The sequence below is a fragment of the Alexandromys fortis genome, unplaced genomic scaffold, assembly GCF_014885135.2.
Source record: "Alexandromys fortis isolate MF-2015 unplaced genomic scaffold, M_Fortis_MF-2015_v1.1 scaffold_12, whole genome shotgun sequence".
Classification (NCBI taxonomy): domain Eukaryota; kingdom Metazoa; phylum Chordata; class Mammalia; order Rodentia; family Cricetidae; genus Alexandromys; species Alexandromys fortis.
The window spans coordinates 15136108-15202130 of NW_026067937.1; the positions used below are offsets into that span (position 1 = coordinate 15136108).

The 66023-nt window shown below is 47.0% G+C and overlaps 1 protein-coding gene across 6 annotated transcripts; it reads left to right on the forward strand.

Annotated features, from left to right (window-relative positions):
- Positions 1-17426: 17426 nt before the first annotated feature.
- Positions 17427-50279, forward strand: Alkbh3 (alkB homolog 3, alpha-ketoglutarate dependent dioxygenase). 6 transcript variants are annotated; one of them, XM_050147140.1, is made up of 10 exons: positions 17427-17745; positions 19570-19695; positions 19990-20087; positions 21573-21607; positions 23988-24032; positions 25725-25828; positions 27380-27468; positions 33266-33475; positions 49274-49372; positions 49916-50279. In XM_050147140.1, the coding sequence occupies exons 2-10, from the start codon at positions 19641-19643 to the stop codon at positions 50033-50035; spliced, it is 855 nt and encodes a 284-aa protein (XP_050003097.1). In that variant the 5' UTR covers positions 17427-17745; positions 19570-19640; the 3' UTR covers positions 50036-50279. The 6 variants fall into 6 exon arrangements, with proteins under 6 accessions (XP_050003097.1, XP_050003092.1, XP_050003093.1 ...); XM_050147135.1 differs by having other exon boundaries at positions 17428-17745; positions 23985-24032; XM_050147136.1 differs by having other exon boundaries at positions 17428-17717; positions 23985-24032.
- The last annotated feature ends 15744 nt before the right edge of the window (positions 50280-66023 follow it).

The window sequence follows — 66023 nt, forward strand, 5'->3', positions numbered from 1 at the left end:
TGGGAATTGAACCTAGGTCCTCTGGAAGAGCAGCCATTGCTCTTAACTGCTGAGCCATCTCTCTAGCCCCCATTAAGACAATTTTTTATTTGTGCATCCTGTTGTGGTGCACAAAGACCTACATTATACCTACATAAAACCTTGACCATAATGCGTAACCTGAAGCTAGTCAAGAAGTAGCAGGAAAAGTAAGTCAAGGAATATTTTTCCAAAATTCTGGCCCGAGCTGGGCATGGTGTTGTACATCTGTAATCCCTGCACATGGGGTACTGAGGTACAAGGCTCTCAAGTTGAGGACCAGCCTGGACTGTATTCAGAGATGATGTCTCTCAGACAGTTCTCATGAGTTTATACTTGCCAAAGGTTGCGAATTTCAAATGAGACTTAGAGAGACTTGGCAACTGAGTGCCCGGGGTTGGATCCTATTTTACATCCCTTCTTTTTTAGTGGAACACTAGTCCACAGGTCAAATTTAAGTGAAGGTCCATAAATTAGCTTCCTGAGCTTGGATGATTCTACTTTGGTAACTTGGTAACTTTTTAAGTGTGCTGTTCTTTTTCAAAGAGAACGGAACATGGTATATGTAGCTGGGTCTCCCCAAACCCTCCGAAACCCGCAGAGGGATTGGCAGCACAGAGCTCGTCGTTAGCGTGGAGAATCTAGACCAAAGTATTTGTGAACTGTTCTGCTTGTGACTTTCCTGTAAATCGGGAATTTCAAATAGAAAGCTAAGTAGTAGTTTCGGTTAACAGCTCGGAGCTGCAAACTGCTAAGCTCAGGAGGGCTACTGGTGCCTCTAACTCAGCCCTGCCCCCTTCGACGTGGAAAAAGTACCTCTCCTGTCTTGACGAGCAGCAAGCAATACCTTTGAGTACAAAGAACCCTAGCATGGTGTAGAGTGTGTCGCTGCTGTAGTGTGCTGGATGACACCTCAGCCACTCTGAACAGTGGTCACCTTACACGAAGGGTAAAAATCTTGGAACCAAGCCGTGGTGGTGCACACCTTTAATTTCAGCACTTGGGAGGCAGAAATTAAAGTGAGTTTGAGGCCAGCCTGGTCTACAGAGCTAGTTCCAGGACAGCCAGGACTACACAAAGAAACTCGTCATGAAAAAACCAAAACCAAAACAAACAAAAAAGGAATATTGAGCTAGAGCGATGGGGGTGGGGTGCTGAGGGAGTGTCTAAGAACAGTCACAGTAAGACACGGGTGACAGCAGATGGTGGATGTGGGGTAGCGAGGCTGTGCAGGCAGTGGCCGGAGTGCCTGCTGGAGCCGCAGAGCAGAGATTCCCCAGGAATTCTGGGGAATTTATCACCGACTTTATTTTTCCTTTTTTAGTTTGTTTTGAATTTCTTGTTTTTTTTTTTTTTTTTCCAAGAGAACACAAAATTACTTGGGTAGAGAATATATCACTGAAACATATTCTGTGAAAAAATATTTCTTTAAATCTTTCAGTTTTTAAAAATTCAGTGTTCAGGGGTTGAAGGGAGGCTGTTCAGTGGTAGAACATTTGCTTAGCATTGGTGGGGCACTGGGTTCCATCCCCAGCACCATACAAAGTAATTAATAAACAAATGCAGTTCAGTGTACATTGTGTATGTAACAATATGTTGGCACTCTTATCACCTATGTCTAGCAATTCTAATGGCTTTCATTTCTGTTGTTGGCTTTTAGCTTTTTGAGGCAGGACCTTTCCATGTAGCTCAGGCTGACCTGGAACGTGTTACGTAGCTCAAGCTAGTTTCAAACTCACAGCAATTCTGTCCTTACCTCTGAAGTCGCAGACATGCACCGCCCGCTAGGTCCAGTAGCTTTAATGCTTCCCAATCTAAATACAGCATTTGTATTTTTCATGGTTTGTTTTCTTTGGGGGTGTGTGTCTGCCGTGTATGCATGTGTGTGCGCTGGTTTTAAAACGTTTTGAAACACATCAGGTGGGGTGCACTGAAGCACACGTCAGGATGTGGGCGCTAGGGTGTGTGCATCGGTTAGGGCTTTGCTGTGTTGGTTGTCTGCTTCCACATTTATGTGCTTCCCAGAGGGTGAGCCCTAATCACTAAATTTGCTTGGCAAGTGTCTTTACCTGCTGAGCCATCTTGATGGTCCTGTTGTTTTGTCTTTCTTGTGGTCGGGGGGTGGGGGACACACACAAGCATGCCCGCATGCATGCACATGTACACACACCACATGTGTGGGGGTGCTCTCAGGGACCAGAGGAGGAGTTACATGACTGTGAGCTTCTTGATGTGAGTGCTGGGGATGGAACTTGGGTCCTGTGCAAGAGCAGAAGACACTCTTACTGGCTAAGCCATGATCTTCCCAGCCCTATCATTTTTGTTTCTGTCCCAAGTCCTGTTTGGCTTACTGTGTTACTCCGAGGGCTCTGCCGGGATGTTCCTTTGCAGCTCGAAGCTTCGTTCCTTTGCAGCTCGAAGCTTCCTTTCTCCTTTTCTGAGCCTGGGGCTTCTGACAAGCTGGCACGACTCCATCCCCACGTGAGGCAACTGTCTCTGCTCAGCTCTTATGCTTTCTAGAGATTTCTGTAATTAGTCTCCTGTCCCCACATTGGGTTTCAACAGTACTCTCAGGGGAAGCTACTGGGTTCCTATTCTCACTACCCACTGATTTCGGCTTCTTAATATGTTCTTCCCCTTTTGGCTTAGTGAGTCTTCTGGCCCTTAGAGAGCTGACTGGTTTCTTGGGAATCTAGCTTTGCATTAAAATGCTCAGAGTGTTAACTAATTCGTTTTGCAGGGATTTGGGTCTGGACCAATTATTTGTTTTGTGTTTAAATTGGTGGGTATTGATAGAGATATAATAAAAACAGCATGTGGAAACGAGACTTCTGCAGAGGCCGAAGGGGAAACAGAAAGAGCTTCCAGCTGGCACTGACACGGCCTTGAGACCCTCCCTTGTCCTCACCTAACTTTACAGGAAGCTGCAGATTCCTGCCACTCCTGCCTGAAGCCTCCTGGAGTTCTTCCTCTTTTCTCTCTCCCTCCCCTTGTTCTTACAGATTGGATGTTTTGCTAGCCACTCTCTGTTATTGTAAAAATAACTTTAAATACACGAAACGATCAACTTTAAAAGAGGAAAAGTTTATTTGCATTCACAATATTATTTATTTATGTTGGTTTTTCCGAGATAGGGTTTCTCTGTGTAGGTTTGGAGACCATCCTGGAACTCTCACTGTAGACCAAGCTGGTCTCCAACTCTACATCCCAAGTGCTGGGATTAAAGGCGTTCACCACCACTACCTAACCCACAATTTTTAATAATTTTTATTTTTATTTTATGTGTATGGATGTTTTGCCTGCGTGTAGAACTGTAATCAGTGCCTGAGGAGGCCAGAGGAGGGCATCAGATCATCTGGAACTGGAGATACAGGTGGTTGTGAGCATCGAGCCTGGGTCCACTACATAAGGAGCCAAGTGCTCTTAACTGTGAGGTCATCTCTCCAGCCCCCACAATTTTTTCTTCTAATTTTTTAAGGTTCTGATCTTTTCTTGACGTGTTTATGCGGTGCTGGAGTGGAACCCAGGCTTTGGGGCGTGCTAGGCTAGCATTCCATCCCCTGAGCTTCACTCCCAATCCTCAGGTGCCTCGGCTGCTCCAGAGCTGCTGGTGAGGATGACCTTGAATTTCTAATTGCCTTAGTTCTGAAAATCCTGCCACTGCCCCCAGTGCTAGCATTCCAGATATACACAACCACGCCCATTGCCTCTTTTAGGTGGGTCTGGGAATTGCCTCTTTTAGGTGGGTCTAGGACTTCATGCACACTAGCCAAGCTGTCTACAGCTGAACTTGTCTCCAGCTCCTGGGTCACAGCTCTAGAGGTTACAGTCTATGATCTTGGCTCCATTGCTTTCGGGATGAGCAGTTTTCATGATGGGGGTCACCTCAGGAAGTCAGCAGAAAGAAAAGAGTAGGTGCCAGCATCCCCATGTACCCCTCACCAAGGGCTCATTCCCTTGTGAAAACTTACAACCAGGCCCATCTTCTAGAACCTCCCTGAGCCCTCAAGATTGCCTTTAAAGTATAGGCTTTTGGGGTACACTTACCCAATACATGGCAGATAGTTCCTGTTCCCACAATTACTGGGGTGCATCTTAAGTCTGTTTTAGTCTTACAAGAAAATGAGCAAGAAGAAGGTTCCCATAAAGCCCCTCCCCCCACTGGTTATTGCAGAATGATACACTGTGACTGACCAGGGGCGATGTGATGCTGTTCCACTAAAGGACTTCACCGTCGGGTTCACCCTTCTCTGTGAATTCCAGCTAACTGTGCGTATGTTCCCCCACTGCCGTGTCACATCCAATGGTGTCCATTCCCTGAACATCCCTTGTGCTTCACCTAAGCATCTGTCCCCTCCTCCACCTCAACCTTTTGGCTCTGACCCTTTTACTGTCTTTGGAATTTTGCCTTTCCTGGAGTGTTATGTAGGCAGGACCCTACAGTGCGTAGCCTTTCAGCCTGGCTGCGCTTTATCAACGTGCATTGAAGCTTAGTTTATTTATTTATTTATTTATTTATTTATTTATTTATTATGTATACAATATTCTGTCTGTGTGCATGTCTACAGCCAGAAGAGGGCACCAGACCTCTTTACAGATGGTTGTGAGCCACCATGTGGTTGCTAGGAATTGAACTCAGGACCTTTGGAAGAGCAGGCAATGCTCTTAACCACTGAGCCATCTCTCCAGCCCCGAAGCTTAGTATCTTTTGAGGCCATGCTTGCTTTCACTCTCCGGGTGCCCCACCACTTACTACTACCTCCTGAAGGACATCTTTATTGCTTCTGACCTGGGCACTACCAACTGTGAGTTGTTTGCCCTTGGAGACATGGCTGTGGGTCGTGACCCCTGCTCAACCTCATGACATCCTATACGACATTCACTAGTGCTGAAAAGGGTACAATTTCCAAAGCATCATTCATTCTGTATTCGTACCACTTTTACACCATTTTCAAGTAAAAAATTTTAGGTTGAATCACTGAAAGAGACCAATTTGCGAATAAAGATTACTTAAGGGTGTATTAAGTATATTGAGACATAGGAGTCAATTAAAATTCCTAGTACAGTTGTTGGGTTGGACTGGGAGTGATGGGGGATGTGCTGATTGTTCAGTCTCAACGCCTACAGAAAGCTAGGCCAGCGGTCGTGACATCTTGGGGGATGATTTTTCCGAGTTATCTCTGAGTTGTCTTAAGGCCACTTATTCTAGAACCTTCTTGGGACTGGTGAGATGGCTCAGTGGGTAAAGGTGCTGTTGCCAAGTCTGATAACCTGAGCATGATCCCAGGGACCCATATGGTAAAAGGAGGGAACTGATGGCCATAAGTTGTCCTCTGACTTCCACGTGTGTGTTCATGCATGCGTGCGCACACACTAAATTTAGTAAAAATAAGTAAAACCTCCACCAAACCTTCATGACCACTGTTACCCCTCTGAATCTCCCTGTTCCCTGGATTTTTGTCTGCTCTCCACTGAGACAGTTAACCGCTCCCTGCAGTTTGGGGCTGTGTTTGTTTCTCCAGCATTTACAGTCGTACTAACACTGGCAGCTCCGGTTCCCTGTGGAGTCTGGGGAAACACCCTCAGTCCCTCCAACTTGCTTGCAGTTGGTGCAGACTTGAAAGCCTCACAGTGAACTTGCTCCCGAGCCAGCAGGATCCCCTTACAGTCCTTTGAGCTGGGGCTGTCTTCACGCAGGAGCATCCCTGGCAGCTGTGAACATAGGGTGCCATTATTTTCCTTGGTTTGGACTTCTCAGGAGTACAGCAGCAGGCACTCCGCATGCTACAAGTGATTAAAACAGGGAGTTTTGGCAAGACTCTGGTGTGAAAATCAGCTTCTGAAAATAGGTTTATATGTAGCGCACTCTGAACCATATGTAAGAGCCAGCAGCCCTTAAAGCATCTCTCTGTTTTCCAGCCAGGAGCTGGGATAGCAATTGAGTAAACTGGTCTCCTGCAGCAGAAACCAAGCAGCCGCAGAATGGACAGAGCACTCTGCAGGTGCTTGCAACCTGACACCAAGTGTCATAATGCAGATTGCTGAGTACGCCCCAGAACTACTGACCAAAATTGTGACAGGGCCTGGAATAGGCAATTTTTCTGAAGTTTTAAAAACTTGTTATTTGAAAATGTACTTCATCCATGAATACAATGTATCTTAATTACATCCACTCCTCATTCCTCCCCATCCATTTCACCCTGGGTCATCATATCTACTACTTTCCAATGTAATGTCCTCCTTTTCTTTCTTTTTCTTTTCTTTCTTTAAAAAAAGTTTCTCACTCCAAAGCCACAGAGAAACCCTGTCTCGAAAAACAAAAACAAAAAAAAACAAAAACAAAAAAAAAAAAAGTTTCTCAGTGGAGCCCTGGCTGGAACTTGCTATGTAGACCAGGTTGGCCTTGAACTTATAGCAACCCACCTGTCTTTCCTTTTCTTTTAAAAATATTTATTGTCTGTGTGGTGTGTGTGTGTGTGTGTATGCCTAAATGTGCACATGTGTGTGTGCAGAGATCTGCAAAGATGCTGGATCCTCCTGAACTAGACTTCCAGGCAGTCGTGAGCCACCTGGTGTGGGTTTTGGGAACCACACCAAGGACCGCTGCAAGAGCAGTAATTCTTAACAGCTGACCTACCTCTCCAGCCTCATTTTCGTTCACTAATTAACAAGTGAACTAATTGATTAAACACACTGAGCAGCTCAATTAATGCTGCTCTATGCACATCCACTAATGTAGTGGCATTTCAAATGTATTTTAATAAAGTTTGTCTGAAGATTGAGAGTAAGCCCCCACTGGGCAGCCTTCCAGACCAGGGAATGGTAACATGCTAGTTGTTACCTATCCCAGCGGTGCCCGCTTTTACTCCAGAACTAGAGAGGGTTATAAAATGAGATCCCTGGAGGTAGGATTGCCATTTTTGGATTGAGGTTGCGCTAAGAGAGTGACTGACTTTTGCTTTTTGGATCTTCAGGTTGAGCCCCAATTTCTCTTAAGTTTTTATTAATTGTGCTTCACACTAAGGTCTGAGTTACCTACTCATGCCACACCCCCAGAGAAGAGTGCCTCCCTTCCCAGCAGTCACTGCCTGCCAGTAGCTCCTCATCTAGGGCTCAGGAGTGGAGGTAATAGGGATTTTTTAACAAAATATTTTCATAATTTTAAATTATTTGTATGTATCTGTGTGTGAGTGTATGCATATACGTGCAGGTGCCCACAGAAGCCGGAGGTGCTGGGTCCTCTGGAGCTGGAGCTACAAGTGGCTATAAGCTGCCTGACATGGATGCTGTGAATTAAACTCTGGTCTTCTAGGAGAGCAGTTTGTGTTCTTGACTGCTGAGCCATCTCTCTCCTGACCTGTAATATGCGTTTTTACCACATCCCCTCGTAGCCCTGATGCAGATGGTTTTTCAGCTGCATATGAAGAAAGTCTGGCTTCAAATGAGGGTCAAGGCAGGAAGCAAAGTGACCTATCATAGGGTAATCACTGGGAAGAGAGGGACAGAGCAACACACAGTGAGGGCTGTGGGAACTGAGGACCCCAGCCACAGACAAGATAGTTACTTGCAAAATCCAGCTCTGGTCCAGACACTTGTTAAACATTGCTTCCAACCTCTGAGATCAAAGTCATTGTCACAGTGAATACTCAGACAGAAGATAGAAGCCAATAGTACGACAGACAGGACAGTGTAATTGGAGGGTAATTTTCTAGGGACTGGTGAGTAGCTCAGTCAGTAGATGCAGGGCCTGGATTTGATCCCAGGCATATAAACTGGCCATGATGGTGCATACCTGTCACGTTAGCGCTACTAAGGTGGAAGCGTGAGGGCCAGGAGTTCAAGGTCATTCTGGACTATGTAACGAGTTCAAAGCCTTGGTTATATGAACCTGGCTCAAACATCAGCATCCTTAACCATTATAGGGCTTAATGAGCAGGGTGAAGAACTCTGAAGACTTGGGCACACATGGTCAGAACCGGCAGAACAGCAAAAGAAACAGATCAGGCTTGGCTCCGGTTTCTGGGATGGATTCTGGGAATAATATGGCCAGGTTTTGCTGGATGGTAGAGAAGTTTGCTGAAGGTGAGCCTTGGAAATGCATAGTGGTACTTGGGATGTTGTCCATGAGCCACTGATTCCCACAGCATCAGTTCAGGGAAGGTACTAGTGTGCCAGAGTTGCCAAAACGAATTACTACAGGTGGGGTAGTTGAAACAAAGTTCAATTATTCAGAGACCAGAACAGGGAGGTGCTTCTCCTCAACACAGATGTCCTTCCTTGCCCTCTGCGGCTTCTGGTAGTTTTAGGTTTTGGCGGTATCACAACAGCCTCTCTCTCCTCATGGCATGCTGGTGAGTGAGTTTCTATGTCAACCTGACACAGGCTAGAGTCAGGTAAGAAGAGGGAAACTAAGTTGAAAAAAAATGCTTCCTTAAGATTGGCTTATAGGTAAGTCTGTGGAAATATTGTCTTAATTAGTGATTGATGTGGGATGGGCCAGCCCAGTGTGAGTGGTGCCATACCTGGGCGGGCGGCTCTGGGGTATGCAAGGAAGCAGGCTGAGCAAACCATGAGGAACACGTTGGTAAACAGTATTCTACCACAGCCTCTGCATCAGCTCCTGCCTCCAGGGTCCTGCCTTGAATTTCTGACCTGACTTCCTTTGATGATGGACTGTGATGTGGAAATATAATCAAATTAAACACTTTCTTCTCCAGGTTGTTTTTGGTCATCATGTTTAATCACAGCAGTGGTGACCCTAAGACATGGTTTTCTCTCTTGTGTCTCTCTGCTCCTCTGTCTCCTCTTAACATCAGTGGGTGGAGTAGGACCCACTCTGATTCCATAGGCCCTCATCTTAAACCCCGCACTCCTGCAAAGATCTTATTCTGAGATAAGGTCACTCACAGTTTGAGTGACTGTGAATTTGGGGGATACACTGTTCAGCCAAGGACAGAGGAGTATCCAGGACCAGAGAGGAGAGCTCTGTGTTAGCTAGTTTTCTCCGAGACCAAACACCTGACAGAGAAATGACTTAAGGAGGAAGAGATTTCTTCTGGATCAATTTTCTGGTTCACAGAGTTTCAGGTCAGCACTGACCACGGAAGCACTCCTTCCATAGTGCTGGGAGTGTGTGTGTAGGCCTTCTCACACCTCCAAAGCCAAGGGCAGAGAACTGGAGCACAGTAGGAGGTGGGAATAACCTTCAAAGGCCCTCTCCTTGTAGACTGTGTCTCCACTTGCTGGAGGATTCACAGTGTCTCAAACAGCGCCCCCAGCTGGGGACGGTGTATTCAAGCACACCTCTGCTTGGCTAGGGCCATTTCACATTCAAACCATAACAAGCCTCTCCCGCAGGCCCCTCCACTAGTGAAGCTCAGTCCTGGGCCAGGCAGCAGGGAGAGCTGCTGAAGTGTGCACACAAGACGGTGAACAGTGGCTTTGGAGCTGAGAGCTGGCACAGCCCAGCCTGGGTCAGTTGGTGTAGTTGGCCGCTAGTTAGTCCCCTGCTGCTCAGTCCCGAAATACTACATTTACTGTCTCTTTACTCTTTTTTTCTTCTCTCTCCCAAGTCTACATACATTTTTTAAACACACTGTGTCTTATTGAGAGGGCTTTTATGTCTGAATATGTCCCTATTGCATATCTGTAATCCTTTTCTGACCAGGATGGCATCTTAAAACGCTAAGTGCTTCTTAAAAACTTAAGCAGCAAATACAAATTCCACCAGTAATTGGGATCAGTCGCCTCAGATGAAAGAATAGAGCTTTTCCTTGCATTTCAGTTCAGTGAAATGAAGAACCAAGATGGCCAGGTGGCAGTCTTACATGCCCACTCAGTGGGAATATTGTTTCCTTCCTTCACAGCCTCTTAGAGAGCCCGACTCCTTCCAGGGGGTGGGGATTTGATTCCGTGGACTTGAGCCTAACGGTGTATTTCCTTTGCTGCGAGGTGATAACCTTGATCAGGAGCTGCAAATACCCTGAGGATGCCATTGGTGAATAAGACATTTGGGCATCCACAGATGGTCTCGCTGGCCAAAGCAGTATGGGCCAGGAAGGTTTCCAGAGTGTGTTTACACTCCAGTGAGATTGAGCCTCTATCCTCATCAAAATGGAAAGGGGCCACGTAGTCATTCTGCCGCCAAGTCACTTGGTGGCTGCCTGGAGCATGGTGACATGTGGAGGACTCCATAATGGGTCACAACATTTGCAGATTAGGTTTGAAATAGTAGCAGTAGCCAGTTAAGTGTTGGCAGGGAGAATTCATGTCATCGAGTCCATACATATCCTCCATCCCTGTCACAATGTCTATGTTTAGACAACTAATTGGACAGGCCTGAGAAGAGGCTGGCATTGATAGGGTATGTCACTGTATCGAGTGATTATAAAAACCTCCTCTACAGGGAGCGGGAAGGCTTTGTTGAGCCTTCACACTGTACACAAACATGTTCGTTATTTGTCACCCGCTTCACTTTCCCCCAGACTGCCTTGTCACAAGTTTTCCCGCTGCTGATCAAGTGTCTTCACTATCCAGAGAACCCAACACCCACTCCTCATGACTCAGTACAGCAATCTCTCACCACAGAGTGGGCCGTCAGTGATGGTTTGAATGGGGATGAGACTGGCATCCACATCCCATTCTTCCAAGGCTCTGATGGTTGCTGAAGCAATCGTGGGTCATCCGAGCCTCTTGTGAGTCAGCTTGAGCCACCGTTCCAATTCTCACATGAGTACCACAATCTCTTGCTTTTACTAACTTTTATTACTAGACCACAGAGGTATTTTAGATTCTGAGGAAATAGCTTTAGTTTTTTGTTAAATCCTGTGTGAATATGTGTGTGGTGTGAATGAACGTGGAGGTATATTTGTGGAAATTGTTCAGTCTTCCACCTCTACGCTGTTTCTGAGGATTGAACTCAGGTCATCAATCTTGCACCAGCAAGTACTTTACCCACTGAGCCATCTTGATGACCTTAACTTCAGTCCTGAGTCCAGGTCCTAAAATGTGTGGGAATTTAATCTTTTAAAAATGTAATCATTAACTGAATATAGGCGTTTAGATCAATTTACATCATATACATGAAGTCTAGAAACTGACGGTTCACGTCTGTTCACTGTGAAAATGGAGGCCAGGATTTTGGCCGCTACTCCTAAAAGTTCTTAGTTTCAACTAATGTTGTAATTGGTCAGACATTGGGCATGGAGGTAACTGGCTGCGCTCACACTGGAACAAGGACTAGGGTACGGACCCAGCCTCCTTTAATGTTCCTACAGCATTCTGCCCATTGGACAAGATAACAAGGGGGAAATGTTCTGGTCTTCTGGGCCAGGAAATAGAGGGTGGATTAGATGGCAATGGTCACATCTTCATTTTCTCTCCTATAGCCTCTTTTACCTTTCCTCAGATGCCACACAAATAACTCAAATAGAAACGAGGAACTGAAACCCAGGTGAAAATGCCCAGACCATGAAGAAATCTTTCTAATGTCATAAACTCACACATCTCAGGAACTATGAGCATAAAAAAGCCTGTTTTGATCAAACTAGAATTGACTACTCATGTTACTAGTGTCCCAGATGTTTTCATATTTTCTATGTAACATTGTTACTGTGGGCATTGATAAAAATTCAAGCAATCATTTTGTTTGGATTTGTTTTGACTTAGACCTTCAAGTAGCCCAGGCTGACCTCAAATTAGCTACATAGCTAAGGCTGGCTTCAGAATGATCCTGCTACCTCTACCTCCCAAATGCTGGGACTGCAGGAATGTGCCGTCATATCCAGGTGTGTTTCTGGTCTGTTTACTTGCTTGCTTTGTTTTTTTAAAGAAAGGGTTTTTCTGTGTAGCTCTGGCTGTCCTGGAACTCACTCTGTAGACCAGGTTGGCCTTGAACTCAGAGATCCACCTGTCTGTCTCCTGAGTACCTGGATTAAAGTCAATTCTGTTCTTTTTAAAGTTCTGTGGCCCAGCTCCAAGCTCCTGCAGGCACTCCCTGGGAACACACAGGCCACTCTGACCAAGGAAGCAAGTAGGCTAACTACTGATCTTCACCTCTCTCTTCATTCCTTCAAGTCCAATCTGCTGTCTCCTCCCAAGCTCTGTAGCACGCCTTCTGCTGTGGCCTCTCCTCACTCTCTGACCTCATTCCCAGGGGAATAAGTAGATCTTGGTGGAACACTCTGATCTCCTCCCTCTTTTGAAGCACCTCCACTGCCTTCAGCCCATCCCCACTTCTAAGTCTCAGGTGCCAAAACCAAGAAATACATTTTACTCTGGTTCCCACACCTATCAGGACTTCAAATTTTTCCTATGGGCAACACAGTCATCATGTCCTCCTACAAACACAAACAAGAGAGGAAACAGAAGAAACCAAGGAACGAAACACCCACTCAACAAAGACAAGACTAGAGATCAGTACCTAGAATTACAATCTTCTCAACCCCAGAAGCCTAGAAGCCAGCAAATATAAACCCACAATCAAGCTAGGCAGTAGTAGTGCATGCTTTTAATCCAAGCACTTGGGAGGCAAAGGCAGGTTAATCTCTGAGTTCAAGGTCAACCTGGCCTACAAAATTTTAAAACACACACACACAAAGCAAAACAAAAAATTGACAATAACAGCCAGAACAATACACCCCAGCTAAGACCAACAACCCTACCAAAGCATCCCTGAAAAGTCCAAAATAGTTGAAGCTCTATAAAAACATTTTTTAAAAAGTTGCCAGACACACACTGGAAAAAAGACAACATCTTCAACAAATGGTGCTTTTCAAATTTAATGGCTGAATGTAGAAGAATCCAAATAGATCCATACTTATCATCATGCACAAAACCCAACTCCAAATGGATCAAAGACCTCAACATAAAGCCAAATACACCGAATCTGATAGAAGAGAAAGTGGTCTTTAACTCATGGGAACAGGAAAAACTTTCTGAATAGAACACCATTAGCACAGGCACTAAGATCAACAATTAATAAATGGAACCTCATGAAAATGAGAAGCTTCTGCATGGCAAAGGCCACCATGATTCAGATAAAGCAGCAGCCTACAGAATGGAAATAGATTCTTACCAAGTCCCCACCCAATAGAGGGCTAGTGTCCAGAATATATAAAGAACTAAAGAAATTAGATATCAAGAAAACAAATAACCCAGTTTTTAAAATGGGGTACAGATCTAAGCAGAGAATTCTCAATAGAGGAAACTCAAATGGCTGAAAAAGAAATGTTTAACATTCTTAGCTATCAGGGAAATTCAAATCAAAACTCCTTTGAGATTTCATCTTACATTTGTTGGAATAGCTAAGACCAATATAACAAGTGACAGCTTATGCTGGTGAAGATATGGAGTAAGAGGAACAGTCACCCATTGTGAGTGGGGATGCAAACTCTTACAGCCACTGTGTAAATAATCAGTGTGGTGGCTGCTTAGGAAGATGGGAATTGGTCTATCTTAGACCCAGCTATACCACTCTTGGGCATGTACCTAAAGGATACTTCATCCTACCACAAAGACACTTGCTCAACCATGTTCATCGCTGTTCTGTTCATAATAGCCAGAAACTGGAAACAACCTAAATGTCCCTCAACAGAATAATGGATTAAGAAAATGTGGTACATTTAACATGAAGTATTACTCAGCCATTATAAAATGACATCATGAAATATGCAGGCAAATAGATGAAACTAGAAAAAAATCATCCTGCGTGAGTTATCCAAAAAGAAAGACAAATATGGCTTATAGTCACTTATATGTGGATATTAACTCTTACGTCAATGATAATCAAGCTGCAATCCATAGAACCACAGATGGTGGATATAGATGAAGGAACTAGAAGGAACAGATAGATATCACTAGGAAAGAGAAATAGAATATATAGTTATGGATGAATGGGGAGGGCTGGAATATGAAGGTCAAGTAGAGACAGAAAAATGATTATGGAAGGGAATATAGAAAGAGACTGAAAACTTATGGGGCATTCAAGGGGCAGAATGGAAACCTAATACAGTAAAACTTTCCTAAAATATATACATATATGAAGGTGATCTAAATGAAATCTCCAAATTATGGGGGAGATAGAACTCCAATTTGTTATCTTTTGTTACCAACAAAGTTTCCAGTACTGTGAAGTGGTTACATCTTATTGAGTTGTTGGCTAACAGGGCCCAATGGGAATCCCCAAATAACTCAAACTGTTGCCAAGACTATAGGGTGTTCTCCACAAACTGATAGCAAGACCCCATTGCTGAAGACAATGCCTACACAACTCACTGGACATGGAGATGTTGACCTGGTACCTACAGTGAGCCTTCACCCCTACATTTCAGCATCTCTGGTACAGAAAGGTACCCTGCAGGCTATCAAAAGCAAAAGGTAAACATCAAGCCAGCCACAAGCTAAAAAATTCGCTAGGGCAATGGTGGCACAGAGCTTGTGGGAGTAATTAACCTGTACCGGAACTGACTTAAGGTCCACCCATGAGATGGTGACCAAGAACCTGAGACTAGATTCCTGGGAACCTCTGGTGAACCTAATACTGGTCTAAGAAAGAAAATAAGTGTAGAGATAAAATGACTTAATGATACTTTGCTATACCCATAGATCAGTGCCCTTGTTCACTAGAGAAGCTTCCTTTTGCAGAGATGGGAACAAATACAGAGGGATACCCACAGACAGTCATTATGAAGAGAGTGAGGGACTTTGGAACACTCAGTCCTAAATGGGATGTCTCCATCAAATCCATCCCTGAAGACCTTGGGGAACCCTGCAGAAGAGAAGGTGGAAAGAGAGTAACAACCAGAGGGGATGGAGGACACCAAGAAAACAAGGCCTTCTAAACCAACATGATCAAAGATCATATGAACTCACAGAGACTGGAGCAGCACAGGCAGGAACTGTCCAGCACCGGGTCCTGTGCGTGTATATTATGGCTTCCAGTTTAGTGTTAGGGGATTCCTGAGTGGGTCTCTGGTTCTTGTGGGGTTTTTTTTTAGGTCCTTTTCCTTCTATTGGTTTGTCTTGTCCAACTTCCATGTGAAAGTTTTTGTTTTATTATATTTCATTCGTAATATATTTTTATATATTTATTATTATATATTTTAAATATTTATTATATTTCATTCATGTAGCGAAACAGCCCCCCCCACACACACACAAAAGAATGAATGGATGGATGGATGGATGGATGGATGGATGGATGAAACATAGCCACTAGGATAAAGGTTAACAACTGAGCTGTCATTTATACTTGCTGGGAAAAATAAAGTCTATTTTCTCCAATAAAGTGTATATAAAATTATTTTCTCCAATAATGGGTATATCAAACACTCTAGGGCAGGCCTCATGTTCAGTGATAGTTATGGGCCCTACAGGTTTTGTTTGCTTTTATTTGGCTACAGTTGGGTGGGTTTGTTTTGTTTTGTTGGTTTATTTTTGTTTTGGGGGTTTTGTTTGTATTGAGTTTCTGGTTTTTGAGAAAGAACTTAAAGCTGGGTGGGTAGGGATGAGGAAAGAATTTGGAAGGACTTTGGAGATGGGAAGACTATCACAAAATATATTTAAATTTTAATTTAAAAAATTGGTTTAAATAATAAATTATTATAAATGAAAGAAAGTGTTGTGATTTCTTTTTTTTAAATATTTATTTATTTATTATGTATACAATATTCTGTCTGTGTGTATCTCTGCAGGCCAGAAGAGGGCACCAGACCTCATTACAGATGGTTGTGAGCCACCATGTGGTTGCTGGGAATTGAACTCAGGACCTTTGGAAGGGCAGGCAATGCTCTTAACCACTGAGCCATCTCTCCAGCCCAAGTGTTGTGATTTCTGATGTCAACAGGTCATGGACTGATTTTTTTAAAACATTCCATCAGAGGCTGACTAGGTGCTAATCAGTATTTTCAGAAGCACTTCATTCCAGGAATCTCTATTGCAGTTCAAAAACTATAATCATCAAAAAGAAAGAAATAACACCCTTTAGGAGATGTATCAAGTGTTCCTGAGCCAGAAGCAGGCATCGAATGATTACCAGGTGATGGAGGGGAAAAAAAAAAACAGTAAAATTACAATCCAGCTGCCTCTCTTTTCAGTTCTGCGATAAATCATTTTTCTCTCAATGTCACAGAGTATAACAAAAAATAGATGCACTGAAAATTGTACTTGAAAGTGGCAGCAATATCAGTACATTGTTTCAGGAACATTGAGCTTGCTACAGCCAAGCACTATTTAGTATCAATACCAGGGAATTGCGGTTGCCTCCTGGTGTTTTAGTCTCATTAGGAAAAGAATTTAAGAATGGACTCAAAAAGAAGTTCAAGGACAATTTTATTAGTTTAAAAGAAAAACACCTGAGGGCAGGTGAGTTGTAAATCTCAGCAGGGCTCAGAGGAAGATAATGGAGAAGGGGGAGGGGAGACCATGGCAGAAGAGAAGCATTAAAGAAGCACATAATTTTGGGGGAAGCCTGAAGTGTGACAGGAAGCATGCTTAGAGCAGAGAGAGCAAGAAAAAAGAAAGCTATGTTTGTTTATGCCCATGTTCTGTAAGAGACTAGTAGAGGGTGGGAATTCAGAGAGGCGAAGCACAGTATCTCATTAAAGGACTTTATTAAAGTCGCTTATCTCTTTAGTGTAGCTTACAATAAGCCTTCCTTCGTAGGGGCAGTCCTTTGGCCAGGTAATTGACACAAACCAAAAGCAAGGCTAGGTCTCCCCAGGACCAAGATTCTATTGTCTTAGTCAGACGAGGGTTTTCCTTAAAAGGTCATTATTGCTACTCTTAAGGTATCAGGCTTATTTGAAAGATTGTGGCAATGATCATGCTTGGATAAATTTTAGAGAATAGCTTTCAGAAGTGCTACAATTAGTACTGTTACGCTGTAAGATACAAGGGCTTAACTTTAAAGATGCTTCTCAAGAGGTCGGATGCGTGAGGAGACACTTTGAGCCATCTTGAATAATTAAATTTATATAGTGTTCTAGATATTTTGATCTTATTTAATCCCACTAACAGGAGCTATGATCATTTAAAAAGGAAATGGAGCACTTGGGAATTCTATGGCTGAACACACTATGATCCGAGTCCTTCCAACTCCCGGGTCCGTCCACCAAGTTCCGGAATACTATGGTTGCTCTTTCCACAACAAACCAAAGATGCCAGCACTAGTTTCGGGAGCTTCCGTCGTGGGGATATAGGCCTTGGAGACTCATCTTCATTCCTACCTCCTCCTCACATTGGCCGTCTTAAACCCCCGCGCGTGTCCACAATTCTAATCTGGTTCCCTTCAGCATCTCGACCCGGCCCTCTAGGCACCAGGAATATGGGATGACCCGGACTCCGGGGTACACACCGGAAGCGGGCGGCAATATTTAACGTAAGAGGAAGTAGGTGACAGCGAGGCCTGTGGTTGGGCGTTACAGGAGCTGGTGCCTCACGCTGAAGGTTCCCCAGCGTCAGGAAAGCAGGGAAGTTTCCGCGAGCTCAGCCGGCTCGGTCCCGCGCGCCCAGCCCTGGCTTGCGGCGCGTGTGAGGACTGCTCCTAGGCCACCGGCTGTATGGGAGTCGGTCTGAATTAGGGAAAGGAGCCCAGCTCCCCCGTCACATCAGCAGGCTGTTCCCCACTGTTCTTTACCCCAACCCCGAGGGCGGTGCTGGCTCCTGCGCTTGCTTGTGAAGGAGAGGCTGGGGCTCAGACGGTAACGTCAATTGGCTCGGTGTTTACAGGTGGGACAGGGACAGATCTGCATTCAAAGCAAGTTCCCGCTACCGCCAGAGCCCTTGTTCTTCTTAGGGGTTTCAAGCTTTGGGTGCCAGGGTGGCAGGAACTCCACAGACTGAGTAAGTCTCAGACGGCTCTGAGAATTTTGATTTTCAGCAATTGCCCTAGACGAATGACATCGCTCCTGTGTGAATGAGCAGCAAGGTGCGCTGGTCAGAGGCCTTTGGGGACCCCCGCTAACCCTCGTCTTATGCCTTTAAGACCTCGGAGATGAGGGCTTCCTTCGCACATCTTGCTCGGCTGGAGAGTTGGATTTGATCGTTTCATTAACGCCTTGGGGCAGCTGACAGGCTCTTCGTGTCTCTACCTGATATAGGTTGTTGTTGATGAGACAGGCTCTCAATATTTAACTCAGGCTTCCTGGATGCTGAGATTACAGGAGTGTGCTGGTAAACCATACTTCTTATCACCTAAGGAGATTTATAAGCATGGAGTCCCGAACCAGATCTACTCTTGTGGATCAGAGGGTCTAGGAGAGGGGGCTGGGGGATCTGTAGGCTGAGCGTTAATATAACTGTGTTCTCTTTGGGAACTTGAAGCTTTCCTAGACCCATAAAGAAGTGGCTCGTAAATTCAGAACATGTGTCCCGACCCCCCGTGTTCTGTATTTGCCACAGGGTATAATTAATGGGCAAAATGTACGGGATTTGATTAGCTTAAGGCTAAGCCTTGATAAAAGCTGAACTTTTAGTCGGTATTGATTTCTCTGAGTGACTTTGTAAGTCACTAAACCCCTGCTCCCCATATATATTAGCATCTTACCTTTCTCTGCTTGTTATAAGCATAGAAATGGAATCTTTCCTAAATCATAGTTTTGAAAGTGGGATATGAATATTTTAGATTTTAATTTAAATTTAATTTTAGTGGACAAATTCTTGTATGTATTTATGGGATACTGTGATGTTTTGATACATGCTTGTGATATAGAAAGAGCACAAAATGAATACATTTATTACTTCACATGCCATTTTGTGACAGAAATATTTAAAATCTACTCTTTGTAACTATGAAATACCCAGGATTTGGTGTTTGTGGTTATTGTTCATGCAGTAGATCAGTAAAACTCACCTTGTCCAAATGAATCTTTGTACTTTGGATCCACAGTGTCCTTTTCCCCATTTAGCCCCCTTCCCTAGTCACAAGGAATCACATTGTCCTCTTAAGGCCTCAGCTTTCTTCAGTCTTTATGTGTGAGGTCATGTAGGATTTGCCTGTTTGTGCTTCTCTTACACTTGGCCAAAGTCCTTCTGGTTCCTCTGTCATGTCTACTTTTAAAACTTCTGGGGACGCTCATACAACCAGTGTAAGCAGTAATGCATGAGGAAGCTGGGTCTTGACGTTTTCTTTTTTTCCGGCTTTTGAAGCAGGGTTTCTCTGGGTAGCCCTGACTGTCCTGGAACTCTGTAGAGCAGGCTGGCCTTTGAACTCACATAGATCTCCTGCCTCTGGCTCCTGAGAGCTGGGACTAAAAGCAAGCACCGCCACATCTGACTTGGCCTGTTTTTCAATATTGGTATCAAGGACTAAGGGGCATGTTCTGTTCTTGAGACTAATATGAATAGCATAGTCTGTGTGTGATAGACTGACTGCCTACTGAGAAAGCGCTGTGATAGACAGCAGGCCAAGTGAATCAGCTTCTACAGTTGACTTTATGTAGGAGCTCTATCTGCTGTTGTGCTGTCTCTTCTGACCAAAATGGCTTTAATTACCTGTTAGGAGGCCAGGCTCTCACAGTCTTTAACAAAGCACTTGTTTCTCTTTGAACACAGGTAACCATCCCATGGTTTGACTCAGGAATGAAATCTTCTGAAATCTCAGAACAGAAAGCTTTGTGTTCAATATGGACGACAAAAGACGGCGAGCCCGAGTACAGGGAGCCTGGGCTGCTCCGCCAGGCAAGCACCTGCAGGGACTGTGTGGGTGTGGCCAGCCGCCATCGTCCTGATTTTAGCCTTTGCTCTATAACAAACTTCCACTCTAGTTGTTCACAGTTTTCTTTAGAAATGGCTGGCATTTGTCTGATCTGGTCGATGGTGAGCTAAGGGCATTAACTTGGTTCCTCCTGTTTAGTCAGTACCTTCAGCGTGGGTGGAGCCTGGTTGTTGCCTTGCCAATTACATTTTGGGGTCATAAGTCATCTTCAGGGAGGTTTATCGGCTCTTGTTTGAGGCCCTTCTCTCTTGTTTCAGCTACTACTAGTAGGAGCCATCTTCCCCAGACACCGGGACAGGCCTGGCGGAGGAAGCAGCTGCCTGACAGAGAGTTTGTATTCAAAGAGCCTCAGCTGGTAAACTGCTGTTTCTCCTTCAGTGGTAACAGAGATGTGCTTACAAAAGCTGGGTTTCTGGAGCCGGTGCCCCAGCGGTGGCTGAATGGGTGTACTTAAGAGTAGCAGAACAAAAGGAGTCTAATAATAATGAAATGTGAACTATTTTGGTTTTCTTATCTGCCTGAAGATTCTTTGTATTCTGCCCTCATTGCATGGCCATGTTTCCCTCCAAACCCTCTGTCTTTTGGGGGGGGGGGGCAGGGAAGCTGTACCATGACTACAGCTTCGTGGTATACTGTGACAAGAGCTTGTATTATCTAGCTAAGATCTAACAGTTCTACAATGATGTTCTCTTCAGAATTGTTACAGAAAATCCTTCTGAAATGTCAGTGATTATACCAAAATGCCTGATTTTTTTAGCCCCCACCCCCACAGGAAATAAATGTAAAAAACATAGATGACTCAGTTTTGGGGGGACAGAGGCGTTGCAGGGCTGGGATCAAGCCCAGAGTCTTACATATGCTAGGCAAGTGCTCTCTTGAAGTAAGTCCCAGTTCTTTTTTTATTTTTATGTGTGTGTTATGCAAATGCATGTTTATATGTATGGGTACACATGTGTATGTGCCTATAGATGTGTGTGCAGAGGCCAGAGGTTGACATCAGGTATTGTCCTCAATTGCTTCCCACATTATATCCAGTCAGGGTCTCAGCTGAATACAGAATGTTCTAAATGCAGCTAGTCTAACGAGCCGGTCTGCCCTGGGAGTTCCCTGTCTCTGCCTCCCGAGCTCTGCATTGCAAATAAGCCTCTGCACCCATTCAGTATTTACATGGTGTGGAGAATTTGAGTTTAGTCTCTCATGCTTTTGTAGCCATCTCCTCAGCCCCTTCACTTAAAAGAATAATAAAATGAAAAAAAAATACAGTTTAAAAGTTCGGGATCTTGGTATAGTAACAATCATATAGATCGGCGGTTCTCAACCTTCCTAATGCTGCAGCCCTTTAATACAATCATCATGTTGTGGTGGCCTCAACCATACACTTATTTCATTGCTACTTCATAACTGTGCTGCTGTTAGGAATTGTAATGTAAATATCTGTGTTTTCCGATGATCTTAGGCGACCCCTGTGAAAGGGTCGTCTACCTCCCAAAGAGGTCATGGCTCACAGGTTGAGAACTGCTGATATAATAATTACCAAAACTCCTCTTAGAATGTATCTTCTACTTTAAAAAAAAAAAGTCTTTTTTATTAATAAAAGGTTTCTGCAGAGTGTCTGGCTAACGGGAAAGTTGACTAGTTCTAATTGTATCACATTTTCGGTCATCTGGCCAGTGTGACATAGTTCTAGGAACTGCAGGAACAATGCTTTGTTGGGGTAGTGGTGGTTGGATGGAAAAAGGATAGGTGTAAACCTGCCTTGTTTTGGCTAGAAATGAGAGGTATGTGCTATTCTTGACCCTTGGGAACCATCCCCAAGTTCAGATCTGCTGTTTTCTTGCAGGTTGTGCGTACAGTCCCAGAGCCCAGAGTGATTGAGTAAGTAAGCAATGCTCACAGTGAAGTGCATGGCCAGGGTCTATCCCTCGATGACTTTCCCTTTAAAAAGAGCATGGCTGGAAGGAATAGTCTACCTCAGTCGTTGAACTTGATCTTTTGAGGAGACTTCCTGGGTTTACCGATGGTATAGAAAACACAGCAAGATCTCTGCACATTCAATTCTAACTCTGGGGTTGATTTCCTGGCCCCGTTTCATTGGTTTCTGGAAGGGTAGACTGGGTACAGAAAAGACATTGTCCTGAGTCACTGCAGCCTGGCTTGTTGGGAAGCCTTGAGTGCCCTTTTGCTAGCAGTCCTTATGAAAACTGCTGTGAACTAGATGACCCTGCATCCCATGTACTAAAACCATGGGGTTGGTGCTGAGCAATTTAAACAATGTTAAATGTTCCTCTTGTATTCATTTGTGTCTGGAATGTTTTCCAAAGCAGGTGTGAGATATATTGGCTTCTTTTCTCCTGTCTCTCACTTTCCACCTGATGTAAATGAACTATCAGTATGAGCTATACTTTTATGTTAGCAATTAGCATCAGATGGATGTTCTTGTCTATGAGCAATCTATTATGCTATAAAGATATTTGTAGACTGGTTTTACAAGAATTTGAAACTCACACAAATATCAACATAATTTCAGTAATTATCTAGTCACATCTTTGCAACTAGTTAGCTATATAACTAGTTCTGAGTTCTTTCCATCTCTCTAGAATTTGATTTTCTTCTTTGGATGTTAAGGACTAGTAGTAAAGTCACTTAAATCCGGCTTAGGTCTACTAGTCTTTGACTGTTTGAACGGTACCTATGCAGTATCGCCTCCTTTGGTGGTAGAGAGAACAAAGCCACGAAACCATTACAGTTGGGCTTAAAAGGGAGGGATGCAGTCGTAAGTTTGCAAGTCGAGGGAAATGTCACAGCATCTCTTCCTAGGGGTTCGGGGCTCAGCCTTGCTGTGTCCAAAGTTAACTCACCTAGGCTTTGTTTGCCAGTTCCCAGAAATGTGCTCCATGTTTGGAGTGAGGGAGTTTCTAGATACCGTTCTGTATATCTCGTGAAAGCACAGTATTTATATCCTCGGAATCTATTTAGATAACTTCCGTAGTAGAATGTGGTCCTTGGGAAATAAATGCTAGCTGTGCTCATTCAGCTACTTAGGAGCCTAGTGCAGAGGTCAGGAACCGCTGGCCCCTGAGAGAGGTGATAGGAAAACCTTTAAAGTAGTAAATGATCTGTGTGCTCTGTTGCTTTTCTGCCATGAAACTTTCACCTGTATGTCTGTGTTTCACACACCTTTCCACACTGAATTAAATTCAGCAAGTTTTGTTTGTTTGGTTGGTTTGGTTTTTATTTTTTGAGACAGGGTTTCTCTGTAACTTTGGATCCTGTCCTGGAATTTGCTCTGCTGACCAGGCTGGGCTTGAACTTACAGAAATGTGTCTGTCTGCCTCTGCATCCCAAATACTTAAAGGCATGTGCCACCTCTGCCCAGCATTCAGCAAGCTTTTTATCACCCATCCACTGTGTGTAAGGTGTGAGAATAAGCCACTCTTTGCCCCTTAAAAGACCCACATCTAACAAATAGAATAGACATTTAAACAAGTCGTAATTTTGTACATAAGATCGAATACTGGCACAGGGTGAGATGGGTCATGTTACTGGCACAAATTAATGGTCAGGGAAGTTTTAGAGGTGAGGTGCAGTGAGATTTTTGTAGGGGAAGTGAGAAGCTTTCCTTGCACCAGACTGGGAGGTGAGTTGGATAGGGGCTGCTGGCCAGTAGGGAAGTATTCCTGCATACAGAAACATGGGCTGGAAACTCCTGTAGTGCTGTAGTAAAGGAATGCAAGCGGTTGCTGCTGAGGATGGTGGCTCTGTGGGAGTCGTCAGAAGAGAGGTCTAGGTCTCAAGGACCATGAATGCAGTGATGGGGATACTGAAGGAGTTCTGCCCAGAGGAAGAACTCACTAGACATTTATCTTTGAAAGTAACAGATGCTCTAGGTGTTGAGGTGTGTGCACTTGCGCCCTGGGCTGTAGTCCTCATTCTAAACTCTCCATTGGTGATAGGTTCTTGGATCCTATCAGCCTAAATCATGCGTGAAACCTAGAGGGGTAGAGTCAGAGGTTATTATCTCCCGCTTTTGTCCCCATGGCCTGATCCCCTCGGGGTTCTGTTCCCAGTACCATTAACGATGCGCCACCATTTTGCCCCTTGTCTAGCAGTTGAGGAGGAGGATAGAGATTCTGCCCCCCTCCTAGTGTTCTCTAAAGGTAACCAATCCTAACGAGTCAGGGCCGTGGGAGGGCACAAACAGGGTGGATTCCATTGCCTCACACTGACACGTGCTTCTCCTCTGCTTCTTTAGCAGGGAGGGAGTGCATGAAATCAGCCTGTCACCCACAGGTGTGTCGAGGTAGGTGACTCCTCATTGGTGCGTGACTGCAGCTGTCACTGAGTTATAGGCTCTTGAAATTGTCCTCCCCTTATTAAGGAACAAGACTCGGGTAATACCTCCTTTTTATAAACTCTTTCTAGCATCAGAACATTTTCACAGCTTCTGACTGTTAGAGCAACTGTTGTGACCACAGTCTCACGAGGCAGCCAAGCCCAGAGAGACAGTCCTTTTCTTGCACCCCGCCACTCACAGTAGCTTAGTGCCAGAGCTAGCTCCAGTCTTTCGTGAGTGCTACATTATTTATTGCTGCACTTCATGAACTACATATATATTCATTATATAGTGTTACATTGCCACATTAAGGTGAATTGAAGGTAAAGTTAAATATATATTAGATATATATAAGAAGGTAAAGTTATATATCTATTACGTGTAGTCACTATTTAAAAATATTTTAATGCACAATATATTAACTATCACCATAAACCAATGAGATAAACAATTACATCAGAAATGACCAATGAAAGTTGCTTAACAGGATCCTCTTCTGGATATAGAGCACCCTGTAAAACTGGCTGGTGTGGCTACTGTTTAAACCCCTTTTGGAGTCTCCCAATCTTTGTTTTTTATTGCTGTGATAAATACGATTCCTGAGTGCAGTGTGGAAAGGGAAGGGATGGCTCCACCTTTCAACTCTCGGGTCACAGAAGTCGGGCAGGAACAGAAGCAGAGGCCATGGAGAAATGCTGCTTACTGACTTGCTCTTCCTGGGTTAATCTGTTGTCTTAGCCACCCCAGGACCATCTGACCAGGGATGGTATTGCCCACAGTAAGCTGGGCCTTCCCACCCCAATCGTCAGTCAAGACAAAACCCCCACAGACTTATTGGCCAGTCTGACGGAAGCAAGTCCTCAGTTGGGATTCTTTCTTCCCCAATGGCCCTTGATTGTGTCAGGTTGACAAGAAACAAAAACAGTAACAACAAAGCAAACCAGCCGTATATCCGAGACACTGCCCTTTGAAGCAGTATGCACGACCAGCTGTGTTGTGCTGCTCAGCCAGGTCTTGTGTTAAGTAGGTAGCTTTAGATGGGCTCTGGGTCTTCTAACTCATATGCACCTTCTGAGGGCTTGCTGCTGTCAAGACTGCAGGAGAGTGTGCTTCTAGACTTTCCTTAGGGAAGAGATACAAAATGACTTTTTCAGCTGAATCTGTAACAGGATGAGAATGTATTTAGTAAAAGGAAACCTCATTTGGGTATGTTTGTTTTGATAGCCATGGTAGTCTCTGTCTTCTAATGGATATAGTTTTAAAAAATATTTTTTGACCTCTACGTTTTACTAGTTCCTCTTCATAGTGACCTTGTGAAATGGATGTCATTGTTAGGTTACACGTTTGGAAACTGAGGGACAGTAGTGCCTGTCCAGTGTTTCCAGACAGAGCCATTCTAGTACTCTCTGTCTCCTCTCTCCGGGGCAGTAAAGGGTCTTGAACACTGTTTGAAGCAGAACTCTAGAAAGCCTCGTGTGTCCCTCTTACGGCTGTGTGTCTTCAGTGGTGCCACAAATGGAGTGTGTTATTTTATGCAAAGACCATATGGAAGGAAAATAGCTCCATCTGCCCTTTAAAGTGAAAGTCTAGTCAACTCTGCTGGTATTCAGTCCGCCTTTTCTGTGTAGTTCCGCTAATGACCGCTCTCTCTGCATTAAGGGTGTGTTTATATCCTGGCTTCGTGGACTTGAAGGAAGCTGACTGGATACTGGAGCGCCTTTGTCAGGATGTCCCCTGGAAACAGAGGATGGGCATCAAAGAGGGTAAGCAGGCCTCTGGGCACAGTTGCTGCTGCACAGTCCCCGTTCAAATGTTTTGCAGTTCCCCGCATCGGCTTAACATAGCTGGTCTCAAACAGGATAAAAGCCAAGACTCCCTAAGGGACAGACAGGAATTAGTGTGCCGGGCAGAAGCCATGCCCAGCAGAGACCCAGAGGTCAGAGAGAGTGGACAAGAGAGAGGCATGAGCTCAGAGAGCCAAGAAAGCCTGGCTAGCTGGCCCGTGGCTGACATGCCCTCCATTTCGCTTTAACTGCTTCTCTATTCTGATGGTGCTTGTTCCTTCTTTATAGAAGTTTCCAGACCTTTCTTTTTGCTAATCCATTTGGCACACATTTTACTGAAGTCCTCCTTACTGACTTTGTGTTTTCTCATTCCTTCCACTGGAGTCAGCCAGTCTCCTTCAGTTTCCATGTCTCCTCTTCTGAGCTTGTGAAGATGCAGCACCATTGATTACCTTACTCTGCTCTGCCCCTTACTGTTGCTCTCCCTGCTCCTGCAATGCCTGTGCTACCTCACATGGCCACTAGGAGGCGTCTGTGCTTTGACATAGGCTCCTTCCCTAGGACTTGGAGCCAGTTTGAATTGCTTGTGAAGAAAGAGACAAAGTGCATGTGAACTGGCTTCATTTTTTTTTTAACATGGGTGTCAGAATAGGAGCCTTTTTAAGGAAGCCTTCCCTACTCTAGGAGTTTTCACAGTGTGGCTTTGGGTGCTTGCTTTAGCGTTCCAATAATTGTTAATTTTGAGCAAATTACAGTTCAGAGGCTCTGTAATTCTAGGTTTTCTTATCTTTAAAATTTATCTAATAGTACATAAATTATAAAATTCATGTTAATTAAATAAATTAAAATGATGCATGATACTTGCTTAACAGAATGCCTACTGGTGTGTGGGTGTGTGTGTGTGTGTGTCCTTTAATGAACACTGGCTTCCCCGACTCCTCTTTTCGGCAATTCTGGGTTCAAATGCAAGGCTTTATGCAGTCTTAGAGGTTTAGAAAGTTCTACTACTGAGCTGCATGTCCTCAGTCCTGTGTTAATCTTGTTGTTGTGACTGATGTCTGTTGGGGAGAGATGGTAGCCCCTGACCTCTCTAAAACAGTTTAGATAGCATCCACGTGTGACAAAAGCAGGTGTGTGTTACAGTTGCTTCCACTGTTTTAGATCAGAAGGACATGTACAGTGTTGCCGTGAGGTATACAGATGACTAGGTTCTCTTGCTTTTCAAACGGATTATTACTACAAATCCCATTTCACATGGCTCAGGCTCCATATTCTGCTTTTTGAGATTTTTTTTTTCTGTGACTGAAACAAACAGATCATACACTTTCCGTCCCCAGAGCCATTGCCCAGGCTGTCCCTGCCAGCATGTCTTTCCTGTGTAGCCCTTCCAGCGTCCGCTAGCCACCTCCCATATCCTGAGGAAGGGACTGGGTCAGCCTTCCTCTTCCTTGTGTTCCTCACACTTCTCCTCCAGTGTGGGCACACCTTACCACGGCATCCGTCTCAAGAGCCCTGTATTTTCTTTCTTAGATATAACTTATCCGCAACCAAGACTTACAGCATGGTATGGAGAGCTTCCTTACACTTACTCAAGAATCACTATGGAGCCAAATCCTCACGTATGTTGAAATGATGTCACTGGTGTGGTTTTCTGGTCTAAGTGTTAGTACTAGAGTCATCGCTCAGAGAGGCATATGACAGACAGTTCCTGCTTCAGAAAGTCCTCTGGGCTCGGAAACCGCCCGCTACTCGTCCTCTGTGCGCTCCTGATTGTAAATGAGCTCAGAGGACAGGAGGAATTGGAACTGTGCATTGGGACTGAGTGCAGGGTTCGGGGGAATGAGCTGCCTCTCCTGACCCCTCCTGTGTGAACACTGCCGTGTTTTGCTGTGCAGCACATCCCTACAGCTGGCCAGTGAGGGTAGGGCACCTTTCCATTTCTCAGCTCTGTTGTTACTTGTGAAAAAAAATCTGGGGTTTGTTAAATTTATATTTATATTCTGTGGGTACAGTTTCCAGACTTCCAGCTTACTGCCACTTGGCCTTGTTTCTACTGCTTTTGTTTTTGAAGTTTTCCATGATAGCTAGGCAGTCATGGTACTAACATGCCTGCAGTCCTACAACTCAGGAAGCTAAGGCAGGGTGATCATAAGTTCAAGGCCAGCCTTAACAACACACTAAAGCCCTATCTCATAAAAAAAAAAAAAATCCATGTCAGTAGACAAAGATATTTTGGTCTATAAATAAGCTTGTCAAAGGCTAGAGTCGAGGCCCAAAGCGCTCCCAGTTCAGTTCTTGGACTCTTGCCTTCGGCAAAAATGTTCTGCTTTACTGAAAGAGACTTTGAAGAAGTGGAGTTTTGCTTATTCATTTGGGCACACAGAAGTGTGGCGTGTTTTAGAGCCCTAGCAACATGTAAGTACAAAGGTCCTGTGTGCTGACATCCCCAGTACAACATGAGCACAGTGTGGCTGCACAGAGGAGGTGGCTGCTGCCATGGGGGCTCTTCCCTAGAGCAGGCTGCAGGCTGTGACTGCAGAAGGTGTGAAACTCCTTCTCTCTGAGTAGACTTGGAGACCTGGGCAACAGAAGCTGCCCCCACTTTGTCACAGCTGATTACCTGCTTGTCCATGACCACAGTGGCAAAGCTGGGAGCTAAACAGGCTGTGGGGAAGTCCTTCATTTTGTTCCAGCTTGTCTTTCAGTCGGCTTTCTTTTTGGTCAACATTGCTGTATGTCTGTTGGGGGCAGTTCCTGGGCTTAATAACCACCATTTTTAGAGTACATAGAAGCCACACGGTCTTTCCTGGATATTGTCTTTCACTTTAGAGTCATTTTTTAAAACAATTTTTCAAAAGAAATTTTTTTACCCTTATTGAAATTGTCATCTCACCCTTATTGAAATTGTAGTCTCAGCACTTAGGAAGATGTAAGAGGGCTTCTGGGTTTGAAATAAACCCTTCTCTGGAGAAACAAAAGTGGCTTGGTGTAGTAATAAGTGCGGCGGGGCTGCGTCCCCAGCACCCCGGCTGCCTGGCTAGCTTATACCCGAAATAACAACACACAAACTGTATTCATTTAAACACTGCTTGGCCCATTTCTATCTAGCCTCTTCTAGGCTAATTCTCGCACCTGGACTAGCCCATTTCTAATAATGTGTGTAAGCACCCCAAGGTGCACTTACCGGGAAGATTCTAACCTACGTCCATCCTGGGTCGGAGCTTCATCGCGTATGCCCAGGAGAGTGAAGCAGGGCCTCTGCTCCAGAGAGCAGAGCTGTCAAGTCTGAGCTCACTTCCTCTTCCTCCCAGCATCCTATTCTGTTTACTCCTCCCACCTATGTTTTAACCTATCAGGGCCAAGGAGTTTCTTTATTGCTTAACCAATGAAATCAACAGATTGATATATGACACTCCCACATCAGCTTGGGTGTGGCTTGGTTGAACAGCACAAGACCCTGGGTTTTGTTCCTAGCACCACAAAACATAAACTAACCAAACTAAACCAAAGCCCCTTAAATGAATAAAAATGAAAAATTATCTGTTTCTCTTAACTATCATTAACAAGTCTTAAATATTCTATATGGATTTAATGCCTATATAATATTTCATAGTCTTTGACTACATTAATTTATTCAAGCAAGCCTCTTGTTGGACATTAAGATTGCCAGAACAGAACTAGGAAGCTTGCTCAACCAGTAAGTGCTTGCTGCACAGGCCTGAGGACCCGAGTTGAGACCCACTTTCCAGTCTCAGGTGGAAGAGCACAGTAATCCTTGTTTGGAATCCCAGTGCTGAGAAGTTCACTGGCCACTTAGTCTAGCCTACTTGGTGAATTCCAGGCAAGTGAAAGATCCTGCATCAGACAAAATAAGAAAGAGCCGGACTGTACCTGCGGGATGCTACTAGACGTTATCTTCTGGTCTCTAAGCATATACATGTGCAAACACATGCACACAAAAGAGTCTCAAATTATAATCCTATCATGGAATTTTGTATGTTTATTACTAATGTATTTAGTATATATACATTTATTTTGAGACAAGGCCTCATTAGATAGATAGGCTGACTTCAAATTTCTCTAGCTAAAGATGTTCAAACTCAAAATCCTGATATTCTAGCCTCCATAGTGTTAGAGGCATGACCACAATGCCCAGCTTTAGATGTAGGTCTTGAAACGTGTTTATCTTTGAATGATATTGGACCTGATGTATAAAGTAGATTAAAACTTAATCAGCTGCAAGTCCCACCGACATGACCTTTCTGGAGACCCAGGCCCACCTTTGTGTCACTGAGCCGCTCTAGAAACTGTTGCGTTCTCCACTCTCCTTCAGATGTCTCCTGAGGATACAATGCCTTTACTGAGCAGCAAGATGACGCTTAATTTTAATTTAGACATTCAGTTCTAAAGGATCTCTATTTAGAGAGTTGGTTAGAGTCTAAATTAGTCCTCCATTACCCATCCCATGTCTCCCTTTCTCTATACTTCACTACCAAAAATAGCCAAGAAAAAAACCATATACCACTTAGAAACATAATGCAAACTTGATGTTGTCACAGTGTTGAGTCCCAAGCGAGTCAGGCAAGTGCTAATGAGTTTCACAGTTACATTCTAGAGCCATCTTCTTTCCATTCTTGTTTTCTTGTTAGATGTGTAATTCAGGCATCTGCTTTTTCTCTTTCTCTGTGAAGGTAGATTCTAACTGGGAGGTGGGCAGGAAGCACAGCTTGCCTGTGCCGTAGCTGGGATTTCACTTTAGAATTTGTTCTCTTGAACAAGGACCAACTTAATAACCTTCTTGTTTTGCTCTGTTTCTTCTCTAAATCCTCTGCTTAGTAGATGTGGCGTGATGAGCACAGAGAGGCCCGGCTTTCATGCGGGCTTCACACTGCTGTGCTGCCGGTGCTTCTGTGGCGGGAATGGGGCAGACTCAGGACTGCACTGTCCTCTGAGTGCCCATCCTGTCACTGCAGGCTCTTCCGGCAGGTACCGCACTGTTTTCACAGCAGTACGAAGTACGAAGAGTGTGTGTTTGTAACTGTAGCATTTGCTCTGATGCTGTAGAAATGCAAATGGATGAATGGGGGGGCACCTCCAAGAAACTGCCAGTGACCGCTGTGCCCCCACTGCAGCACATTCCTACCTAGGGGTTTCAAAATGCTCAGTTTCGCACCCATAACATGGCTCAGTGGACAAAGGCACTGACCGCCCCTCCCCCCAAGTTGGTGACCTGAGTTCAATCCCATGAACCCACATGGAGGAAGTGGAGAACTGGTTCCTGTAAAATTGTCCCCTGACCTTCACGTGTGCTGTGCACATGTGGGCGCGTGTTCACACACAATAAAAGAATGTAATTTCAACAGTTAAAGATAAGGCACTGTAGAGATAGCTCAGAGGTTTAGAGCATTTGTTGCTCATGTTAGAGGACTTGGACTTAGTTCCCTATGCTCATGGCTGCTCACAACCTCTGTAACTGTGGTTCTAAGAGATCTGATGCCCTCTTCTGACCTCTGAGCACCAGGCACACAGATAGTACAAATACATTCATGCCAACAAAAACACATTCATAAAATAAAAGCACATACACACAAGGTGAAAATAAATCTAAATTTTTTCCAATTAAAAATAAAAATACTAATGCAGGCCTGAGTGGTGAGTGCTTTTACTTCGAGATCTGCCTGCCTGTTCTACAAAGAGAGAGTTTCAAGATAGCCAGGGCTATGTAGAGAGACCCTGTCTTAAAAAACAGACAGACAGACGAAAAAAAAAAAACTAATTTCAAGTACATCTTAGTAGTTCATTTGATAAAACTGAAAGAATACATAAGCGTATCTCCTAGAACCTGAGTGTGATTGAGTTGTAAGCTGTTCTCCCCATAGATTGCTTTTATGTAAAACAGGTGGCAAACAGACCTCTGTCAGATCTGAGAATCTGACTGACATTTCCTCACCAGTAAATGAAATTAGTTTCACTTTAGTGAAAACAGTGGCCAGGGTTTGTTGTCAATGATAAAAGTTGAATTTCCAAGTGGAAACCAGACTCTGGGGAAACTAAGTGTCCATCGCTGTGAACCTGGCTTTTTCCATGACCTAGACTTGTTTGGTGAACTCAGTGACAGTATTTACAGTGTCGTGACTGGGTGGTGACATGTGTGAAGGTTTAGCAGGTCTGTGTGACTCAGTGACTGCTGTTTCCCAGATGACAAAAACCATGCAAGGGTAAAGATCCCTTCAGATTTTGATGTAAACCACTGGAAAAACAAGAAAAGTTTGAGATAGCGTCGATCCCGAGTGGGGCTACCTCAAGGGATCTGCCACGGCTGAGCTTTGGATGCAGTCACAAAGCGAAGCTGCTCTCTGACAGGGCTTTGCGCTAATTTTAGCAGAGTAAATGCAGAAGCAGGGGAGCCGGCTGCCTCCCATGTAGACTATGTTTGCAAAGCAGAGCCGCTCTCACCACAGTTTTATATTGAAATTACATTTTCCATATGCAGTTATGCAGATTTGCTGATGCATTTTGAATGAATTGCCAATGGTATATTTATTTATCTGGACACAGGGTCTTGCTGTATGGCCCAGGCTAGTTTTGAACTCTAACCTCCTGCCTCAGCCTCCCTGGCTTTATAGCATATACCACACTCTCAATTCAGCTTTACTTTTAATATAGTAAATGTCAATAACTATAACCTAAAAGAATGAAGGCTCAGACTGATGTTCATAACTTCCTGTGTATGTGGCCACACTGTAAACTACATCACAGTATGGTTAAGTCTGTAACTTTACAGTTCTAAGAGTGTGCTCTGGGTCCCATTCTAGAGAAAAGAAAAGGACCACTTATGATTGTTGGTATAGCCTAGACCAGGATGGCCTCAAGCTTGCCTCAGCCTCCCAAATGCTAAGATTACTGGCTCACACCACCCTGCCAAAGATTTGGGTTCTGTTTTTTAGGAAGCTAGCTACTCTAAATAGTAATTATTTTTCAAGAAAGCAAATCTATTGTTGAGACTAAAATAGGAATAAGACGGATGGAAGGCACCCAGTTGAGAGCGCTCCTGTTCTTCACTTGAGCCTGAGTGTGTGCACTCACTGGCTGTCACTTCGCTGCTCCACTTAGCACAGCACTGCCTTTCCAGAGCCACCCTGAGCGTGTTGGCGTTGGCCACTTTGTGAGGATGCGAGAGAGACGAGAGGGTGGACAGGCTCCAGCCTTCAGATTTAGTGCTTTCCTGCTCCAGTGGAGGAGGTTGACTTGCTTCAGCATAGAGACGGAGGGGGGAGACTACTCTACTCTTCTGTCTTCTGTTTATTACATTGCCCTGCTCAGAGCTTGGCTCATTTTGCCTTTTTTTCTGTTCTCCCATGCCTGCCTACTGTGCCTTGTGTGCCTGTCCCTGCATTTGCTTCGGCTTGCTGCCAGTGGCATCCTGTGCTGTGCACTCTGAAGAGCCGCATTGAGGAGAACACTGGCCACACCTTCAACTCGTTGCTGTGCAATCTTTACCGGGACGAGAAGGACAGTGTGGACTGGCACAGTGATGACGAGCCCTCGCTGGGGAGCTGCCCGGTCATTGCGTCACTTAGTTTTGGTGCCACTCGGACTTTTGAGATGAGGAAGAAACCCCCACCTGTAAGTATTCTCTGCCTTACACACATGTTTTCCTCCCTTACCTCCTAAAAGCCGCCCTTTCTGGGATTAGGAGTAGGAGTACGTAACATTGGTGAAACATTTTCATTTGATTGCCTCCTCCAAATGTGTGGCTTCATGCATTTGCTTATCCAGCAGGAATTGTCCCCTTCCCCAGGTCCTGTGGGCCCAGTGCCACTGCTGGAAAGGAGGGACAGTCCCAGTCCTATGCAAAGCATCTGAGGGATTGCACCTGTTTCTCATGCTGTGTGTGAAGAGTCACAGAAGGGTGACTCGGAGTTAGGGAGACTCCAGAAACTCAAGAAGGAGGCCCTGAATTGACTGTGTGGCATACCTCTGTTCTGGGAGGGAGCATCATGCAAATCCTCATTGTCTTCTAGTCTTCTGAAAGGGTGTGTGAGCCTGTGACTTCTTGAGCAAGAGGAAGCTCAACCCAGATTCTCAGGCAGTAGTGTGCCTAAGTTGAGGCTGGAAAGTAGTGACTAAACTAACTTTAATTTCAGTTTTCACCCTAGTTCTTTCTCTTGTAGATTACATGACATTAGAAAGATTCAGAACTACTGATCCCCAAGTCCTGCCCTAATGTTTTGAATCAAAAGGGAACCTTAGAACAAAGATAGAAAACTAGAAGAAACTCCAAGAGAGGAAACTCACTAAGTCATTTTGATCCCAGAGTTCCGGCTATTCAGCTCGCATCATTAAATCAGGCCCCATCAGTGTGGAAGGCCAGCAAGCTGTGTTTTGATTATGACCTAATTCAGTCCTCCTGACTTGCTCAGAGCTCCTGTCTCCTCTGCATTAGATACTTCTGTAAGAATGCAGTTAACAGGCCATGCAGGCTGCAGTGCCATTGGGTTTCCAGGCGTGCTGTTTTATAGCATACTGAGTTACTTGGCACATGTGACATCAAACTCCAATTGTTGGTATCATTTCCATTGATCAATTTTGCTTCAGTTTGGTTCCCACCTAAACTTTGCCTGTTGTTGGTAGAGCATTCTCAGTCGCCAGGGTAAGAACCATGACCATATTCTCCAGACGTCTTCTCGACGACTAGGGAGCAGCCTTCTTGGGGACTAGGGAGTGTGAGTTGAGCACCAAATATCTGGCCTTTGTTGGTGTCTTTTACACATGGTTACACTTCTATACACAGGCCCACGCTTGGATCCCAAGGGCACATATGAAAAGTTCTTCTCGCCTGTGTAAGACTCTGATATTAGAGATAGCGGGGGAGCACTATGTGCCTGATGGCTTTTCAGACCCTCTTCTCAAGCAGACGGTGGGCCCCATCCCTTTTCTCGGTGGGTCCTGGGCTGCAGGTGTAGCTGTAGGGGAGATGCAGCTCCCCTCGCTCTCATACTGGAAGCTTTGGTGTCACCCTCTGTTTGGTTCTTCACAGTTACTTGCTTTGTTGCCAAGTGTTTCAGTGACTGTTTGTTTGCCCACATACATTCAGCACCACCCCTTATGAAAAAAATTAGGGGCCTATTTGTAGGTGGGAACTTAAGAATCCCCAAAGTATGCTTTCTGGGTAGTTAGTTTCAGTGTACATGTGGCTCCCAACTGCTAAACATTAACAGTGCCTTGGTGCCCAGAAACTGACTGTCGCCCTCCCAGCACAGGGCTCCTCATTCTCTCATAGGAAGACCTGTCTCGGGGCCTAGGGCTGAGCTCAGAGCACATGAGCAAGGCCCCGGTTCTATCAGCACCACAAACAAACCAAGCAAAAGCCCAGCACATGGTGGCCTAGAACTCAGTCTTGGTAGTAATTTGTTACGTTGTAGGTTGGTCGGCAAACACAACAAACAAATACAGCGTTGTTTCTGGGTGTGGCCATGTGCAACAAATCTCTGTTTAAGAGAGACTGCCCACACTGAGGCTGCCTCCTTAGGCTTCCTGAAATCTGTTCTCGGGAACCTGGGGAAAGCACAGGTCTTGGAGTGATGGAAGAGATCAAGTCCCCTCGGTGTCCCTGGACTCCAACTGTGCCAGCTGAGTTAATGGAACATAATACATCTCATAAGTGAGAAAATTTATCTGAGGTCTTGAAATAAAGTTGGCTGCGGAAATGAGTTTGGGAAGAAACATAAACAGTCAGTACCCCAGGTTACTGGCTCTAGTAAGTTTTGACTTCTGGCCTCATTTCAACTGGGATTGAATTTGGCATAATTCTTGTACATACTCTCAATTTTGACTTTTGTTTAAGATGGAGAAGCTGAGTGTTATTGTGTTCGAGATTATAATCACACATTGGTGATTACAGCCTAGAAGTTCCACTTGAGTAAACACAGCACATGTTTAAACTTTGGAGGACTCACTCAGACTTCATTAACAGATTCCAAAACTCTGGAGCCATAAAAGTAACCAAATGCAGAAGCCTTACTTTGAGTTGACAGCCATGGAAATATTTCTCAGGGCATACATCTTATTGCAAATAGGCCCTTTCCTGAAGGATTCAAGGGAGTCAGCTATTCAAATCTTTGTCTACTTTTCTGTCTAAATTCAGGTAGTGGCTCAGAGAATAAGACTCATGACTCACAACCCAGAGTTAAACAGGATAAGTCACTCTTCTGTGTGGCACGTGGAGTCTGACTTGCACTCTTAGGACCTGTCTCTGAATGTCACTACTGTTGTAATTTTCCTGTCTGCCAACAAGATGGTTGTAGGAGGGAGTTTTCTACACTCCTCTTAGCTTTGACCTATCGGATGAGAGCTGTCATTGATTTGCTTTCTCATCTGAAGCAAATAAAAGCCAAGAGATTTTTTGTGTTTCACCTATCTGTGGAATTTTGAGACAGAGGCCTTTGGGGGCTACTTTCGAAGACTTCTTGTATGTTTGTTTGTTTGAGACAGGATCTCGTGTTACAAAGATGGCCTTGAACTTTTGATCCTCCTACCTCTATCTTCCCAGTGCTGTAATTGCACTTGCCACCGTGCCCAGAAAGAGAATTGTTTTTTCATAACAAATTCAGACTCTTCCACCCCTGTAACAGCTGCTTGCTTTGCAGTCTGGTACCTAGATCAGCCTGGCTACTGATCTTCTGAAAGCTGCCCCATGTTCTACACACTATTTCAAACAGTTTCTCCCTTGCTGACATGGAAGGAGATCTCTGGTCCCTACACACCCTCTGATTTGTGGAGCCCATGCCTTCAGGATTGAACATGGAAGAACAGGGTGCCCATCCTTCCTTCACTGTCCTCTGCTCCCAGCCTGTGGAGTCTGACTCTGACTTTTCCTCTAGTGGCAGTAAGGTACAAAGGGCACAGTAGTCTTTGTTGGTCTTGTTCTGCATCCTGTCCCTTCCTTTGGTGTGGGTTAAATCAGAAACTGGCCAGTACCAGCCTGCCCTGTCCAAAGATGAGGGAAAAATTACCAAATCCACGTCAAAAGACCTTTTGTACCCTATCAGAGTGGGTTTCTGAAAGCTTTTCTGCACTACTTATTCAGAGCCCAGTTGTACTTTCCAGACTACATCATGTTCCTGTTTGCAAAGATTAGCCTGGTTCTTTCCCCATCTAACTAATTCTATACAGAAGAGCAAACTAGAAAAGGAGCTACAAAAGGCGCTTGGCAGGCTGCTATTTCTCTGTCGGTTACCGTGGAAACGGTGATGGCTGGGGGGTTATTAGATAATAGCAGGAAGTTTCTGATGCATTGGAGGGTTAGATGCCAAAAGCCTTGTTTTTGTAGCAAATTACCTTGGATGAGCTCTTTTCCTGATCGGCTGAATCGTGCCTGTAGGAGGGGTTTCTCTCCACATTGAGATGATTGAGTTGAGGCAAAAGAGGCTTCTCTCTGGCCATTCCTTTTCCCGGCAAGGAAGAAGGGTGTGCCTCACAGCAGAGGGGGTGGCTGCAAAAGCAAGACTAATGGTAGAGTCTCTGAGAACACACTTCACTAAATGATTTATAATATACTCACTCCTGGGAATACTGGAGAATTAAAAAGTCATCTTGATCATAAATATTGATTTTTTTTTTCCAGAGCGTTAGAAAACAAGGAAGATATTGAGATCTAAGATGTTATAGCACTGAGTGGCTTAACCTTGGAAGCTGGACAGCCTGGAACTGTGTGGCATTCAAAGTTAGTGACTGAGCCTCCACCGCAGGCAGTAGCCCCCTCTGCTACAGTTTTTAGTTATTATCATCTGTCCTTTTAATTGTTTTGAGACAGAATCTTGCTTGTTTTAACTCCCCTGGCCTCAGGCTCTCAGTTAGCCTCCCCCCAGGGGCTGGCATTACAGCTGACCACCGCCCAGGCATCTGCCCTGATGACCGTGTTCTTCTCAAACACCATCCAGTGAAAGGAAGTTCAAAGGAATCATTGAAATGCCTTTCCAAGAGGGCTGTTGGAGTAGTCAGTGGATTTGAGCCACTCTAAATGCTGTGCTGGAGCTTAAAAAAGTAAACGTGGTGAGAGTATAGTGGGACCCCTAGAACAAGGCAGCCACCGCTCAGAAATAGTGAGGGGCTTTGAACTCCTTGGAGGGTGGGAGTGGGAAAAGAAAGGTGCCTGGGAGGGTGAGTAAAGAAAGAAGCATTGCCCTGTAGGACTTGATACATTACCTTCAGACTTGAAGCTCTGGAAGACTTGGAATTATCATTTGCTTCCTTGGGACCTTGCCTCAGCCACAATTTGTGCTCTGATATGTTTTGGAAATAACTAGTTTGCAAGTTTTTCTTTTGCTTGTTTATCTGTAAAGCCTCTCACTGTGTAGCCCAGGTTGACCTGGGATTTTGGATCTTCCTGCTTCAGCTTTCTGTGTGTTTGATTATGGGTGTGCCACCATGCCCAGTGAGTGATTTAGAGGTTTTCTTTTCATTTACATTCATATGCATGTGTGTGTGTGTGTGTGTGTGTGTGTGTCAGGGCATGTGTGTGCCACATCACACATGTGAGATCGGTGGCAACTTTTAGGAGTGTGTTGGTTCTCTTCTTTCCACCATGTGGGTCCTGGGAATCAAACTCATATCATCAGGCTGGATGATAGGAGCCATCTTGCCAACCCTAGGTTTAGTAGTTTGGTTTGGTTTTTAGTGTTGGGGAAGGGTGTCTGTATATGTGTGGAGAAAACAGAGGTTGACTCTGGGTGACTTCATTGATTGCTCTCCACCTTATCTTTTGAGACACTGTTTCCCACTGAACACAAACTCACTGATTCAGCCAGACTGTGATTAACAAGCCCCAGGGAATCCTTCTGTCTCTGCCTCCCCAGTGCTGAGATTGCAGTCACATGGTGCCATGCCCAGCTTTTTCTATGGATAATGGGGATCCAGACTTGGTATCTCATGCTTTATCAGTCATCTCCTCTTCTGTACTCCTGGATTTAAAACCATGTTTTCCAAAATAATTTATTGTATTTCCATGTATGCCATTGTTAAGCATGAAGTTTGCCAGCAAATTTGTCCTTCAAGCCTTATCAGAGCAGTAGAGTTTTTTCCTACCATTTGCAATACTCTAAGACTGTTCTGTTCCTGAGGGTTCTGGTGATTCTTTCTTGGAGGATGGCTGTATAAGTTAGGAGAAAGGGACTTAGTGTTTTGGAAGAGATAGGAAGTCCCATCCTGGGGCACAGTGAGCCAGCATGCGGAGCACAGTAGGTGAAGAGAAGGGGAGATGGGCAGGGCTGGATCCAGCGGACTCTTGGGAACTTCAAGGAGGACATTTCAGTACATGAAGAGGCCAATGAACGTGTGGAACAGAACTTGTTCTAGGTGAATGCTGTAAATGGTCAGTGCTTTTCTTATGTGGAGCCCAAGCTAGAAGGAGCAAGAGCAGAGCAAGGCCAATGAGGAGCCTATTAGATGTTGTTTACAGCTGGGGCCAAGGGAAAAGAAGACAGAGGAGAGCAAACTTGAGCTGGAGGGAGCAGGAATGTTTAAGGAGATATTGCAGCAGTGGTCCACAGGTGTTGGGGTGGGGAGGTTGCTCTACCCTTACTAGATTGCGAGGTGATCATCTCCTTTATGAGAGGGCTTCAGGGGATGTTTGTGTTTCTGGAGACTGCTAGGTCTCAGTTAGGATGAGGAGGAAGAGGGTCCCTTCAGCTTGAGGATGTAGGCAGCCTTTCTCTTTGTGAACAGGAATGCCAGAGGATGTGATGGAAGGCGCAGAGGAAGTGTGAGGTGTGTGTGGTCAGGTCATGCCCAGGAATAGCCTGGACGAGCACTCTGCTATTGGCGGGTCACCTCTGGAGTGGTGTGGTCAGCTGCATGCCGGGCAGCTGTGGCTTTCCTGCTCTCAGAGGACGAAGGCTGTTTCTGGGCTGCGCTCTTTCATGATAGCACTTCCTTTGGCCTGCATCTCTAGGAAGTGTGTGTCACTGAAAACAGCATCCTCATCACTAACTTCAGATTTCCAGGCAACATCCAGTAGCTCGAGTGGCTACAGCTCTGAGTGAAAAGCTGGGCTTGCTGTTGCTTCAGTTCCATAACTGCCTGCCCCACCCAACCCCCAGGACTGTGCCAACAATAAATGTGAATAGTAAACACCATCAGCGAGTGCTTCCCTTCTAGCACGTCTGGTTGAGGAGGAAGGCCAGGGATCTGCCTGCTGGTGTGGGCTGCAGTGTTCTGCTTTGTTGCCTACAAAGAACTGTGCTGCAGCCAAGGACTGCAGTCTGTCTTGTGAGCCATCAAGGCATTGGTGTGGTCCTGCAAGATCAGTGCCTGGAGTGGGGCAACTGGTCGCACCCACTGCCCTTTCTGCTTGCTTTTCTCACGTACTCTCCAGAACCCTTCAAACCTAACGAATGCCAAAAACCAAGAAGAAATTTGCTAAAATTCCAGACATTTGTATGTAGCAAGAGAACTTCAAATGGTTGGTTTTGAACCACTGAGCTCTGTGGTCCAAAGCTCTGCTTTTTCAGATCTCATCTCAGAGGGCTGCTTCTGTGTTTAAAGTAGTGTGCTTCCGATCAATGCCCAGGATACTGTCCCTTGTGAGGTGAGTCAGCAGAATAACTGCAGAGGTGTCTTTGTGGGGTCCCTTTTCACCACTGCATTCAGTACTGCTGCTGGTGTGCCTGACCCATGAAGCAGCGTCAGTGCCAGCCAGGTGCTCACAGGTAATAGAAACACTGGAGGGAAACCAGCTGCAGTGGAATGGTGTTGTTGACGAAAGGGCCTTTATTGGCATAGCCATGTATTGGGAGGTAGGGCAAAAGGGGGACATGTGGCCTTAGCACATAGGTAGCTGCATTTACTGTTTAAAACATTGCAGATTGGGAAAAAAAAAAAAAGGAGCAGCAGCTTTTAGTATACTTAGCAAACAGTTTTACCAGAGAGCTGGTAGGGGTGGGGCCTCCATTATATCTGCTGTCATGTTGAGGAAGCTCTACTTGCTTCTGTCCATGTTCCAGCGCCTTGGCTGCTCTTGGTTATGAAGCACAGATTTAAGGATGGAGGTGTAGCTAAGTAGTAGAGTACTTCAGGGCCTTCGGACTAATTCCCCCAACACTGCCCCTCTGGGGGCAGGGAGCTGGCTGTTGGGGAGGGGAGCAAAAGAGCAAACATGCAAGTTGAACCAACCAGGATGGTTGACCAGCAGACAACGAGCTTGTCTTCAGAGTGCAGTGATGCACATCTGCAGTCCCAGATTCCAGAGGTGGGAGGTGAGCTCATGTGCCAGCTAGCATGGAGAGAAATGACTGAAACTAGACAGTGATACAGATACAGAGACTGCCTCAATACGGCGAAAGCTGAAAACTGACCTCTGACTTCCACATACACCTGTGTGGCTATGCGCTTGTACACACAGAAAATTCTAAATGAAAAAGGGGGGAGGCTATAGAAGAAAAAAGTGAGGTAAGGTTGGTGAAACATCTGCTCCCCTGCCCTACTCTGTTAGAAGTGTGTGGGTGCCGTTATCTAAAGCCAAAAGCACTGCTTCTCCCCAGCTGTCCTCTCCTCACGCACTGCTGTTCAGTGCTGTCCACCTTGTGCAGTGTGAAACTCCATGTCTTTTTCTCACTGGCTTCTACAATCCTGTCCTCTCTGGATTAGTCATGTATCTTCTTCGTTACTTCTTATCTCCTTTGGGGTTTTTCTTGACATTCTAAGATGGATTAAATAGGATGTTAGAGCTTATCTTTGGTTCTGTTATCTTTCTCCTGCTTTATAAATGCCACATGGGGAGGCCTCTGTCTTGTCACTGTGTCCCCAGTGCACAGCACTGATTTGATTAAGCAACAATAAGCAAACAAATAGGAGGTCCTCAGATCTCATGCCTCGACTGAGCTTTGGAGAACGACTTCTCAATCTCTCATCCCAGGTTCTGCTATCACTTTCTCTGCATTTGTGAGATGTTTCTACTTCATAATAGCACATGGAAGTTCCGAATTCAGCCTTAAAGTTTGAGTCATTATTTTCTCAAAAAAAAAAAAAAAACCAACAATGCATTGCATAGAAATCCATTTCTGCTGATTGTGTCACTAATTTCTTGGCCAGGTTAATGCTACATTTAGTTCTTTCCCTGTTTTTCATCAAATCAGTGTCTAAATGATCTGAATTCTTATTTTTCTTTTTTGATAAAATATTGCCCAAGCTGGCCTTGAACTCTCAGTCCCCGTTCTTGAGCTTTTTAGACTGTTAAGACTATAGTTACAGCTGGGCATGATGACATATACCTTTAATCCCAGCACTTGGGAGGCAGAGGCAGGCGGATCTCTGTGAGTTTGAGGCCAGCCTGGTCTACAGAGTGAGTTCCAGGACAGCCAAAGATACACAGAGAAACCCTGTCTTGAACACGCCCCCCCAGCCGCCCCCAAAAAGACTATAGTTACTATGCCACTGTCCTGGCTTTCTGATTCCTTTTTTTTTCTTTCTCTCCTCATTTTCTTCTCTCACTCTTTCCTTCTCCTTTTTTTCTTTCTTTTCTAAAACATGATCTTGCCATGTAGCCCAAGACAGCCTTGAGCTTATGATCCTCTTGCCTCAAAAATGCTGGCATGCACCATCCTCCGCCCTATCTTGCTGCTAGTTCTTCATTGAAATGTCTAAAGATTTCATCCATCTCCCGGTGACATCTTCATCCCAGGCTCTTTTCCTACATATCCAAATGCTCAAAACTGCCTTTCCCTGGGTGCTCTCAGCCCCATTCTGTATCATTCTCTGCCCATTGCCCCAATGCCAGATAGTACTTTTAGGAGTGGTGGCATTTCCAACTTTCTCCTCCCCACCAACCAGATATTAACTTAGTGCTTACTGTGTGTTGGGCACTGTGCTTAGCTCTGGGGATATGACACTGAGCAGGAGAAAGATGGAAGGAGTGTGGGTTTTACTCTGTGCACAGTGGGAATCAGTGCAGGCTGGGACCTGCTCTGTTCCCATGTTTGAGGATAACTGTGGCTCTGTGTGGATAACAGCGGGGCAGGCAATAGCAGTAGATAGACTACCTGGGAAGCAGTAGACCAACGGGAGGCTGCTAACTTGAACCAGATGCCGTGGGAGGAGGAGGAGAGAGTAGATTTGAGGGATGTTTGGAGAGATGAAGCAGCAGAACTTGCCAGTGTTTCAGATGTGGGTGCAAGAATCAGGAATGGCTCCCATGGTTTTGGCTTTTTTCCTTGGTGGATGGAGGTGCTGCTGTTAACTCAGGTGGTATAAGAAAGATTTCATGATTCGATTTTATCCTTTTGTAAAGAGGTCCTTTCAAGATTTTGTGTTTTGAGTGTCTGCATGTATGTGCACATGCCACTGGCATGCCAAGCCTATATAGGTCAGAGGAGGGCATAGGGTCCCCTGAAACTTGAGTTATAGGCAGTTGTGAGCCATCATGTGGGTGGCAGGGAACCTAACCTAGGTTCTCTGCAAGAACGCCAAGTGTTCTTAATCTCTAGCCCCAGGAATTCTTGTCTTGCATGCTGGGTTTATGATGCCTGGAACTTACACATGTAAAGTAGGCCATTACGTGGCTTCAGTTGTCAGAGACGTCATCCAGATCGTGAGTTCCACCGGGTGAAGCTCTGATAACAAATGTCATTTATCATGTTGCCCGTCTACAGGGCCACATTCTAAAAGTTTTGCCCTTCTTTCCTGAATCTCAAGTTATTGCTGTTACTGTCCTCGTTGTACAAATAAGGTGATGACAGACATAGCGTCACCTTATTGCAGGGTGGCTTAGAAACTGCTGAACTTAGTAATAGTTTACTAGTGAGTGCTAAAGCAGTGGGATTTGTCGTTTCCAAGACAAGAGAACAGAGGGAAAGGAGCTCAGAGCTGACCTTGAGCTGTCTCTGTCATTTGGTTTAATAGCTCAGAAAAGGCCATTGCTGCTGCTAGGACAAATGGGCGGAAGGAACCCATAACCAGGCTGTCAGGTGTGCACATTATCTACACCTGGCCTGCACGGTGTTCCCATGATTCCTTGTGTGGGTCTCTGTTCTCCTGAATTATCTGCCTGCCTTTTAGGCATACTTGATACCTCCTTGTTAAGTACTGTCTGGACTTCCAGGGCCGCTCTAGCCTGTGAGTCTCCTCTGATGCCTCCAGTGTGCTAAGTAGCGATTGCCATGTGCTCGGTGCGTCCTGTGAGCTTGGGACAGGAGAAGCAGGTAGCAGGCGCTTACCTTGACTGCCCTTTCTGCTCATTTGTGTCTTGTTTTCATTAGGGTCCTAGTAACAAGTGAGAGTTTTCTTTAATTGCTCTTCGGGGGCTCAGAGAGATGTAGAGTACCAGACGTTCTGCTGTTAGCCCAGCACACTCTGGGGAGCCTTTTCTGCTGTGGGGGAGACAGCGATATGATATCTGAAGACAGAGTAGAGTGTGGCACAGGGAAAGGGGTCAAGGAAGAGCAGCAATGACAGCTGGCTCTGGGAGGTTACAGACTAGCCAGGCCGACTGGTGTTGAAGCAGGACAGTTAGGTTGAGGTCCTGCGGCAGCTCGCTGAGAAGACCCTGAGCTAGGTGTGGCCTTCAGTGTATTTAAAGAGACTAAATTAACTGCCCACGTTTCCAACTGGAGATTTCACATAAAATCCCCACTTAGCTTCTTCCCCAGAAAAGCCAGAGGATGAGCCAGCGCTGGGCAACAGTGAGAGAGGCTGCTCCGCATCAGCATTCACCCCACTTTGCAGACACTGGGCTCCTCGGGGTCCCCACTGCCCGCTCTGTCACCCCTGGCTGCATCTGTCTTTTATGCTCCTCGAAGGTGCTGGCTCCCTCCTGTAAGGTGAATGTGCCATGTCATGAGGAGGCAGTGTGGATAGGAGTTCACCATGTGAAAGCTGTGAGGGACGTGATCGTGGGCTTGGGCACTCACAGGTCTGTGCCCACCTCCTGCCCTGCCTCCTGCCAGCTTTTCATTCTAGTTCCCCGAGCTTATGAGAAATGGATAGAACTTCCCTGTGGGTTCGCATTGAGGATTAGTGATGGCTGTGTGTGATGTATGTAGTGCCCGACATGCCCACCTCCACCATGCTACCAGCATGGTTAAACCTGTCTACAAGCCTAGCAGGAAGCCTTCCATTCAGTACTTGGATATTGTTATGAGAAACATTGGATCTAGTGGGTAATTCAGTGGTAGAGTGCTTGCCTGCCATGCATGAGACCTCGCCCCTTTTCCCCAACTCCAAAAGCATGGAAGACAAACAAAAGCTCACAAAACAAAAATGCAGTTTAAAGAGTTAAGTCTAAAAATGTGAGCTCTTTTTTTTTTCCCCCCCTAAGGAAATGCAGTTGTATATTTTAACTTTCCTCAGGATGGAAAACTCCTTTCTAAGCATAAAATCCATGAAAGAGGCCAAAGAAAGGTCAGTTGAGTCATGACCAGAAACTCTTGAGCTATCCGACATCAAACAATAGTTAAAAGGCAGAAGGGTACAAGGACAGTACCTGCCACTCTTATGCCGAGGTGAGCGGTTTGCCAGCTCAGTGTCTGCGGTCACGGATGAGCTAGAAAGTGTTAACCCCACAGCATAGCGGACAGAGATTGCAGTGGGGGAGGCGACAGCGGTGTGCACATGGGGAATGTGGAGCTGGCTGCTTCCTTGTGTTGTCCCTTTCCTCATTCCCCACCACCAGCAATGGGTAGTCTTCACCAGAAGATCAGTAGTGCCATGTTTTCCTCCTAGAATTACCAACTGCCAGAAGCTTTGGAGGAAGCAGTTTGGCACGATATTCAAGCACCTTAAAGGTCATACCTTTGCTGAGGTGTTCCATCTTTAATACTCTACCCAAGGTGTTATGTTTAGTGATGCTTCGCCTCAAGTCTGCTTGAGTAATCTTTTCTTAGTCCTTTACAAAGAGCAGCAGCAGCAGCAGCAGCAGCAGCAGCAGCAGCAGCAGCAGCAGCAGCAGATCAGCAACACTGGGGTATTAAAATCTCAGTCTCACAATGGATTAATCTTCACTACTGGTACAGTGCCTGGCACACAGATGGTCAAATGTTATCTGTGAGTGTCAAGAAAAGAAGATGCTGTGCAAGCAATATTACATGGCAGCATTTTTGAACTGTTACTGTTTAAAGACAGCCAAGTGCTCATCCATTAGAAGCGGAAGTGATGTATAGATGGAGTACTGCATGTGAACCCTGGTCTGCGTGTCATTGGCACTTTCCTCCGTCACTTAGCATCCATCTACTGATGTGCCCTAGTACGAGTGTTTCTAACCAACAGCAGCACACAGCCCTTCCCCCAACTGTGAGTGGCAAAACTGACGCTGAAAAGTTAGAACATGAGTCATGATGAATTATTATAAGAAACTGTGAAGGTTTTGAAGTAATGATGGCTGAAATTTCTAACACCCTTTAGGACAAGAAAGAGGTGATTACCTGAAAAATCCACATTCCATACTGTGCATTACCTTTTTAATGAGAAGGAAATTACCTGGTTTTCTGTCTGTGTGGTCAGTAATGACATAGCAATGAACATAACCAGGATGTCCCCCTAAGTACCATCTTCCTGAGGAAAGTAAATAGGACCACACCTTCGTAGGATGAGGGCAGAAATGTGCAGAGCCCCAGCATTCCTTAGGAAAGAGGACCCGAGCATCCAGATGAACTGCTGTACTTGGAGAGTGAGGGTTCTCTTCAGTGAGGGTAGAAAAGTAAGCAATGTGTGGCTTTTCCTTCTATTTATTAGGTTATAATATGTGGGAAAACTTCAGAACATCTACAGTCACCAATCACTCCCCATAGGTGGACTGTTAGCCTGGAAGCTTCTTTTAGCTAATAGCAGGGATAGACATTTTCATCTTAAGCTGCACATTGTTGTCCTGCTTAGGTACAGCAGAGAGTCACAGAGGTGATGTAGCCATTGGTAGCTATGAACGAACTTCTCTGATAGTGAGGCCCCTGCTCCCCAAATTACCCAGAACAAACATTGTGACCATTACAACTCTTATAAAGAAAACATTTAATTGGGGTGGCTCACTTACAGTTTCATCATGACAGGGAGCATGGAGGCACGCAGGTAGACATGGTGCTGGAGTTGCCCTACATCCTGCAGGCAACAGTCACACTGAGGGAAGCTTGAGCAAAAGACACGTCAAAACCCACCCTCACAGTGACACTTCCTCCAACAAGACCACACCTCCCAATAGTGCCACTCCTTTGGGAGCTATTTTCTTTCAAACCACCACACTTGCCCTAATTACTGCCCATCTCCTGCAATTAGGAATAGTTTTCTAAGTCGCTGGTGTTAGGAGGGATACATTATAAGCAGAGAAGAAGCAGTATTACCTTTCTGACCACATGCTGAGCACCACGTGAATGCTCACCCTCAAGGACCTGTCTTTTGGTGTGGCTAGTGGCTGTGCTGAATATTGTGTTCAGAATATGCCTGAAACTTTGTCTCCTTGAAGAATTCAGATCATAGAGTATCGAGTGGAGAGCGCATGTGCTAAGCTCGTTCCTGTCATTACTGGTGCTGGCCTCTTGCATGCAGAATTCTCTTTTGCCTCAGATGCAGTCAACTTCATGGTTCCAGATGGAATTATCGTGTGCACTCCCAACCCCCACATTGCTCTCAGCACCTCTACCTCCCCGCAGTGTTGTGGATGTTCTAGAAGGTCTTAGAATTGCCCTATGTGGTGTGAAGTCTTTTCTCGGAGTGTCATTTCACTCTCTTCATAGTGTCTATACAGTTACAGATTCATGCCATGTTGACTCTTACACACACACACACACACACACACACACACACACACACACACTGATACTATAGAGAGCAAGAGAGATCCTTCTGCCTCCAGCCAAGTTTTAACTTGAGCAGACCTGCCTTTCAGTCTATGTTAAGCCTTGAAGCCCTCTGATGTCATGAAGAATGGACCCTCTCTTTTGCTTTCTTTTCTCTAGCAAGGCATTTATGTCCTGTGTCTGGCATACTTTTTCCAAGAACCAACTTTTACCTTCTGAAGTGTAGGTGAATGTGGAGGTGGGCATGGGCCTCCATGGGCAGGGCCACTCCCAGTGTGCGCTCTGCTTGACTGAGCAGCAAGAGGTCATTGTTTGCTGCTTACTTATTCCTGGAAGAGAAAAGGTGGCAGACACACAAAACCAGCCAACCAATCGAAAGTTGTTTCAAACATTGCTATGTCTTCTGTCTGTAAAAATTCTGGCTGTCCTTGACAAAGTCACTGCCAAGGGTTGGGCCCTGGAACGTAGACTGTTTGTACAAGTTCAGTATTGTTTTGATTTTAGATTTTCCTGGGGAAATCATTGTAAACAGTTAAGTTCTCAGAAAGACCCCTGCAGTAATAAACATAAACAGACTCGCACTACAGTAAACCCTGCAGTAACCCAAACAAAACCGCTGCATGGAAGGGAAGAGATGGCCGGATGGGCCCATTGTCTCTGCCCACAGGAAGTGAAGAAAGCAGGAAGCTCAGGTCTGTCCCATTCTCACCCAGGCTGACTCTCACTCTTGGTGACTGAGCCAGGAAGCCAGGAAGCTGTTCGCTGCACCAGCCTTTAAAGAGGAGCAAACCACCTGTTGACTCCTTTCGCAGGTGTGCTGTAAGTGGAAGGCACTGAGCTGAACTCTCCAGTGTGCTCAGGATTTGTGATCCATTCTCAAAAGCATAGACATCAAACAGCCAGGCTGCTTTGACTGACCAAGTCAAGCCAGAGCACCTTTCTTTGAGAAATTCCTGCTATTGAGAATACATCTCCCAAACACCTAGAGTAGCTAAGGGGAGAGCTGGGGTTAGTTCTAAAGCAGTGGCTCTCCACCTGTGGCTTGCGACCCTATGGGGTTGGGTCAAACGGTCCTTTCATAGGGGTCACCTAAGACCATCAGAAATCATAACAGTATTAAAATTACAGTTAATAAACAGCAACAAAAATGATTTTATGGAGGGCTGGAGAGATGGCTTAGCTGTTAAGAGCATTGCCTGCTCTTCCAGAGGCCCTGAGTTTAATTCCCAGCAACCACATGGTGGCTCACAACCATCTGTAATGAGATCTGGTGCCCTCTTTTGGCCTGCAGGCATACACGCAGACAGAATGTTGTATACATAATAAAAATAAATAAATAAATATTTTAAAAAATGATTTTATGGTTGGGGGTCACCACAACATGAGGGACTGTATTAAAGGGTCACAGCATTACGAGTTGAGAAACATTGTTTTAAAATAATTACGAATTGGTAAATTAGCATATTATTGCCAGGTGAAGCATGCCTTGATCAAAGGCAGTTTCTTCCCAGTATGTAATGGAGCACTGTGTAGCAGAGGTAGGTGAATCTGAACCTCCCTCAGCCTGGCTGAGGAGGAACTGCCTCCAGGTTCTCTTGCTTTTGACCATATGAAGGAACACTTGAGTGGAATGGCTGCTGTCTTCTAGGAAGAGAATGGAGACTATACATACGTGGAAAGAGTGAAGATACCACTGGATCACGGGACCTTGCTAATCATGGAAGGAGCCACACAAGCCGACTGGCAGGTGAGGACTTGAAACTACCACCAGTTTCTCTCTGGAGGGAGCTTCTGCCCTACTGAGGAGCAGCTGTTTCAGAGGGAAGCGAGTGCTTACACTGAGCAAGTAGCAATAATGTGATGTCATACCCAAGGGATCGGTCAGAGCAGACCCCTCAGCAGAGGGGTCCACGTCTGTGCTGCCATTGCAGCCTCTGGCCACTGTGCGTGCTGACCACTTCAAATGTGACTGGCACGAATTTACTTGTAAAATCTTAGTGGCTGCCATCTTGGGCCTCACAGCACAACAACTATTGTAGGTCAGTGTGGGTGAAGTCACATTAGAGAGAAGCCACAATTAGAAAGGGTAGAGATGCCTTGCTGCCAGGGATCAGGGAATTTTGTTTCAGAGGAGGAGACCTTTTCCCACGGGACTGTAGAACACCTGCTCGTTTAGACAGGGATAAAAAGGAGCTATTTCCATATCTTCATAAATAAGTTGTAAATCATGTTGAACTAAAAAAAAATGCACGTGTATTTATTCCGGACAACTATTAATATTTTCATTTAGCACCGCGTGCCCAAAGAATACCACTCCAGAGAACCGCGAGTAAACCTAACCTTCCGGACCATTTATCCAGACCCCAGAGGAGCACCTGGTGATGGGACATGTCCGCAAGGTTGCCACTGAGGTGGGGGCTGTGCACCTAGCAGCCCCTCCCCCATTCCTGGAAGCACTTTGAGAAGCTTCTCCACGCACTCTGATGATGTGGCTGTTTGGAAATTGTGGAGTTCACTTCCCAGGTCCTCCTCCTTTGGATGGAGGCCATGTTGCCAGCACGTCTACGAAGGAAACGGTTACTCTGAGACAAATCTCTAAATCAAGGGCTACCATTAGGCAAATTAAACACTGCTATAACTGTGCTCACAGATGATTTGGTCCATCATCCCTTTCCTGCTGCCCTTCCCCCTTTAATTTGAAGAAATACAAATGGCCTTGTGCCTCTGGGAAAACTCTGAACATATTTGTTCCTTATGACGTTAGCAAATGGAGACTGTAAATACATGTCAGCGACTCTGGAGCCTTCCACAGGCAGACAGCTGCTGAAACCCAAACAGAGGTGGCTTCTCGGGCTGTGTTGAAGTCTTCCTTGACTCCTGTGTTATTGTAATGGAAACCTGCACGGTCAGGAACCCTGTTTATTCAGCTGGGTCTCCCAGCTGTCAGTCTTCCTGGGGCACACTCAGGCTCCAGGCCTCTGAAGAAAGGAGGCAGCATGCTCCTGTCTACACTCCAGGCAGTCCTACTTGGAAAGACAACTCTGTCTCCTGGAAGTGACGAATAACTGGATGTCAGGAAACCAGGCTGAAATTTTGGTTGAAGAACAGCAAATGTCCAGTTGGTAACAGCTGTTCCAATAGATTCGCTTTCCCTGGAGAATTCCTTGAGCCATTTAAACCCAAACCAGATAGAATCAGATCAGCCCTGCAGGGAATAGCCTGGGTGACCTCATGGTCTTTCTACCATAGCTTTCTGAAGCCTGTGACTAAGGCTCTTCTGACTCAGTGTTCCCTTTTACTGGGTGCCCAAGTTCAGGGGTTAGCCTGTGATGTCACAAGGTTTCCAAAACAGAAAGGGGTAGCTGCCCCTTGTTGCATCATGAAAACACATGACTCCTTGGCCTTGGCTCAGAAGCAATGTACCCTATTAACTCAAACCCAGAGGAGGAGTGCGTGTCCGCTGATGAAAGTAGGACGCGGGCTAGATAGAATTTCTCTCCCGTCCTGGGAGGGAAATTTACTCTGGGTTTTTATCCTGTTTCCATTCCATGGATGATCCCGTGACATGGACGGGTGCCAGAGGCTGGGCAGACTCACTCAGGGCTCAGATGAAACCAGCCTGACGAGAGGCTGTGCTCCCACAGCTCCCTGCTTCCTTGTATCAAAGTCTGGCTTTTTAATATCTATAGTTCCTTCTATAAGAACTTCTAAAGGCTGTGTTAGAGTTTCAGCATCATACTAAGCCTTCCTAGGAAGAAGGGATGACTCACCATGAGCACAAGCCCCCTAATTCCCAGCTGTTCTCCAGTTAAAGCCAAGAAAACCTAGTGTGGTCAGCTAGGCTTAGGAATTTGATAACTGAAGCTGGAACTCCCTCCTCTCTTCCTTATAAATAAAAAGACTGGCTGGTGGCTCCGGGTCTTCCAGCATCCCCTCTCATTGCAGGGCCTTATCTCTTCCAGCTTCAGGCTTGCATGACTCTGCACTCAACACAGCGCTGTCAGACCACTCAGCCTGGGCCTCCACCTGGGCTTCACAGGCCAAGAGCAGAAGTCACAGCTGCTTGCCCTTCCTGTAGACCTCATGTGCTCCCAGTGCCAGCTATTTCTCACCAGTAGGACCCTGTGCCATCTGCAGTGCCAAGCAGAACTAGAGAGTTTGGGTGTAGCTAGGAATGGTGATGTTCAGAGCCGCAGCAGCCTCTTGCAGATCCTGCACACGAACAGAGCCAGTATGCAGCTGAGCATGCGGGGCAGGCTCTGTCTTTGTCGCCCTCTGAGCTTCAGTTGCCTGCAGGCCCTGTCCTGTCCTTAGTTTCTACTCATCACCTCATCTTCCCCATACCGATTCTGCTGTGGGGACAAGAAGCGGAGTCCCTGAGAAGTGTTTTAGTAGGACTTGTGCTGACAGAAACAAGTTTAAAGGCTGATTCCAAAACCGATGTCCCCTTTCTCACCCGTGCCGACCTGAGGTGGAATCTCTGAGCCCTCGACCCACAGAGCTGGCCACACTGCCAGCTGCAGGCCGCCTGTGGTCTCAGGCTTCTTGTGCATCAGGGTAGGTGCCTGCATCATGTCTTCTTAGCCACATGAGCATCTTGTTGGAAGCTGTGGCCCACTGAACTCAGTGTCAAGCTGGAGAAACTCATTTTGGCGGGGGTTGGGTGCAGTGAATTTAGAAACAGCCTTGGGCAACATCCCTAGCAAGTGGTTCCTAACCATATCCAAGCAGATACGCCTCAGAAGTTCCACAGACGGGTGAGTTTTCCCCTGCTGTTTCTCCTGTGGTCTCAGTACATGCGGGAACCCCAACGATGTCCAAACCAAGTGTGAGGCATCGTAAGAGCATCGCTTCTGCAGTCGTCAGGCGGCGGGTCCACTGGGCTTCACCCCAGAAGGGAAACAGTGTGACACTCAGTGCAGAGGGCCTTCGCTTCAGTCCAGGTTCACTAGCTCAGCTGAGGGCCTCTAGCAGATGTAGGTCACAGTTCATCCATAAAAGCCCTTTCGACTCCTTTCTGCTACCTCCATTGCCTTGACTCTGCTCTGATGCATGGAAGGTCCGTCTGTGTCCCATCAGTAAAGAGCCCAGGCTGCTGAGCCATGTCATAGCAACCCTGCAAGAGTTAAGTAGGCCTGCAGGGAATGCTCCCCTTTGAGGCTTCAGGGGGAAGCCTGACAGATGATGGGTTCCTGCTCTGCTGGGAATATTTCTTCCTTGAGTTCTGGCAGCTTTTTCTTGGCTGCAGAGTATCTAAGACCCACTTTGCCTTTTCTGGTCATAAACACTTGGAGTGTTGAATCTGAAGTCTTGATTATTTTTTAACGGTTCCTTTGAAAAAACCTGTTGTTTCCATAGTGATGTATTCTGTTTGTTTAAATCCTTATACGTGATTCCACCCACAAGCTCCCACCAAGGGACTAGTTCACAACTGCCCTTTCCACACACACACACACACACACACACACACACACACTTCATCCAACAGATTTGAGCCACTGAAATCCATTCTTAGATAAGAGCCCTGGATCTGGTAGGCAGATGACGCTGATGTTTATCAGGGCAGAACGCTAATCATGGTGCTGCCCCCAGCTGGGTTAGCAGTCCCACGCCTGAACTGTTACAAAAGCATTTCCCTGCCTGTGATCAGAACCCAGTGTTGGTGAATAATTTGGGGGTTGGGTGGTTTGAGGGAACCCAAGAAGGAAGCAGGTATGGCAAGCAGCACTTGTAGCCAGCACAGCAGAAGCCAGACTCTAGGAGTATGAATTTGCCACTGTTGAAGCAGAGACTTGGTCCTCAGTCCGACCCATTGGTTTGACTCTGTAGACAAATCCTGTAGTCTGAAAGGGGAAGGGGGCTCAGAGTGTATGCTGCTGGCGCATCCGTCAGGCTTGACTAAAAGCAATCCCATGAGTTGTTCATTTGTTGTAAAGGCCCTGGGAAAGTGAGGCACAGAGGTAGTAGCATGCTGTGCACTGGCAGAGTCAGGTGATTGCCGAGCTCCTGAGGAGGGTCACTGGTCCTTGCCTTCTGTGTCGTGCGTACTGTGAAGACTCTGGGCGCAGGCAGGAGGCAGTGGTGGGCCACGCGAGTGCTGGAGGGCCGCGTGACCGGTGCTGCAATTAGCCTCCCACCGCAGGAAGGCTGTGGGTGTGCGGTGACGAGCTCACCGCCCGCTAGGGTCCCCAATTGGAGTACGCAATACCTCGCCCTTCCGAGTGGCTGCGCGGGGAGGCGCTCCACTTTTGCCGGGCTTCTTCCGGTGTAAGCCTCACCACCAGCGCCTCACTCGCGCCGGAAGAAAAGCCCCTGCTGGAGCCAATCTGAGAAGAAGGTTGTATTCTCCCTGCCTGAGGAGCGACTATGGGATGGTTTGTGAAGAGTATCCTCGGGCTCCCTAAACTGGACCCAGGGATGTTTCTACTGCAGGACCACCCGGGCGAGACTGGAAAGGAGCAGAGCCTCACAGCAGAGGCCGGGGCTGGCTCCCGTAGGAGCCTCCTGGGGTGCTGCCTCTTGGACTTCAGTGTCCCCCCCCCCCCCAAACTTAGCCTTCAGCCTTCCCTCACTGTCAGGGAGAGGGAAAGAGAAACTCCAAGCCCCTGAGGCTTCTGGGAAGTGCTTTGAGCTCTTGCATATGCAGTCCCCTCGTGGCGCCAGTCATGCTAGTATAGTTTAGAGACTACTGTCCCCACTGAATAGACTAGAAGACTGATGTATAAAGCGTGCCATCTCCAAAGTCACCCAGGGAATGAGGCAGCACAGGACGTAGCAGGTTTCATCCACCACTCCCAGTAATCTAGTGAAGGAACACGCAGCAGCCCCATGGGGCACTGCGCCTAAGACGCAGCCCTGCAAGGATTGGTGCTGATGGTACGCACACTGCACCAACCCACTCACCTCATCTCACCTCGCAGGGTAGTGTGCCTCACAGCCACAGTGCCGACTGCAAGGGCAGAATTAGGGAGCATCTTGATAGCCTCAGCCCCATTCCAACATCCACCTCTTGATAGATAGAGTCACTGCAGAGCTCTTGTGGGGAGTGAGGTAGAGAGAGTCACTCCGACCTGAGTTTGTGTCTCAGCTTAGCTCTTCCAGAGCGTCCTAGGAGCAGCTAACTAACTAACCTTCACGCCTCAGTCTCCTCAGCTCCTCAGCTTCCTCTTAGAGTCTTGGAAGGCTTGACATCAGACATGCTACATCCATGTCTGTAATGCAATTCTCTTAAGTACATTGCACATGCCCTCCTAACCCTCTCAACGTGCCCTTTCCCTGGTGTCCCCTGACCTGCATGTGCTACTGTTGGCGTCCTCAAGGGTGGGGGGTGGGGAGGTTTTTCCAGAGAACGGCTAGAATGAAAATTGTGGGACTAATCATATTACAATCTGACTGCACTTAAACCCTCGAGGGTTTGGCTCTCAGGTGCCAAAGTGGCCCGGCTCTGATGCTCAGCTGGCCCTTGGCCGCCCCACCACATGCTCCCCAGGTAATTGGTCTAGTGCACACCTGTGGCTGGAGCCCAGGAGCCCACTGCCTTCTCCCATTAAGGTCACTCTTTGACATCTGCCGGTCCTGCAAGCAGGTCACCCATTGAGTAATGAACCCCCATCCTTGCATTGTTTTCCTTGCTGCCTGGCCTTTTCTACACCCTATACTGAATGCCTTGGCCTGCCTGGTAGTTACAACAATGTCAGGCAAGGGTTTCGTTCACGATCGGGCCTTTATGTCCCGAGACTGTCAGATGCAGTGGTGCACAGATAAAAGGGAGACACATCTCTTCCAGTAAAAATGAAAACAAACCGAGGTAGCTTGTATTTTCTTTTGTAAAATTAGTTCCCGCCTTACCTCAAAAGGAGTGTGTGCTCTTTGTAAGAAATTAAAAAGAAAAAAGAAAACACTTTATAACTTCATAAGCTAGAGATGATGAGCCCACATGTCACAGTGGTTTTTTCTGCACATCTGTGTGCTTCACAGTGAACTTAGCCTTGCCCCTTGGTTGTGAGACATTAGTTCTCGTTCCCAGCATTGGTGAGTGGCCGCACGGTGTTGGGTGACAGTGTACATGTATGCAGTTCTTATGCGGTGTGAGGTGACAGTGTACATGGATACAGTGTACATGGATGCAGTTCCCATGCAGTGTTGGGTGACAGGGTACATGTATGCAGTTCCCATGGTGTGGAGTGACAGTGTACATGTATGCAGTTCCCATGGTGTGGGGTGACAGTGTACATGTATGCAGTTCCCGTGCGGTGTGGGGTGACAGGGTACATGTATGCAGTTCCCATGCGGTGTGGGGTGACAGTGTACATGGATGCAGTTCCCATGGTGTGGGGTGACAGGGTACATGTATGCAGTTCCCGTGCGGTAGCAGAGATTCCGGAGAATTGGTGCTGTCTCTACTCTTAGTCACTTCTGATTGAAGATTGTGGGGATGGGCACTGGGAAGCAGGATGGTGGCACAGCAAACAGCCCACATGCTGCTCTCATTGAGACCTCAATTCGGACATCATAGCAGGTGGCAGTTTTCACAGAGTCTGGAACACCAGGCACCCGTGAAGTGCTTTACGTGTGTTATTTACGTGTGTTAATGTCACTTACATAGGTGAGGTGCGAGTGTCTGTGTGTGTGTTCACGTGGGCCACGTGCTTTACACGTCTTAACCCTTGACTTACTCATCCTCACAGCAGCCGCGAGGTACCATTGTGTGTGTGTGCTCATGTAGACACACACGTGTACACATGCGTGTGAAAGCTGGATGGCCTTGGCCAATGGGCCCACGCCTCTGTCTCTCCAGCACTGAGTGCTCTCCCAGACCCCAGGGTGCTGGTTTATCATCACTTTACAGCTGAGGAAATCTATCAGCGCCCTTCTCCCTAGTATCGGGACTGTGCAGCCTCCCTGCAACCAAGCCTTTCAGCATATCTGCAGTTGCTTCTTAGAATGCTCCATACTCTCTGTGGTCACAAGTGGAGAGGCGGACAGAGAAGGTGGGTTCCCGGCATCCCACAGATTGCCTCTCCCAAACTCTACCAGCAGGTAGAATTCCAATAAAGTCAGGTCCGGAGAGGGGTGGATGGTGCTTCTCAAATCTTCTTGCCTCCTGGGAATGAGGGATCTTTCCTCATTACAGTGTAAAGTAGGAGTCAGCCCCCTCCCCCCCCCAAAAAAAAACTGTCCTCTGTCATCAGAGAACCTGGGAGGAAAGGCTACCAGCAACTGTGGTGAAGAGGGCAGCGTCCAGCAGCCTGGGATCCAGTCTCAGCCCCCCCCCCCAGGACATGGCGGCCTCTCTAGCTGTGAGCCGGGCTGGTGGAAGGAACCGAGAGAAACAATGACTGTCTGTTGCCTGCTGCTCTGGCTTCTGTGAACCAGTGAGTGGTGTGGAGGAAAGGATGCCCCATACCTGGGGCTGGGTGGCCAGAGCTTGTGGGGCTCTGGGAGGGGTTCACCTTCGCAGGACAGCTGCTGTGTATGCTAGTTTAGGACAGGCCTCTCTCAGGTCTGTTGAAAGGACATTGTGGTGGCCACAGGAGGGGGAAGGTACATCATGGACATCAATAGAGGGAAAGTGAAGAGAGGATTAAACCCGAGCACGCCCACAAGGAGGAGGAAAATCTAGCAGAGATTGGGAAGGAACGGTCCTGATAGGAAGATGCTGGAGAACACTGTGTCACAGCAGCCAGAGCTGTCTCCCACCTTGTCCTTAGCCCAGTCCAGGATTTGTCCCCGTTTAGACCAGGAACAGTGCAGTGCTGTAGTTAGCAGAGCAGATAGTGTCTACAGAACACTGAGAAACCAGGCCGTGTGAACTCCTGTCCCTGGCTCCTGATCAGTGGTCCTCTGCTTATCTCGGGTCTCAGTTTCCGCAGATGGAGCAGCTGCTGCACTCCCCCAAGAGCCTACTCTCCCACCCGAATCTGTTGTCTGATGTCCCCAGGGCTGTCCACCGGGTGGCTGTCTGCAGTGTTGAGCGTGATGAACCCTGTGCCCTCTCCCATAACCGTGGGAGAGCAGGAGTGGGCGCGGGTGTTGTCTGTACACCATTCTCCACTCTTGAGACTTGTAAACTGTACCCCTGAACTCTCATTCTTGCTATGAGAAAATCAATGTCAGTTGATTGACAGGTGAGTTTCGAAAACCTCCCTGAAGCCCAGCCAGCTCCCTTTTCTCCCTCACCTTCCACACACACCCTCCCTGGGCAGGCCCTGTTGTCACCATAGACCTTTGGATCTTACAGGCCTGGATTCAAACCCCAGCCCTACCTCTGCCTGGCTGTGTAGTCTCTGAAAGTTTCCTCCAACCCTGATTCTGTTTTTAAATCTTGGGTAATATTCCTCACCTGGGAGGGTAGATTTCTGGGGACATGGCAGCCACACGCTGTTCTGCACTGGCGTCAGACCTGAGATCAATACTCAGGAAAACCTCATCTCTCTTCCTTCCAAAGGACTGGCCAGAGCAGTGGCAGCTGCTCCTGCATGGAGAATAAGAGAGGAATATACCTCTGCTCCAGCTGGGTGTTCTAAGAATGGCCCCGTCCCCCAGCACCTCCTGCATCCTGAAAGCTCAGAGACCTGGCCATAGCAGATGCTTCTGGTGCCCATAGCCTGAGCAGAACCCATGTGGGGGTGCGGAGCTCTGGGCCCCCGGGATGTGTCAGCCGCTGAGTGCAAGGCTGGCCAAGTGTCTCCTCTCAGGGTCAGCCTCGCACACCACACAGCAGGGCATCCTTCCAACCCGAGTTTGTGGGCTCCATTAAGATGGGCACCTTTGATAAGGGCCCAGGTTTCTCTACAGCGTGTTCTTATAAATTACCTAATTTGATCCCCATAAATGCCCCCCAAGAGAGATTAAACAGGCATGAGGCTTCGCAATCGCAGGGTAGCGAGAAGAACCTTCTAGCGAGCACTAGAATCAGGAAGTTCGGGGAGGCCGGCTTGAACTGCTGCTGCTCAGCCCCGTGCTGTGACCCAGTACCAAGGTCACATGAGTCCTGCTTGCTGGTGTCTACCAGGCCTCTGTGCCTCCTTCTGCATGCTGGAAGTAGCTGTGTGCCGAGGACACCTCTGTCATCTACACACTGCTGGGGCAGGTGTGCCCTCTCCTCACCTTGGAAGGTGGTCCCTTCCTGGACTCCGGGTATATACATAGCCATAGTCTTACATCAGCTTTTTTGAGGGCCCGGGGGACCTACCAAGCCCCACTGTGTGAACAGTGGAGGTTGTTTTTAAGGCTGTCGTGGACAATAGGGACTTGATTCTGCCTGGGAAAGCTTCTGATATTCTGCCTCTGTGGTCCTGGCTCCAGCTCCGCTCTGCTTAGTTTGCTGACAGCCAAGGGACTTTCAAAGCAGCCACTGCTTCCCTCCCGTGTCCCTCCTTGCTCCTCTCAGTAGGATCTCGATGTGTTTCCCTTCTTTTCCTGGCCTCATGGACAGGAGTGATCCTTCTGCCCCAGCCTCCTGAGTACTTCATCTGGGGACATAAAAATGCCATCAGGGCTTGTTCTATTGAATACATATTTTTGGCTCACGGTCCAACAGTGGCAGAGAAACGCCTTAGGAAGCTGAGGCATGTCCCAGGGCTTGAGTGTCCCCATCCGTACTCATGAGTGGTGGAGCCTGTGCTCCCAGGGAGCAGTGGGGTTTGGGGTAAAGTCCAGGGCTGGGCTCCATCCTCACTCCACCCTGCCTGCTGCACGTTGTATGGCCTTGGTCCACTCCCCTCTCCTCTGTGGGCTTCTCTGGCTCCATTTCAGAAGATAGCAAAGCTTCCCTTGTCTTGCTGAGGTGGCAGAGGGGAAACCATGTGCAGCCCTTCATCCCTGACACTAGTTCTCAGGCCTGTGGGATGGGTGGAGACTGGACTGAGTTGGGAACTGTGGTGGGAAGGGGCCCTTGGCAGGGACGTGTACTCTCATTTCTTCCACAAGCATTGCTGGACCCCAGCCTGGGCAGGATTTTCAGGAGAATTTTCTGAGCTCACTCCCAGGATTCCCAAGAATGTCCAACTCTCAACCCCAGTCTGGTGTTCTTGGGGACTCCACCTGATGGGTGCTGCCCTGCATGCTAACCCTGCAGCCTGTCAGCAGCTGGCGTCCCACTGCTCAAGGAACAGTGCAGCCCAGATTAGAGAGCGAGCCCATGGCTGTTTAGAGAGGACCACTGGGGACTAAGGGTCTGCCTTGAGGCCTCCCCTGGGGCCTCCCTAGCTCCTCCCCACTGCTCTGAACCTCTGTGTCTTTCTGCCCTCTCTCTTTTGCCTGTTGACTGTTCAGGGCACACTCACACCCCCTCTTGGAGCTTGCTGAGTATCGTCATGGCAACCCTCCAGCCAAATTATTGAAGCACTTTTTATGCTCCCAATTGTTCCAGACAAGTGCTAATTCTGAGTGAAGAGAAGCAGTTGTTAGGGATGCTGAAGTCGTGGGCTTTGTGCCAAGGGCCTGCTGCAGGGTGGAGTGGGCATCAGTGGGAGAGGAGGGTGTGACCAGGGGAGGCATGGCCATCCAAAACATCCTGTCTGTTGCTTGTCTGCTCCCTTTCACTCCTCTTATGTCCCGTTCACATCATACACACAAACACAAACATATGCATGTGCACACATACAAACACACACACACAAGCACTTATACACATAGAGACACACAAACCCACACATGCTGGGTTAGAGAAATCCCAAAGTACAGACTGACCCAGACAGCCCATCTGAAATACCGCCTCTCATTGTGTACCTAGGTCCCTGAGACCCATTCTGAGAAGACTTCAGGGTAAGTGGGGGCAGGGTGGATATAGCAGCTTACCAAGGCTATGGCTCACAGTAGGTTTGTGCCAGGGTAGTTCAGGAGCTGCTGGGAGGGACCTGACACTCTCACCCAAACCCAGGGAAACCAGAAGAGGGACTCAGGAGCTGTCACCCTGGCCCTCCTCTTCAGCTGCCATGTGTCCTTCAGGGCCTGGGAAGCTTTGGCTTCCTGAGATACCCTCACATCCTGCCGTCTACCACCCTGGGGCAGCATGCTAGGGCCTCCTTGGAAGCAGAGCAGTGAGCATAGATGGAGAGCTGATGAGAGCTTTTTAAAGCTGACTCTGCGCCGGAGCCAAAGTATGGGTGGGGACAGTGGAGGAGATGGTGGCAGAGGCCACTGTCTGTGCGTGCGCTGCCATCTTACTTCACGTGCTCTCTGTGGACGGGGCCTTCTCCCTCAGCCACAGCCTGGCCTGTTGGCCACTCTGGCCTGAGAAAAAGCTCCTGCTTCTTCAAATGGCTCTCCTTGTCGCTGTACCCTCCTCCAAAGATTCCAGACCTAGTAGCCGCCTCACCTCCCAGGTGGGACCCTGCAGCTTAGAGATAGATTCTTAAAACAACAGATTCAAAGTCACAGCTCAGACAGCTGACTTCTGGTCTCCTGTAGTTTCTGTCAGCAGAGGACCATAGGATAGGTGAGCTGGGGCAAACCAAGGGCATGTTCCTGCGTCAGGCACACCCACCTGGCTTTGAGTTCCTGCTTCAGGACTTGCAGGCCCTGGAAAAATACCAAGCCCCCGCCCCGGTCCCATCTGTAAGTCAGATAAGGTGCTGGGACCCTCAGAGGAGTCTGGAGGGTGAATTAGGTGAGATGATGTACTTACCACGCCGGGCCAGAGTCTGCGCGTGGTAAATGCTCAACTGAGCCCATTGCTGTGTCCCTCTGTGTGCCCAGGGCTGCAGCCCTGACAAGAAGATGACTATCCTGTACCCTCTTCAATCACTACCCCACCCCAGAGCATCAAAGTAAGGCCATGTGTAAAATTAGACAATGTCCCCTACCAGAGTTCCCCGCCTTCCAAACTCAGCCCAGTGGGCAGCAGGAATCCAGCACCTGAGCAGTCCCAGTGGGCGACCCCACCCCCAGGCTTGCCACCATGTTTGTGACAGAACAGAAGGCTTCACTGGGTATGCTGGCACATGCCTGGAATCCTAGTGTTGGGGAAACAGAGGCTGGAGGACCAGGAGTTCAAGGTCATCCTGAGCCAGTCTAGGCTGCATGAGATCCTGTATCAAAAAACCAAAATGGTCTGGAGAGCTCAGCCAGTGCAGTGCTGGCCACACAAGACGAGAACCTGAAGCTGATCCCTGCCATCCATGGGGGGAAAAAAAGTCAGGGCATGCTTGTAATTCCCGGACAGGGCAGGTAGAGAAAGAAAGATCCCTGGGGCTCGTCGGGCAGTCAGCCCAAGAAAGCACCAGGTCCAGTAAGAGACCCTGTCTCAAAACACGGTGGAAGGCTCCAGAGGAATACCACCTGAGTTGGCCTTTAGCCCCATCCACAACACACACATTACACATACACAAACACATAATTTTTGAAAAATTAAGAAAAAATGAACTAATAGAAGGCATTGGATCTTTTGCCTGTGGAGGATGGCTAGCTGGGGAGTATTAAATAATGGGTTAATGTCCCTAGAGCCCCCTGGGCCCTGCTTTGGGTATGGGCAGCAGCACCCGATATACAGTCCAACACCAGGACTTCCACCCTAGAAACCTGATTTCAACTCTCTGTGACTTATGACTTCCAAGCTGTGAGTCAGGCAGGGACATACAGACACAGAGCCCCAGATGTCTTGTTCAGTGGGGGTTTCCCAGATCCCTGGCATATCTTCTACTAAGACAGGCCTGGAAAGGCTCAAGAATGAGATCATAAGGACCAGGGGAGGGGGTTACCTTCATGCTAACCCGTGCTGGGCTCTCTGAGGACCTGCCCACACTTAGACCATTGGCCCCAGACTTACTAGGGCTTTCCAGGTGAGAAGCCAAGAGTCAGCATGACCAGCTCCAGGGACAAAACAAGTCCATGGCAGAGCAGGACCAGGACTCTAGCTGTGTGACCTCCAGACCTGGCAGTAACCCTTGGCGGCCGACTCTTGGGGGGGGGGGGAGCAGAAAGGCCACCATTGGTGGAGCTAGTTCTTGCACCATCCTGAGGCGGAGGTAGTTGTGGATGAGTTAGGGCAGTGTTGTTGCTGTTTGGTTAGGGGGAGCTGGAGCTTGGTAACTCAAGAATGCTGGGCAAAGCTGCCACTGAGCCATGCTACAGTCCTCATTTTCAGGGGAAATCCCATCTGTCCATCTTCTGTTATTCCTAGAGGCTTATGTGAGCAGTCCCCAGGCAAGAAGGATGACCTCGGGGCTAATTTGGGCTGCTTACTGTGAAGCACAACCCTCTCTCCCTATTGTCACTGCCCTGCTGGTGCCAGGCTCAGGAAATCCCCATCTGGGGGTAGAGAGGGACAGTCCAGGGCAGTTGCCCCTGGCTGGGAACTTGGAGCCAGGAGAGCTTCCTGTTAGAAAGGAAGGCTCGGCAGAGGCAAGGAGCCACAGGAAATGGTGAAAGCATGGTTGTCCATTGCAAAAAAGACCTAGGTGCCCCTTTGTGTGCCAGCTTCGTCCTGGGTGCTGGAGAAAGGCAGTGACCAGCGCTGAAGGCCCGGGACGAAGAGAAGCAATGAGACAACGAATAGGAAGAGTTCCCAGATGGAGATGGGTCCATGGCGAAGCAAAGGGTAGGGTGGCTGAGGGGCTGCCCTGAGGAAGGTGAGGAGGAAGGCTTGCTTCACACTGTGGAGCCAGGCTAGGGCAGGCCCTGGACTCTCATCCCATGAGAACCCTTCTCTTAGATTCCGACATTTTCTCTCGGTCTCTGTCGTTGGCCTGCAGCTCTATCAGTATGACTCAGCAGCCATCTACCTTGCTTTGGTTTAGTTTGTCTTTTAGGTAGGGTCTCTCACTGACCTGACACGCCCCTAGGGCTGACTGGCCAGTGAGTCCCAGGCATCTGCCTATCTCCAACCCCCCCACCCCCACCCCAGTTCTGAGATTGCAAGCATATGCTACCATGTCCCGCTCTTTGACGTGAGTTCTGTGGATCCAGTTCAGAGATTCACGCTTGGATAGCAAGCCATTTACTGACCAACTGACCACCCCGGCCCTGCTCCCAGAGTAGGCCTATCCTGGCCTTTCCCACACCTTCAGTCCTGATGAACCCCCGCCCCACAGGCCTCCCCTAAGCCCCATCCCTGCTTGGCATCTCCACTTGGACAGGCCTTGACTCTCTCCGAAGCATTGCCTGTCAATGTAAAGACTCCACCTTAGAAGAGCTTTAAAATATGCACTTGTTTTCTCATAGCCCCGAGGAACGTTCATGCTAGTAGCTAGCTCAGCGCCAAGGGACCCTTGAGGGACCCAGATTAATGGCGGTACTGTTGTCTTTAACATGAAGTTCCCATGGTATCTTCCTTGCTGTTCTGGCCAGAGGGAGAAAAAAAAGCCACAGAAGGCATTTCCTTTGGGCAGATGGGGTACACGTGGTCTATGTTGCTGCTCACATTCTACAGATGGCAGTTCAGCCGAGTGACCCCTGCTATGGACGACACTGAGGAATGTACCTAGCTGTGTGGATAACTAGAGGGCTCTGGCCAAGCCTCTCTGAACCATTGGAGGAAGCTCTGTATAGATGACCCCATTGCCCTGTGTCCCTGACCACTGACCAAGCTGGCAGTTGGTTGCCTGTTCACACTATGCAGAACAGTCCATCCTGGGCTCCCACAGATACTAACTCCTTTAGAACCTTAGCTGGCTTCAGGTATATCTGGTTCTAGAAAGCCACACCCAGAACTCCTTTCCTGACAGTCACTTACTTTCTGGGCCAACCCATCACTTCTTACCGTTTTACAATGACAGTCACCCCGCTACCCCGGACATCTGAAATGACAGACTTGGAATACACCTTTAATCAAATGCTTGGCTCCAGAGGCATTTTTGAAGCTGTAATCTTTGGCATAACAGGAAGGCTCTAAGAGGTTGTGGGCCAAGGTCTGATCACTGCCCCTTCGGATGTCTATGTGGCTTTTCCAACCCAAGGACATCAGTTTTCTGGGCTCTATTTCTGCCTGTCTCTTCTTGCAAGGCAGCCAATCTCTTTCTTGTAATATCTTGCTAAAAGCAGCAACAAGCAGCCAACACATGCAAATGGCTTTTTTGTGTGTGTTCTTCCCAACCATCTTTCTAGAATTACATAGGTGCAGTAGGCATTTGGTCTGACTTCCAAATTGCCACACATGATGTCGGTGATCATCATAACAAAGGTCCCCAGCTTTCCACTCCACAGTAGCTGTTTAAGCCAATACTAGGATTTGAGGGGGTTCATCTGGGACAGTTTTCCCATCCTGGTACCCCTATTGATATTCGAGCATTGCTAAACTTCTGTTAAATCAATGCAAAGAACAGTGACCTCAAGTTTAAGGAATATGCAAACTGATTTTGTTCTTCCACCTGATATAATTTTGATCTGATATAATATAATTTCAAGTCCCACCCAGGCCGAAAGTGAGTTTTGATGGACAGCTGGCAGACTCTACCATGGTACTCCCCCTCCCCTGACAGTCGACAGTACCCTTGAACGCTTGCTGGAGCCAAATGCTGAGAAGTTAGCTTTGATCCCTATGACTTGCCCCACACCCCATCTTCAGACAAATCCCAAAGCAAAACATTTTCCTGCATCTCCGTGGCCTCAGGCCTCATGCAAGGCTTTAGTGGCCTCAGTATGAGGTCTCGTGGCAATTGTCTGAGTGAGTTCCCCCGCTCCTTCCCACGCCTCTCTCCTCACAATATCCAGAGTGAGCTTTGAAAAACATCAACCAGAGGAAATCCCTTCAGTGCCCTCATGATGAAATTCCGCTTCTGCCGCATGGCCTCAAAACCTTCGGAGTCTGTCCCCGCTTCTCATCCTCTTCTGCCTTGTGCCGAGGATCCTGACGCCAAAGGCTTCCTTTCTTCCCGCCGTGGCACCCCTCCCCACAGTGTGGTGGGTCAGAGTGAGCACTTGGGAGCCACATGCCTGGATCTCAGCTGTGCTGCTGACCAGCTGTGGGGCCAGTCGCTAAGTTCTCCTGTGCCTTTGTTTCCTCACGCATGCGCAACCCTGGTAGCGGTTCTGGTTTCCCAAGGCTGCTGAGAAGACAACATGGCGTGGTTGGCATGAGCTGATGCACAACCAGACCTGCTTCAGTGCATTACTGGAATTGTCCGTCAGGTGCTGCCTGAGTGCCCCCCACTTGAAGAAGCCTTCCCCGCACACCTCTTTCTCTGCATTTCCTTTAAGCCACCTGCTCTTGTTGGTGTTTTCATGCCCCCCCCAACCGAATGCAACATTTATGATGGAAGCTATGGGCTCCTTCTTTTTCCCTCTCCGTCTCTTGACAAACTCATGTAGCTTAGGCTGGCTTTGAACTCCTGATCCTCTGGTCTCCACCTCTCAATCTCTCATTCACCATTGCTCCCATTTAGTTCTTGAGCTCCCACACAAATTCATTCTCTCTCTCTCTCTCTCTCTCTCTCTCTCTCTCTCTCTCTCTCTCCCCC

What these genes read in the sequence shown, in the direction of transcription:
- Alkbh3 (XM_050147135.1), top strand. Translation starts at nt 19,641, where the DNA reads ATGGACGACAAAAGACGGCGAGCCCGAGTACAGGGAGCCTGGGCTGCT. An exon ending in TATTCAAAGAGCCTCAGCTG is followed by an intron (nt 20,088 to 21,572) that starts GTAAACTGCTGT and finishes GTTTTCTTGCAG; the next exon opens with GTTGTGCGTACAGTCCCAGA. An exon ending in CCACACAAGCCGACTGGCAG is followed by an intron (nt 49,373 to 49,915) that starts GTGAGGACTTGA and finishes ATTTTCATTTAG; the next exon opens with CACCGCGTGCCCAAAGAATA.